Source organism: Ipomoea nil, unplaced genomic scaffold (assembly GCF_001879475.1).
Source record: "Ipomoea nil cultivar Tokyo-kokei standard unplaced genomic scaffold, Asagao_1.1 scaffold1418, whole genome shotgun sequence".
Lineage (NCBI taxonomy): Eukaryota > Viridiplantae > Streptophyta > Magnoliopsida > Solanales > Convolvulaceae > Ipomoea > Ipomoea nil.
This window is the reverse complement of record NW_017617846.1, coordinates 34,593-95,540: the sequence shown is the minus strand read 5'-3', so window position 1 is coordinate 95,540 and position 60,948 is coordinate 34,593. Positions and strand designations below refer to the sequence as shown.

Below are 60,948 nucleotides of genomic sequence, written 5' to 3'. Positions count from 1 at the left end.
TATATATATATATATATATATATATATATATATATATATATATATATATATATATATATATATATATATATATATATATATATATATATATATATATACGTGTCCGGAATCCCTAACGTTGCCGTCAACCGCCACGTCCCGGTTCAGGAATTTTAACCCGATTCCCTTTCGGCGCACGCGCAAAACGCGCTGTCTGTCGGGCTTCCCTCGACCCTTAGGATCGACTAACCCATGTGCAAGTGCCGTTCACATGGAACCTTTCCCCTCTTCGTCCTTCAAAGTTCTCATTTGAATATTTGCTACTACCACCAAGATCTGCACTGACGGCCGCTCCGCCCGGGCTCGCGCCCGAGGTTTTGCAGCGACCGCCGCGCCCTCCTACTCATTGGGGCCTAGCTCTTGCCCCGACGGCCGGGTATAGGTCCCGCGCTCTATATATATATATATATATATATATATATATATATATATATATATATATATATATACACTATAATGGGGCGTTTGGTTGCGGAGAGAATTACGTGAGAAATGAATTGCAATTTCATGTGAAATTGAGAGGGAAGAAGTGAATAAATACTAAAATGTCCTTATATAATATTAATATAAGGAATAAAGGTCAAATAGGTTACTCAACTGCACACCAAAATACAATTAGGCCATTGAACTCAAAAAAAATGTAATTGGGTCCCTAAACAACACAAAATCGTGCAATTTGATCCAAAATGACCTATTTATCTGAAAAGGTGGTCACGAATTTTAAAATTAATTTTTAAAATAATTTTATATAAAATAATTAATTAATTTAATTTAAAAAAAAAAAAAAACTAAAGTGCCGGTCAGCTTCGTCTCCATGGCCAGAGACGAAGCCGGCCGGCAACCATGGAGATGAAAATCTCCAGCCATTTAGACGAACCTTCGTGGCCCATGGAGACGCTTCGTCTCCCTGGCTGCCGGCCGGCTTCGTCTCCATGGCCGGAGACGAAGCCGGCCGGCACTTTAGTTTTTTTTTAATTAATTATTTATTTAAAATTATTTTTTAAAAATAATTTTAAAATCGGTAACCATCCTTTCAGGTAAACAAGTCATATTTGGGTCTAATTGCATGGTTTTGTATTGTTCAGGAATCTAATTGCATGTTTTTTTAGTTCAATGGCCTAATTGCATTTTGGTGTGTAGTTGAGTGGTCTATTTGACCCTTATTCTTTATTCTTTAACTAGTTTTTTGTACGCGCTTTGCGCGAGAACTTGTGCCCAATGTTTTAACTTTATTAGTAAATCATTTTGAAATGGATAAATTGCATTTGTTTTTTTTTTTCGATTTGATTAATTTTTATAAATATTGATGTAATTTTTTTTTTTGTTTTTGATTTTTTTTTCCACAAGAAATACAAATTTATTATGATGAATATATACATTTGTAAATTTTAGGGTATTGAACGTTATTTTACAAGTATTTTCTACTTTTGTTATTTAGTTAACATGTATTTTTCAATGTTTCCAATCGCACATAAAAGTATGTTACTTACTGGTCCTATAAGTTTTTAAAATGAAAGTGTCAAATGTTGTAACTATTAGGCAATGTATTTTATGAAGAAAGGACATTGATGTAAAGACAATTGTAAAGAAATGAATAAAATTTGTTTAAATGTCTTTTTCTTCTAAAGAAAGGTTATTAGACATAAACAACATAGGTGGGCAGAGATGTTCGAAGTAGAGAATTAAGATGAATGGAATAATGCTAGCTTAGACCATGTGATGTTCAATTATGTGTTGTTGGCTTAAAAACAAGTCAGGTTATGTTATTGTGTGTGGGCTATAGTTAGGTATCTTAACGCATTATATAATACCATAATCTGTAATCTTTTGTCATTACAATTTATAATTGTAGTTATCTTAAGTACTCAAAATATGCCAATACACATTCTCTCATCCCTACTCAAATTGATACAGTTTCAAAAACTATGGAGTATGTATCCAAAGTTTTTTTTTTTTTTTTTAAGTGCTTGGGTCCAACGCTGTTGATTGACCATGTTAAAGAAGATTTATATTGTAATTCTTTACTAAACAGAATATCACACCACATATTTGTAATTTGAATTTAGAGTAAATTTGAAAACAAGAGAAAATAGTAAATTGAATTTAGAAATTACTTGTTCTCGTTTTGAATAACAAGTCACACTAATTTAATGAACCATAGATGATTTGTCAAATATAGATACACATATCACTTGAATTGAATTGTCTCAATTCAACAACTTTCACAGATTGATATCCAGAAATCCTGTTGCACATGTGAGATTAATAGTTGTCAATTGCAAATAATTAGTATATCAAAATGTTTTTTTATTTAAATTTGAAATAAGAGGGTAAAAAAAACTAACATCAATAAACGTTGGACGTGGTGTTAGTTTTTGTCTGGTGCAACAGTTGTTTGAGAAATGTATTCCAAGATTTATTGACAAACAATATTATTTGTAATATTAGTCAGTTTGTTGTGACCATCATCACTAAATATAATCATCTTACCAAATCTGCTTTTTTTTGCCCGAGACATAGCCACATACAACTGTCCATGACTAAAAACTGGCTCTTTCAAGTAGATTCCAACAAAATCTAATGTTTGTCCTTGAGCTTTGTTAATTGTCATGGCAAAACACACTTTAATTGGAAATTGAGTTCTTTTAAAGGGTATCGGACAATTTTCATCCTTTGATGGCTCAAGAGGGATTCTTGGAATGAAGACATGTTTTCCTTTGTATTCACCAACCGCAATCAAACAACTGATGAGATAATCTTCAAATGAATCACAAACTAATCTCGTCCCGTTACATAATCCTTCAGATGGATTCAGATTTCTCAATAAAATTATAGGACAATTTTTCTTCAGAAGTAACTTGTGAGGAGGCAGGCCAGCTACAGATAAAGTGTGTAAATAATCTTTACAATGCATCTGTTTCGAATCAATTGGTTCATCAAAACTAACATAGCACTTACTTTCTCCTGGGAATCTATCTATTAAGATAGAATTAATTTCACCTGCAAACTCATTCTTAGTTGTTAAGATGGCTCTGTTCATTAACGAATAAGGATCATTCCCAAAACATGTGTTAGAAGGTTGTTAGAAGAGTTCTCCTAGCTACCCATTTGAAATTTGAAATAAGTGGTTGGGGTTTCCTATTAGCTTGTATATAAGTGTAGGTTCCCTGTACTCAGTGATTCACTGTATTCTCTATCTCAATATACACACTTCACTATTTAGAGTTCAACATGGTATCAGAGCAGTAGATGTGGGTGGTGGGCTTTGGTCGGAACGAGGAAGCGCCGCCGCCGGGAGGAATGGAGCAGCCGTCGGAAGATTCACGCGCCGCCGCACTTCTGGGGCTCCGACGCCACGCGCCGGCGCGTGCGCCGTTTCCCGAACTCGCCTCCGGTCACCGCCGACGCGGCTAGCTTCGTCTCCGTGCGCCCGACGCTCCTGTAGTAATATCTCCGTCCGGTGTTGAGGGGATTTGGCGTGGGCTGCTTTTTCCAGATCTGTCTCTGCTGCGTGGGTTTGCTGCCAGGATTGGGTTTGTCTTCTGCATAGAAGTGAAGTCTGCACCTCCAGGTTGGTTCTTGTGTGTGTTTATTATGGCAGAAAATAGGACTATTACTGTGGTGTCAACTCAATCTAAATTGGTTGATTTGGTGTTGGCACCTGATGGGTCCAATTTTGGGGAATGGAAGTTTTTAGTTGAAGTGAACTTGAAGGGTATGGGTAAAGCTAGACATTTAACTGAAACATGTCCGGCGGACCCTACCGAAGCCCAAGCGTGGCAGAAAGATGATGACGCCCTGTTTTCGCGTATAATAAATTGTATTGATAAGAAGATAATCCTATCTTTACAGCACTGTAAGAGTGCGAAAGAAGTGTGGGATTTAGTGAATAAGTGGTTTAGCGGGGCGAATAATTTGAGGAAGTTATATCAGTTATCCCAGGATGTTCATCGACCATCTCAAAAAGGGCGGGACATCGGGGATTACTATTATGATTTCAAGAATGTGAGTGAGGCATTGTGTGCTGCTATGCCGATTACTGATGAAGTGGATAAAATGAAAAAACAGCGTGATCAGTTGCATATTTTTAGTTGGATTTCTGGGTTGGATAAGGAGTATGATGTTTTGAAATCACAATTATTAGGGAATAAGGAATTAGACTCGCTCGACCAAGTTTTTTCTATGGTTCAAAATGCGTCAGTGAACCTTGGTACTGATAGTACGTTGGAGAAACAAGTCTTTTTCTCACAGGGAGATAATGGGACTGATAGTGCCAATAATCGAGGAGGTTGGTCCAGGGGATGAGGTAGAGGGCGCGGAGGAGGTCGAGGGCAAAGGGCTTGCTATAATTGTGGTGATCCCGGTCATCTGCGTAACCAATGTCCACAGCTCTCCGACCATAGGAGATTTGTTAATTCTGCCTCTAGACCAGAAGGGACGGTTATGATAACTGAAGAAGAGTTGGCTTTGTTTAATCAGTTAAAGTTGTTTTCCTCGCAGTCTCCCGCTAGTGTAACACCCCTGATTTTCAAGACATTTAAAACTTAATAATAAAGGTAACATCTCATTAAATCCCAAAGCGTAACATAAGTGTACGGGGTGCTATGCCACACCTGGGCTAGAGAACCCAGGTGCACAGGCTGTCTAACTACTATCCTCCGAAATATAAATGCATAATATGGCACGCAGGCTGAAAGGGAAACTATACTACTTCTACGCTCCAGTTCTAGCGCGCTCCAGTGCTCTAATCCTCTGTGCCTGAAAGCCAAATATATCTGTTCAGCGAGAGATGCTGGTAACCCACTCCAACGCGTTGAAATACAATACATATAGAGATATACATATAGATATACGAAAACCATTTTGAGCATGAAGATATATCCTACGAACTCTAGCTTTAAAACCGGGAACGACTCGACAGATAAGGCCAGACACAAGCAACAGTTATAACGAGCATATGCAGTTCACAACAGATAAGGCAAGGCATAAACAATGATCATAACCCAACATGAACAATCCCCAATATAAATCCCATAGTCACATCCCCCAAGACACTCATGATCACCACTCATCCATATCACAACACATAGCACACTTTGTTGGCGCCACAGGACCAATCGCATGCCCATACATGAGGGTCAGCGCATATAGCTCTGACACGGCCCCGCAGCACCCTGCCCCGTATCGCAACACGGAGGGGTCGATCGCAACCGACCGATGAACCGCAGCTCATAAGAATGTGTAATCTGACTGTAGCCAGGAATTCCCATCTGACTACAGCCAGCCTCCGAACCGCAGCTCGGGAAAATGTCATCTGATTGCAGCCAGGAATTCCCATCTGACTACAACCAGCTTCTGGACCGCAGCCCAGGATATCGTCATCCGACTACAGCCAAGAATTCCCATCTGACTGTAGCCGGCTTCTGAACCGCAGCTCAGGAATAACTAATCCGATCGCAACCGAATTGGGGCAACACGCACACATAACACATAGCAAGCACATACAACCCACATTACACGTTGGGAAGGGGAATAAACGTATAAATAAACCTATGCGTGAACCATCACCAACTAAGAATAGTCCTAAGGGGTTCATACTTCTTCCACCTAGGTCAACGGGATACCAATTCAACTAGCATGCAATATAATCGACTCATAAACCTACGAACGGTACCCGAAATACCAAACTAGACATAGGCACGACAAACGGGGTCCGTTGGGACACCACGGGGATCGGGGAAACATCAAACGGGGAAGCCGGGGTCCCGAGGGGGGGAAGATTCCAGCGGGTAGCCGGTGGGTGGGGGTCCACCCGCCGGTTGCCCGCCGGCCATCACTGTTCCGGGCAGCGGGTGCCCGGCGGGCAGCTGCCCGCCCGCCGGCTGCCCGCTGAACCGTTGTGGAACCCGAAACCATGCTTAGACACTTTACAACGCAATTAACGACAACACGTAGACAATTAACGGATCAAATACGAGAAACGAACGACACCTAACCTATCATGCATAATCAACACCCAAACATGCGATTTCCCCACCCGATAATCCAAGAATAATATCATACGATACAACCTAGGGTTCTAATCACTTTTATATCAACAAGAATACAATTCGTCTTCTAATTGCAAGATTCGGCAGGAACAACACATAATCATCAAGGATACCAATTAATCATCAAAAGCATCATAATTATCAAGAACAACACATAATCATCAAAACCTCAATTAATCATCAAGAACATCATAATTATCAAGAAACTCCCAATATCAAGATTATCAAGATTCCTCATGGAATCATTATATCGACATCAATAATAATCATCATTAATCGCCATTTACAACAATATGGGGGGAAACCCTAAGGGGAAATCATAGCTATGAAAATAGGTTTTGTTGAGACATGGGTTACCTCTTAGCCTTAATTAATTCCTTGGCTATGAAGGATCTTTCTTTTAAGCTTTCTTGACTTCTTGATTTCTCCTAGGGGAATTCTTGGAGCTCTTTGGGTGGTGAGAGATTATTGTGGTGGGGATTCTAAATGTCTTCTAAGTTCCCTATTTATATACCATGGGGGTTTAATCCTCCTAGGATTAGGTAATGGGCTTTAGGGGTGGGGGTCCACGGACTATGGTGGGCCTTTTTCCCAACTTGATCATAATAAATTATTCTTTCTTATGGGTCATAGATTAATCAATTACTTGGTCTTAGGGGCCGTAACACGGGGTGTTACAGCTAGTCCAGGGTCATTGCCGTCTCCGTCAGCTACCTTTGTTCAAATAGGTAATCATATTGCTTGTGTTTCCTCCTCGTATCGACAGTGGGTCATTGATTCTGGAGCCAGTGACCACATGTCAGGTAATCTAAGTATGTTTTCCGTATATTATTCTTTTAAATATGGTCCTACGGTTACCTTAGCAGATGGTTCATCCACCTCTGTTTAGGTAAAGGTAGTGTGAATGTTAGTTCGTCGTTACCTCTCACTTCTATGTTATATCTCCCAAAGTTCCCATTCAATTTATTGTCAATTAGTCAAATTACTCGGAACCTAAATTGTTGTGTCATGTTCTTCCCTGGATATTGTCTGTTTCAGGATCTGTTGACGAAAACGATTATTGGTGAAGGGAAGGAGGTCGGTGGGCTGTACGTGTTAGAACGGCTGTCCAAAGATTCTGGAGGTGTTCCGGTTGGTTTATTGGGAAATATGTCTCCGTTGCAGTTGCACTCCCGGTATGGTCACCCGCCATTGTCTGTCTTAAAGAAGTTGTGTCCGGGGTTAGAATCTTTGTCTAGCTTGCAATGTGAGTCATGCGAGCTTGCTAAGCATTGTCGGGTACCATACCCTCCTAGAGTCAATAATAGAGTCGAGTCTTTATTTCAATTGGTTCACTCAGATATATGGGGTCCATGTCGAGTAGTATCGAAATCTGGGTTTAAATATTTTGTAACTTTTGTAAATGATTTCTCTAGACACACTTGGCTATACCTCATGAAATCTAGAGATGCATTGTTCGGGACCTTTTGTAATTTCTGTGCGATGGTCAAAACTCAGTTCAATAAAATGATACAGGTTTTGCGGAGTGATAATGGGACTGAGTATTTTTCTCGTTCCTTCTCGAGTTATATGAGTCAGAATGGGATGGTATGTCAGTCGTCTTGTGTCAGCACTCCCCCGGTGTGGCAGAACGTAAGAACCGCCATCTGTTGGAGGTTGCTAGGGCCTTGTTGTTTCAAATGAAAGTCCCTAGGGTTTACTGGGCAGATGCTGTTCATACAGCGTGTTTCTTAATAAACCGCCTACCTACAAGAATCCTTGGGGGTCAAAGTCCTTGTCATTTCATCTACCTGTCCAAACCGTCATTTTGCCTTCCTCCTAAAGTGTTTGGGTGTACGTGTTTTGTCCAGGATGTTCGTCCTCAAAGAGGGAAACTCGATCCTAAGTTGTTAAAGTGTATTTTCCTGGGATATTCAAGTACTCAAAAAGGGTATCGATGTTACTCCCCGGATTTGGGGCGATACTTGGTTTCTGCAGATGTCTCATTCTTCGAGAATACTTTATTCAGTGAGGATCTCCCTGGTTCGTCTGGTTGTAGATCCGAGACAGATGATTTTCTAACATATGTTGTTACTATCCCTGACTCCGTAGGCGTGGAGTCTAGGCCTCCTGTTACGCAGGTTTATCACAGGCGGCCCAGAGAAGTTGATACACATGCAGCCCCACTGGTTCCACCAGTAAATCCTCCCTTACCAGAATCTTCGTCGACAGACCAGGATCTTCCTATCGCCGTTCGGAAAGGTACGTGTCGTTGTGTTCGTCCCATTCCATCCATTGTGTCATATACCAATTTATCAGCGTCTTCACGTGCTTTTGTGTCCCAGTTAGAGTCTGTTCCTGTTCCAAAATCTTTGAGTCAGGGATCTAGTGCAGCTTCCCCCTAGTAAGGTTGCTATTGGGTGTAAATGGGTGTATGTGGTGAAGATGAACCCGGATGGTTCTGTGGCTAGACTCAAAGCACGCTTGGTGGCAAAGGGGTACGCCCAGACATATGGTATAGATTATACCGAGACGTTCTCTCCAGTGGCCAAGTTAACCTCTGTGCGGATATTTATCTCTTTGGCAGCTTCGAGTCATTGGCCCTTGCATCAGCTTGATGTGAAAAATGCTTTCTTACATGGCTACTTGCGTGATGAGATTTATATGGAGCAACCACCGGGGTTTGTTGCTCAGGGGGAGTCTGGGAAAGTGTGCAAGCTGAAGAAGTCTTTATATAGGCTGAAGCAGTTTCCGCGTGCGTGGTTTGGGCGGTTTAGCAATGCGGTTGTTGAGTTTGGAATGCAGAGAAATGCATATGATCATACTGTCTTTTACAAACATACTAACTATGGGTGTGTTTTGTTGATAGTATATGTAGATGATATTGTAATTACAGGCAGTGATGCAAGTGGGATCGAGGCGCTCAAGTCCTTTCTCGGGTCTGAGTTTCATACTAAAGATCTGGGAGTGTTGAAATACTTTCTGGGAATTGGACTTGCTCGGTGACACGGGGCTGCTTGGGTCAAAACCGTGTGATACGCCCATGGATCAAGGTGTGAAGTTATTGACAGGAGAAGGGGAGCCGTTTGAAGATCCGGAGAGGTACAGGAGGTTAGTGGGAAAACTGAATTATCTCACAATTACCCGTCCAGATATTGCATTTCCAGTGAGTGTGGTCAGTCAATTCATGAGTGCACCGATCCAGACTCACTGGGAAGCGGCGATTCGGATTGTGAAATATTTGAAAGGTGTTCCTGGAAAATGGATTCTTTATGCTGACCATGGGTATATGCGTGTTGAGGCGTTCTCCGATGCAGACTGGGTTGGTTCACCAGGCGACAGGAAGTCTATGACAGGTTATTGTGTGTTTGTAGGAGGCAACTTAGTCTCGTGGAAGAGTAAGAAGCAGAATGTGGTGTCGCGCTCAAGTGCAGAATCGGAATACCGGGCTATGGCTCATGTGGCAAGCGAAATAGTCTGGGTGCGTAACATTCTAAAAGAAGTGGGTGTTGAAGTGAAGTTACCGATAGATTTGTGGTGTGATAACTGTGCTGCCATACACATCGCAAATAATCCAGTCTTTCACGAGCGGACGAAGCATATTGAAGTTGACTGCCATTTTATACGGGAAAAAATGGAGCAAGGACTAATATCACTTACACACGTTCGGAGCGGTGATCAACTGGCTGACATATTCACGAAAGGATTGTGTAAGAATCGGGTTTGATATATATGTAACAAGTTTGGGCATGTTTGATATCTATGCTCCAACTTGATGGGGAGTGTTAGAAGGTTGTTAGAAGAGTTCTCCTAGCTACCCATTTGAAATTTGAAATAAGTGGTTGGGGTTTCCTATTAGCTTGTATATAAGTGTAGGTTTCCCTGTACTCAGTGATTCACTGTATTCTCTATCTCAATATACACACTTCACTATTTAGAGTTCAACAACATGCTAAGACAGGATATACAGATTGAAATAAAGCATCAAGAGAAATATCATCATCCGAACATGGAATAATGAATGAGGATGGAATCTTAATCTTGTTTTGACCAATGAATTGTTTAGTTCCATTGCCAATCTTCATCAAGTACTCACAAAATGCTGGATCGTCATTTGCACGAACATTTTGGACCAATTTTAATCGTTGGATGTTTAGCCAGATTGATGGTGATTTAACCAAACTCGCTTCAATGAAATCTTCTTTCTTCTCATATCTAATAACTGGCAATATCTGTCGAAAATCACCTCCAAAAACAACCACTTTTCCTCCAAAAATTTGGTCTGTGTCCATAATATCTCTAAGCGTTGTATCAACGCTTTCAATAGCCCGGCGATTAGCCATAGAGGCTTCATCCCAAAGAATCAATCTACATTTTTTTAATAAAATAGCTTCTGCAGTTCATTTTTCAATATTGCAGACATACTTATCATCTCCATCAATTGGTATTTTGAATGTCGAATGAGCAGTACGACCACCAGGCAAAATAGATGCTGCAATTCCCGAACTTGCAGTTGCAAGTGCTATCCATTTTTTACACCTGACAGTAGCTAATAATCATTTGTATAGAAATGTTTTACCCGTACCACCAGGGCCATCTATAAAATAAACTCCACTCGAGTTCGAAACAATACTTGTCATAATAGTATCAAATGCTTTGCGTTGCTCAACATTCAATTTTTCCACACAAAGCAAGTCATATTCACTTACTTGTATTTCATATTCAGCTGCAATTTCTCTATCCTCCTTTTCTTGGGTTGATAGAGATAACTTGTTATCGACCAAGTTAAAGTCATCAATCTTCTTCCCCATTTTTTCTACTGTATTTGTGATTAATTGAAGCACCATCAGTTGGACTTCATCATCAGTATGTAGTTTTGTCCGGAGTAGATCTTCACACATGTATGACTTAAATTTGTTCCACAAGTTGCAAGGATTCGTGATATCACAAAAAATTAGAAGGGTTGCAAATAGTCTCCTAAAACTTGATGGCATCTGGTATAATACTGCTTCATCTAGACACTTTTCGACAATATGATCCCCAGATAACAAACCCAATTTTTCAGCTGCCTCACGAAATGTAACTGCCTAATGGCCATTGACATTTTTTAAGTGCTCAAATGATTTGGGTGTCCTAACATTCATCAATAATAGGCGTAAATAGTAACGCTCTCCTTCAGTTGATTGACTGTCACAAGTCTGCCTATGACTTCTTTCTTCTTTCTCCGTGTCCACATTTTTCTTTGATTGTTCCACACAAAATATTCAGGGAATTTAATATAAAGCAAGTTGAGTTTTTTTGCAACTTCATCCACACGATTCATGTAGAAAAATTGTGTTAACATTGTGCGAGAAGTGAAGTCATCTTCAACGATATTAACCAACCTGTCATTGCCGTGGAAATTAAGGTACTGATAGTTTTGCAGATGAACTTGTAAGTGCACAACGGCGTGCTTTATTTCAACAATTGGGAAGGCATAAATTCTCCAAGCCTCTTCAGGTGGTGAAACCCATCTTGCACTTTGGTATTCTTTAATCTCATCAAACTCATGAACATCGGTACCAGTGTATAAACTTAGGCTGATTCTATCGTGTCCCCTGTATATATATATATATATATATATATATATTTATATATATACTTCACACATCTGATCCCTGCACATACTTCAACATTTATATGACAATCAAATTTCGCGAACAAATATGGATTAAAAGGGACAACCCACCGGTTATCAAGGTGATGTCCTCTGACAACAACGTTTGCTGAAGTGTCCCTCCTACGATATATAGGGTAGGAGTTTTCGTCAAAAGTAGTGCCATCATTAAATGATCGAGGATACTTATTTTTGCAAGATGAATCAACTTGTTGTTGTTGGCGAAGCATACAAGCACAATTGGGTTTTAGAGAACCACATGAACCATGAATTATATGCTTTTTAACCAGATTGTATAAGTGTGGTTCACTTTCTTTATTAGGAATCTCGGCAATTATAAATCTGTCACAATGAGCAGGAGTTGTAATTTTGAATTTGTTCTTCAAAATAATAAGAAAGTGAGCATGAGGAAGTCCCCTTTTTTGAAACTCAATCGCATATGCATATGCTGCAACCTCTCCAAAAATTTGTCTCTTAAAGATGTCATTTTTTAGCTCTTCAAGTTTAGCACGAAAAACACGAGTAAGAAGGTCTGGCCTGTTTTGTGGTTCATCAACATATTTGAGAAGTTATTTAATCTCTAGCCAATTAGGATTACATGTTACTGTTATAAACAAATCAGGCTTGCCAAATCGTTGCACAAGTGACATTGCATCCATGTATCTTCTTCGCATATCACGTGGTCCTCCTATAAAAGATACGGGTAAAATAACCCTGCGGCCAACATCAGCACCAACAGTGGCGCCGGTTTCTACGCTATCCACAAGTTCTTGATAAGTCTCCGAACGACTTTCTTGCTATTTTTTCCTAAAATAATCCAGTATTTGAGTTTCAATCTTGATATATGTATCAACGATAAATTGTTGCAATAGTCTCCCAGTGTGTAGCAACATTGATTTGTCTCCCAATCGCACTTGAAATTTATATGCATAATATTCTCTACAGGACACCGATGTTCTTTTTCTACCTTCGGCAAACACACATTCTTCAGCTTGAATCAACTCTTCAATTGAATCAATATTATTTGGATTAATATTCAATGACTACCTCGATCCTGCAGTACCAAATTGTTCACGCGATGAAACCTCTGAATACCTTCATGCCAACCAATATCGCCATGTGGAAATAGAAGTTGGTATTGTAAGGGGTCATAACAACCATAATAGTATTGAATATATTGTGACCTCCCACTATGTGCATATACCCTAATGTTTCTATTCCCATCCAGGCCATCTCCATTTTCTTCAATCCATATTGCAGCTACTTGAGAAGCAGATGGCATGTTGTGAGTTCTTTGATCCATTAAAACATTTGAACGCAATATTATGCTAAACTCGTCAGTCTGAGCAATATCTTTAAGACTTCTGAAAAATTGACTGTATGGATTTCCTAACATGAGTTCAATAATTGCACTAACAATATCTCTGTCCATCCTATCAGCACCTTGAAGTCTGTTATCAAGTTCATGCTCAGTGTCATAGAAATAGAGTTGCAGATTGCGAGGAAGACAACCATTAGGTAACAAATCATTCACAAAGTGATACATCTGACCTTGAACTTTAAATGTGTAGATTCCTTTATTTTGTCTGCACAGCTCTTTATCGTAGTTTTGTATTCCCAAAGAAGTAAATGCAAATGTATTGTTATAGGTTCCGACAGTAGCTTGAAAATGTTTTGCAGCAGAGTGTTGACCAACAAATAAATTCCTTAAAATTGTAGGAATTTCATTTGAGATTAGCGTAATTTGTCCACGTGAACAGCAAAAGCCTGGTGGTTCATATTGAAAGCGTTTCGCCCCACAATAATTACAATCATTTATGGGAGTCAATGTAAATGGATTATGTTGGGAGGTATTTGCATTTCTCACTAAGCGTGTAAAAAGTTGGAATAATTTTTATTTTTATTTTTTGGATTTATAGCATGGAGGTATATATATATGTATTTGTGTACATAGTAGTATAAATTTAGTTTTAATATATTTTGGTAAAAATATGTGAAGTAATTTGGCAAAGAAAGTGTAAAGTAATCAGTTTACTATAAGATGACAAGTATAAAATATATAAAAGAAATGTATGTAATGTAATTGCAAAATTTTAGTATATTGTAAGTACCTGGAATTTCGTTGCTATGATTTGTTCTATGAGTATCTGACAACCCTTTTTCTTTTTCTTTAGCGGAGGCATCAAGTGCAAGTCTACGCCTGAGATTTCTATTCTCACGTTGAGCAACATTTCGAGCATATCTTTCTCTGTCTTTTCTATTTCGCTCAGCTCGATCAATAGTAGGTCAAGAAGGACCACAATTATTCATTACTAATAAAGAAGATGAAAGAAATTACATAATTAGAAATTATCGATAATTTTTAATCTATGTAGGACAATTAATATTGGTGTCTATGTATAAGAACATTCCAAATCAATGATAAAGAAAACAAGCAGTGTGGGAGCAACCTCTCAAAGTGAGGGGGGCTCCTTGTGCGCAGTGAGCAAAGGTCTAGCCTCTATGGTTCATGTTCAGTTGAGTCACCATGATTTACATCCTCCCAAATGCTCTGTCTGGTCGGGGTGTGGGAGGCCCTTACGGTTGGGGTTCAACCTTTTGAAAGAATGATAAAGAAAACAAATGATAATTTAGATGACTGTAATCAAAATGTCATAAAATTAAGATATGTACATATGTAATGGAGCAGTAAAATTTCAACGTGCTCATAAGAAGAAGCAGAATGAGAGATTAGAAAAATAATAAAGAATACACTACTACAAGTATAGACTTTTATGTTGATATTTTTTTTAAATAATAACATAACATAAATCCCGAAACTGGCATAAAAATTTAGGTATACCATATATAACTTTATTTTGAAAATAAAAATGAGATCAATATAGTAAATCTGAATGGACAAAAAATGATTGCGGGCAAAACAAATGCATAAGTAACTAATTAACTTTGTTATAACTTATAAGTAATGATTATAATGGGGTAAGGAGCACATAAAATACAAGGAAAAATAAATTTCAATTGACCATTGTTTTTGGTATATGCATTTGATTCACCATACTAAAATACACTTACCATGTGGACAGAAAGACATTTCCGATAAGAAGAAAAACTCTAAAATGATGTACACAACACAAACTGTTGAAACTGTATAGAACCCATACAATAACTCATCACCTCTTAGACATAGAATGATGAATTAACCATTTGGAAAAAATTAATGCCATACATTAATAAGCTATTCTATGAATATGTAAGGGCATAACGAAACTGCAGATGTGAGATAACGCGAATGGAAGAAGGATACTAACCACTTTTGTCAATGAGGAGCAGCTTTATAAGAGAATCATAGTTCGCTCGAGGCCTGCCCCGGTGGAACTGCCATCCTTTCTCTCTACTTTCTTCTTGTATATATGTATCTCTACGAATGTGAATTCAATGAATGACGTATAACCCTTTAAATTTGCCCTTGTAATTAAAGATTCAAAAGTATATGCACATTAATTAGCTATAATGCAATATAATGTGCAGAACCATAATCACGATCATATCACTAAGTAAGATTTACACGAAGATTCAACAAATAGAACAAAACACAGATAAAAATGCAGAGGTATAGAAGTTGGAAGGCAGTTCACCTGGCGGGGAGAGGTGGCGACGCGTATGTTAGCAAGGTGTTGGAGACATGGGAGAGTGAAAATGGAGCAAATATCAGATTGTACACATACTAACTATGATCTACGCAGGTGTCCTCGCTCGCTCTCAATCTCTTTCTCACTCTCTCTGCTTTTCTCGGCCGTTCCGCGTTCGATACTTGTCTACGTGTATTTTCTTGTTCGTGAGTGTCATTTTCTCCTTTTTCTCACCTTGTTGGTGGCTGTTGTTTTACACAATAGACCATTCTCACCTTGTTCTTCACTGTCTCTCCCTCTCACTCTCTCTGTTATTCTCACCTTTTCAATGAATTTTATTTCCTATTTTAAACAAAATTTCTTCCATCCTTAATGGATCATTTCATTTTTTCATAAATAAATTGCCATTTATAAAAATAATTATACAAAACAATGCAAAGCAGAAAAGAAAATGAATGGTAATACTATTAATTAAATTAAAATACACGGCTCATCAGTCCTGAAATTAACATTTTAATTAAGCTTCACATATGAAACTCTCTCTCTCTCTCTCTCTCTCTCTATATATATATATATATATATATATATATAGAATAACAAGTTCACAGTCTAATTTATCAAATTAACTTAGCATATTTTATAAAATAAATATATCAGTTTATTTACTTAATTGGTTTATTGTGTTTTCATCCTATCAAACATATTTAGAATCATTATTTTTGTTGAAAAGAAAATAATATCAATACCATCATTAACTTTAGTTATCACAACTAAAATAATGATGGAATATTTTCCTACTGTCCAATTTTCTTTGCCTTATATTTTTCTTTAATGAATGTGAAGTTATATACTATAGGACTTCATTAAAAAAGGAAATATATACTATGGGACTTTAAATTATTAAACATATTTTTACTTTTACTATGAAAGTTTATTAACTTATTTTTAATATTTTACTTTTATTATGAAATTTTATTAACTTTGAACTTTTTTAATTTAATTGATATCACTTTTTTATTATAAATTCTCATGTTTATGAAAATGAAAATTTAGGGTTATTCCTACACCTTATAATATATTTAAGTAATGAAATTATTATTGATTACAAGCAACAACATAACTAATAATTATAAAAATTATTATTATTACTTGATATAACATAAAATTCAAAATCAATAACTTTTATTTGTGTCTATATAGACACTTGAGTCATGATTCATGAATTATTGAAATAGCACAAAAGTAACATAAAGACTTCATATAAGTGAAAATCACAATATCACTCAAGTCTAGGACGTTTTTCTCTCACACAGTGATTGTGAACATTTGAGGGCAGTAAATTTGTTGAGTCTTCCACCAGATAGCTAGATTCTCCAAAGGCAAGTTTCTTTTTAGTACCGGTAATTGATGAAGTTGATATATCTTCACAAATAGATGCAACTGTGTAAGTTGTTGTCATTTCTCCCCGGTCTTGGGGTTGACATCTAAGCTCAACGGCAAAAGTGGGTGTATCAAGTTTTTTTTGGAGCTTTTAAAAATCAAAGCCATCATTGCCATTCTCTGTTTCGGTTAAAGAAAATAACTTATCCACATGACGATTAAACATTGTTGCTTCAATTCTATCTGTCCCATCAAATAGCTCAACAATTAATCTATATCTGTAAAAAAAAAAAAAGGCTCGTGATTACTATGAAATAATAATACTATAAGTATGTGTACAAGTACGTTGAAGAGTTATGATTTACCTCTTGATAGAAATTGCATTGGCATGACCACAAAACATGCATCGAAATTTAATACCTTCATTACAATTAATTTTCTTGTCACAATAGTTACAACCAATTTAGTAGGTAGGATTCCGTTGTCTATGAGTATGATCTTTGATTTAACCCAGACTGCTTTTGACTTAATTTTGAACATATGCATAAAAATAACAAAATAAAAATAAAAATGAGTAAAAGAAGTTAAAAAGAAAATGTAAACAATAAAAGAGTGTAACATTAGTGAGAAACCTGCTCAAACGACTTTTTTAAATTTGTAATTGGTGATATTTGTTGATCTAGAGGACTTGCCAATTCACTAACAGCATTGTTATGTGCTTTTTCAACAATCAATCTTTCAATAACCAAAGAATTAGCCTTCGCCATATCGACAGCATAGAACCATTTAGTATGTGGAACAAATAGGATATAATTGAAAGACAAAAGATGAATTTAGGTTACCATTCTTTAAGAGCCTCAGCACGTTTACCAAACGGATTCACTTCTACACCAGAATCAGATCTTGTAGATAAGGAAATTCCTATTTAACATGTTAAACACACTTGATAAGGAAAATGACAAGTTCATCCTTTCATCCTACCGACAACATTTGAGTTAGAAGGATTGAATTTATGGCTTGCATGGTTTTATTGAGGCAATTTATTTTTAGTTAAAGATATAAGCATAAAAGGCTTGACTACTACAGAAATTTTTTTACTCTGTATAACACAAAATGGAACATCCAGAATGCGGTCTCCACAATATTAAGATCGCATACAAACCTTGATATGGGGTGACAGTAATCCTTCTTCCAAGAACAACTGGATAATCTCCTTATTGGAGTTCTTTGTCAATTTCAATCCCTTGATAAACCGTAAAATTTCCCCACATTGTGAAAATGATAGGTTTAAGCCTAGGAGATTATTAAAGAATTTATAATGAGATTAATAAGTTATTTATAAATAGATCATGGCAAGCTTAGTTGACAATAATATTTTATTTGTTGATACACAATGTAAGAAAATAATCTAAAAACAAAACATAAAGGTGTAAATTAATCATGCTTCCTTCCAAACTATAATAGACAATTAAAAACTTCAAACTTAAATAAATTGAATAAACATACTCTTCATCAACCATTACAAAATCATTAGCTTTTTGTTGTCCTGTCCGGTTGGTGACAATAAATTCTCTTGGTAGTTTAGAAATCACAACTCCAATGATATCTACAAATAATATTAGAATTAGATTGACACAATATGTTCTAAATATAAATAATTGATTACAAATAAAAAACACATGGAAGAATCTAAACTCACTGATTGCGTGTCTTTTAGATTTGTGGGCATACAATTGTCCAAATGGTTTTGTATCTATGTCAGAAGAAGGTTGCAAATCCAATTGTTGATCATCATCGACATCTTGTATAAGAGTTTTTCTATTAATTGACCAAACAAACCTATATTTCTCATCTGGGACATTGAAAAATTCATTAGCACGAGAGACTAATGCATTAGAGATAATATATGTGGAGTATAACTTGAGCCTTTCATCAAGCAGTTCAATATCATTCTGATAAGTCATTCCTTGAACTTTGTTGCCCTATAATTATATTTTCAAAATAGATGTCAATAGTTAAGCACAAAATATAACAAATATTCATAAGCTTAAAATATGCACAATAGAATTATGTTTAAAATTCATGAATGATAAAATGAGTAACCGCTTCATCTTGAAATGTTATAGGTTTGTACAAGGTTCCGGGTTTGGTCTTTGACTCTCTTGTGTTCAACTTTTCAATAACACAAACTTTACAAGTCCATTGTTTTATCTCAGTTGTGATTTGAGGGATTAAAAGGTGAGATTCCGTTTATGAAAAAAAAAATAATAATAAACCCAATCATTCCTTGAGGATATCTGTTAATATATATTATGAATATGTAGTAGCAATACAAGATATTCATGAAAGCATGTGCATCATAAGGGAGCGAGATACCAGAGAAAGTGATATAATAATAACTACATAAGCATAAAAACTATACAACATTCTTAGTAATTCAGAAATCAGAAAGAAACATAAAAGTTTTATCCTTAAAAAAGCAAGAAATAGTAACCCATTATAAAATTGAATTGCAAGATGAAATAGGAAAAGGAAAATATCACAAACTCTACATTGTATTATTGACAACTAAAATGTCAATGCCATCGTGCATGCCAAGTTGAATGATTAATTGGCTTTTATACTTTGTTGTTCACAATATGAAAGGATCTAAATGCTGATCCTAGGTAGTCTGCAAGCAGTATGAATGAATCCATAGTCATCAAAATATGATAATTGTTGCCTGATTGTGGTATACAAGAACAGTACATAATCAAAGCTGAAATCTTTCTATTATTAATGGCATTAGGCCAGAGCTGTTGGTTTATTTCATTCCTCACAATTTAGAAATCAGAAAGAAACATAAAGCAAAAAAAAAAAAAAAGTAACCAAATTAAGTCTGCAGTTCAAATGAAATGAAAGCAAAATTCTTACAACTACATACCATAATAAAAAATTCCATTGGAATACATCAAGCTTTTGTTTTGTATGCATAATTATGGAATATAACATCAAATTAAGTCTACACTTCAAACAGAAACCAAAATTTCTGCTTCTGTTAAGGTGAAATTAAGCAATTTACTTTACTATTCTTCCAGGTCACCTTTAACGGATTATTTGACCACATGAATATTGATTCTACCAGGTAGCCTTGTTAATAACAATTTGGTTTATTTATTACTATAGATTATTAATCTACAAATTCCTACCATTGTGCCTGCCTTTTCAGCTATTATACATCATTGGAATAGATTATAGATCCTAGTGGCAAGTGTTGGGAAAATATCTCGTATGAATGTTGTACTTGTTATTTGATATCAGTGTCCAGAACTTGGAGATAATAGAGCAAATGCACTCTGGCCTTTTAGGGACAAGCAACAAGAAGACAAGCCTATTCCAAATGCTTAAGACCCGAACTTTTGGGGGTATGTTAACTGACAGACTAATGATCCAATGTGCATTTTAACTGATATCCTAGTGAAAGAACGACATGAAAGGAAACACAAGTCACACACAAGGGAAAGTACGACATTTACCAATGAGACCTACTACTTCTAACAATATGTATTTACCAATATGTCTTTCTACTGAATCACATAGTTATACACAAGGGAAAAAAAATCAAATTAAACAACATAAATAATTAATTAAAGTTGTTGAGAAAAACAAACCTCTAAAGAAACTTGTGCTGGGAGAAACACACTAAATTTTTATAAACGAAAAAAAATAAAATGCAGCTATTGGCCTTCACTGTTGTACAATGGAGTCTTTAAATAGCAGAGGATAGATGGAGTAAAAAAGGCATACTGGGTGAACAACGGAGAAAAGTGTTGAATAAAATTAGAAAACATAAATTTACCTTTGATGAAAACATTAGAAAGCCCATTGAGTCCGTTGAATTGCTTCAATCATCCCAATCTCTGCGATATCAAATTGAGACGGAGAAAGCGGAAACGTATTGTTATTGTACGATAAGGAAGATGAAACCTGAATAATAGGTTTGAATTGCTTCAATCCTTCCCAATCTCTGCGATATCAAATTCAGACGGAGAAAGCGGAAACGTATTGTTATTGTACGATAAGGAAGATGAAACTTGAATAACATGAAACTATTGAGATTTCTATCCATTCCGTGAAAGCGGAAACGTACAATACCTGATTCTCAGCAACGAAGGAAGATGAAGGAGAAACGTATATCTGACAGTCTGAGTCTCAATTCGCGATAAGGTAGATGAAAATTGAAGTTTAGGAAACGTGGACTTAGGTCTTACTCATTTATGCAATTGCCAACCTTAATAATAAATAATTAATAATATTTAACAGAATATGCAGTAGCATTTGACAGTAACAGAATATGCTTAGGCAATTCTGTCATAAAACAAATAATGTACAATATTCATAACATAATGTACAATCAACACAACAATAAAAACAAGGACATAAACCCAAGGACATAACCATCATTGAAGTTTATTATGTTTTTAGATATAATAATAATAATAATAATAATAATAATAATAATAATAATAATAAGGGTAAAGTGGTAATTTACAATGGAATTACAATTTCACAATGCATGGAATTGCAATTCCATGGAATTATAATCCCCTCCAACCAAACCACGGAATTGCAATTCTATGGAGTTTGGTAGGAATGGAATTGCAATTTCATCCTACCAAACACCCCATAATGGGGCGTTTAGTTGGAGGGGCAAATTACGTGGGAAAGGAATTACAATTTCATGGGGGATGAATTACTGGAAATTTAAATTTCAGCGTTTGGTTTACAAGAATAAAATTACTGGAAATTTCAATTCCAATGTTTGGTATACATGGGTATTGAAAGGGAATAAGTAGTATAAAGTCCAAAATGTCCATTGTTGTTATCAAGCATCAATTTTAGGTTAAAAAAGGGGGAAAAATAATTTTGTCTCATTGTAATTTTGCATTCCCTCTTTTTTAAACAGATTAACTGGATTAATCAACTGATGAAATGTACTAACTGATTCAGCGATGAAGTCAGTCAGTAATAATAAATCATAGAGAAGATAAAAGAGAAAAGAACAACACAAAGCCAAAGACACAGAATGTTTATCCAGTTCGATACAATGTGTATCTACGTCTGGGGGACGATCACATAGGTGTCCAATCCACTAAATCATAATCCAATGTACAAAGGTAGATATATAATAATCTTACCCAAGTGCCCCATACAAGGTACATACCCAGTCTACACGGGTTTAGTGGATTGTTGAAGATGGAGAGCCATGTATACAGAAGTCCAATGAAATCCCTTCACTTAGAGAGCCCACTCTGATGCAGTCCACTTCAATGACGCTCTATACAGTTGTTCCCACAACAGTGTGATCACAGTGTCCTTTCGTTTAAGCAGCAGTGATTCTTCTCAAGTTCATCATCTTAATCACCATGAACATGTTGTATTGAGAAGATGCATGACAATCAAAGATCTAGTCTCATATAGCAGATGTGGAGTATTTCTTCTTACGTAAGGCGTAACTCTAATTCTCTTAGATTGATGGTACTTATAGATCCGTCGATAGAACACTCCTTCCAAAGATGTCTTTGATTGTAGATGGTAGGACAATATTTGAAGAAAGTAATCTTAAAGATTCGGTCCATACCTTTCCAAAGCAGATACGCTGATCTTCCTTCCAAATCTGTCTCCTGTAAACCGCGTACAGCTTTTAAGTCAATACCTTCTTAAATCAGATCTTCAGTGTCAATCCTTCTTTTGTTGCTTCTGATTGATCAGTCGTCTGTAAAGCTGGATGGACACAAGCTAAACCTATCTTAGTATGCCATAATAATATTGCCAATTATAAGATGGGGTTTTTTGAACAATTAAAAACACTAACAAACTCCCCCTTTGGCTATTATTTGGCAAAACAACTCGACTATAGATAGACAAAAACATAAAGAACTAAGATAGGTTATTATAAAGAAACAACCCATGAGACAGATCTGATTACATAGCAGAACGAAAACATAACAAAAGATCAAAACACAGTTTAAGATCAATCTTCAAAAACATGCAGTGGTGCCATCAAAACAACGCCCAGCCAGGGCCAGAAGGTACACAAACACAAAAACTCCCCCTGAGTTCATACTACTCCCCCTTTTTGCCATTGAGAGCCAAAGATCAAGCATTGGAGGGAGCGTCACTGTCGGACTTCGCAGGTTCAGCAGCAGCATCTTCAAATAGGCTTAAACGAAGAAGAACGGTTGCCAGCTCAGTACGGGCCCCTGTCAGTTGTTTAGCAATAATGCTGTGTACTGTCTCAAGGTCAGAGACCCTTGCCTTCAACTGATTGGAGAGATGAACATCCTTTGCATGGGGTGAGTCATCAGCCACAGTATCAGGTTCAGAATTGGAGGGGGCAGTCATCGGAACAACATCGCGAATGTGATCTCCAGTCAGAAGACGTTTATCAACAGTATAGAGTAGAGTTGGACTGATCACTTCGCTCGGCATAGGCTCAAGACCCTGAGTTGTAAGAATGCCATAAATCAGATTCGGGAAGGGTAGCCTTACCTTCTGCTCTCGTGGGTGAATCATGGTGAGGATGTGGTGGTAAATCCAGTTTCCCAAATCAATCGGCATCTTTAGTCCAATTCGAAACAAGAAACTTGCCAGATGCTTGCCAACCGTGTGGAAATGAGCTGATGGGAGCCAGTTGTGAAGAGCCAGGCGATGCAGAATAACATATCTGGATGTGAGTTGAGAGCTCTGTAGATAATCCTTGTCACCCGTAGGCCAGGCTTCAATTTGTCCACCCGTAAGAGTTTTGGCCACCAAGTTCCAGTTTGTGATTGCATCTTCTTGCACAGCAGTCAGTCCATAGTATTCATTGATCATGTCAGTCCAAAAACTGTACCACTTCCCTCTGATGAAAATCTGCATTGGTCGTGGCCCGGTTAAGATGTCAATCTCGTCATTGAGATTACAGTAGAATTCATACGTGAGGAGCTTTGAGTATGGGCAGATGGCAGTGACAGTCTTCAGCAATCCTACTTCATTCAACAGAGGTAGAATATCACATACGGAGTTCAGTTGGTTCTCATCCACAGATCGTTGAACAATAAGATCTCTTCTGACCATAGTAGACCATTTGTCCTGAGCAGCAGGAGATACAAACTGAGGCTTGTAAAGAGATGTGTCAGATCCTTCAACAGGTTGAACTTCAGGAGTTATGCTTCGACCTCTGGAACGTGTGGATGGTTTCTTTTTGATAGATGATGTAGGTACAACAGCATGTTGAACAACCGTAGGGCCCTTTTGTTTAACAGAAGATCGCAGTGTCTTGAAAACTTGTTGGATAGGTGGATTAGCTTCAGATTTGACTGTTTCACTAGACTTCCTTTTCTTCTCAGGCTGATCTGCATCAGCACTGTCATCACCTGTCTCAACAACAACTTTCACAGGAACATTCTTCCTTTTAGACCTTCTCGTTTCTTTGGTTGGGGATTGGAATCAGATACTTGAGCAGAAAAGCCACCAAGCAGATTAGTAACCTCTCGTATTTTAAATTTTGAGGAGTTAGGATGAGCAGTGTCCTCAATGGTTGGAATGTCAGATGGAGGTGCTTGAGACCCATAAACTTCAGCCAAAATCTTATCATCTTCGTTGGAGGATTCAGATGGATGAATCACTCGATACGGTTGAGGAATCAAAGCAGATGGTAGGCCAGCAAAATGTCGCACATGCTCCAGACTTTCACCTAACGATGTGGCAGTGTAGACTGGGATTCCACCTGTTTTCTCAGACTTATGGGGGCTTGAGAGGTCAACAGACTCAACATTAGCAGGTAAATCAGAAGGATCATCAGCAGGACAAATTTCTTTGGGATCAACGGCAATCTCAGCAGGAGACAAAACAATATTATCAGAAGAGAATACAACTAAACTTAGATTATTGGGCTCATCAGCTGATTTTTCTTTCTCATCAGACACATGCAAGACATCATTTTTCACACAATCAGACTCACTCAACGGCAGGGATGAATGATCAACATTCACAGGGGGTTTCTCAGAGTTTAAAGCAGATAAGTTTTCAGTATTAACAGGCACACAAGACGGAGTAGCAGAATCATCAGGTTTATCCGGTGAAATTTCAATAGGAGAATCAGAATTGTTTGACCTATTTCGGAGGATCTCCAGTCTGTGTCTTGTTTCTTTTTCAGCAGCTTCGAGATACAGGGGTTGCGACTCTGCTCGCCGTCGAGAGACCTAAGCAGATTCTAGGGCTCGTTGTGCAAAATGTCGAAGAAATGCCCCGGCCCGATTCCCATCCGAGGGTTCTGGAATAGATACTGGAGAAACCTCATCACTGGCTTCAGAAACCATCATCAGCAGTTCAGTTGCATCGTCTTCAAACCATTCAGCATAAAACTCTGGGTAGTTCGTCATAACAGTCACCAATATCTCATCACGAAGCAGAGGATCAAGCTTGAGTTTCTTCTTCATAGCAAACTGCAATAGCGTCTGAATATGCTTAAAAGCCACCTCTGGAGAATGTGTCTTGCTTCCGAGTTTGATGATGATATTTCTTACTGGGTCCGCCATTGGAGATTTTTGTGAGAGGAGAAGAACAAATCAAGGAAGGCAAGGATGCAGAGAGAGAGAGGAAGACTGAGTGCTGAGATACTCGTAGATATTTTTCTTCTTGGCCTGGTAACAAATAGACTTAAGGGTGATGAACCCTAATTAATGTGGCTAGTCAAATAGCATGCAGACGCGATTGATTGACACAACGTTACAGCTTCTTTTTAGGAAGGAAACGGAACCCAAGGAAATTTGAATTTCGAAATAAGATTAGGATTTTTAAGATATCTTTAAGATATATTAGGTTATAGAATCCACTTAACAAAATAGAGAGGAGTCTTAAAAGGAAGTCGAACCATAATACTAACCCGTATAAGAAAACCTTCACTCCTCTCTGACTGACCAACTGCTTTATTAGTCAATTCTGCAAATTCCCAGAGCAGACCTGAGAATTTCAAAACGATTTGCGTCTAGTAGCTTAGTCAGAATATTCGCCAGTTGTTTGTCAGTTTGAATATATTCCAATTCAATCTCCTTGGATTCAACCAGGTATCTGATGTAATGATGCCTAATATCAATATGCTTCGTTCTGGAATGTTGAACTGGATTCTTGGAGATATTAATAGCACTGACATTGTCACAATAGAGTGTCATAATCCCTTGAGTAAAACCATAATCCAGCAATATCTGTTTCATCCATACCAACTAAGTACAACATCCACAGCAGCTATGTATTCTGCCTCTACAGTGCTTAATGAAATTGAATTCTGTTTCTTACTTAGCCACGATACCAAGTTCTTACCAATAAAGAAGCATCCTCCAGATGTACTCTTTCGATCATCAATGTTTCCTGCCAATCAGCATCACAGTACGCAACAAGACTCAGCTCACTGTCCTTGGAGTACCAGAGGCCATACTGCATCGTTCCCTTTACATATTTCAGAATGCGTTTCGCAGCTATCAGGTGTGATTCCTTTGGATCTGATTGATACCTTGCACAGATTCCAACACTGAACATTATGTCTGGTCGACTGGCGGTTAGATACAACAGACTGCCTATCAGGCTTCGATAGACTGTGTTATCCACTGATACACCGGTTTCATCTTTTGATACTTTTGTGGAGGTAGAGATTGGTGTCCTGGATGGTTTACATGATTCCAGATCAAACTTCTTTACTAGATTTTTAGCATACTTTTCTTGTGAGATAAAGTATCCTTCAGGGTTTTGCTTGACTTGTAGTCCTAGAAAGTACGTCAGTTGACCAACCATGGACATTTCAAATTCTTCCTTCATGACTTTTACTAACTCGTCAGTGTATCTCTGTAAAGTTGGACCAAACACAATGTCATCAACATAGATTTGGGCAATGGTTACATGACTTCCAGTAGTCTTCACAAACAAGGTTTTGTCGACACTTCCTCGTTTATACCCATGCTGTAGCAGATACTGTGTCAGTCGTTCATACCATGCCCGTGGTTGGGGGCTTGTTTGAGACCATAGAGAGCTTTTCGAAGCTTGTAGACATATGATGGATGGTCTGGATCTTCAAACCCTTTAGGTTGAGCCACATAGATATCTTCGTGCAGATAACCATTCAGGAATGTTGTCTTAACATCCATCTGAAACAGTGTGAATCCCAAAATACATGCGACAACCAACAGAATCCTGATTGACTCGAGTCTTGCTACAGAAGCAAATGTCTCATCATAGTCAATCCCTTCGATCTGAGTATACCCTTGAGCCACTAGCCAAGCTTTATTCCTGGCTATATTCCCAGCTTCATCAGTTTTATTTTTGAAAATCCACTTTATTCCAATTATGTTGACACCGTCAGGTCTTGAAACTAGATCCCAAACATGATTTCGATCAAACTGATGTAGCTCTTCCTGCATTGCCTTGATCCACAGATCATCCTGTAAGGCTTCTTTAACATTCCTGGGTTCTATCTTTGAGGTATAGCAAGCAGACCCAGATATTTCTATCAGATTATTTCTTATTCTGCTCCTGGTCTTCATCCCATCTGTTGGATCTCCAATGATGTTATCTGATGGATGATTTTTCTGAGTTCTGGTGGGTTTGTCTTTACCTGTATCATTTATGAGATTTGTCTCCTGTTCCGAACTTTCTTGATCTTCATCTGAGGATTCTTGTGATTTGGGCTGACTGTTGCTATCTGTAGTATTTGGTTCACTGAGAGGAAGCTTTGTCACTGGATCTGTCACTGTTGTGTCTACTGATTCTTCTGGACTGTCATCTATAACCACATTTATTGATTCCATCACAGATTGAGTTCTCTTGTTGTAGACTCTGTAGGCACGACTGTTTGGAGAGTATCCAAGGAAGATGCTCTCATCACTCTTAGGTTCAAACTTCCCTCTTTGTTCTCTATCAGCCAGCACATAACACTTTGTCCCGAACACATGAAAATACTTCAGGTTTGGCTTCTTTCCCTTCCAGATCTCATATGGTGTTTTGGTCGTTCCTGGTCTAAGATAGACCCTATTTACAATATGACAGGCTGTGTGTACTGCTTCAGCCCAGAAGCGCTGCGGCAGATGAGAGGCATGTAGCATAACTCTAGCCATTTCCTGTAATGTTCGATTCTTTCTTTCCACCACACCATTCTGTTGAGCAGTTCTAGGAGCTGAGAACTCATGTGATATACCATGCTCGGAGTAGAAATCTGAATATAGTGAATTCTCAAATTCTTTTCCATGATCACTCCTCAGTCTCTGAACTTTTATTATAGACTCATTCTTTTCCTTCTGAACCCTTATGCACAGAGTTTTAAAGGCCTTGAATGCTTCTGATTTTTCTCTTAGAAAGTATACCTAGCTGTATCGAGAGAAATCATCTACACACACAAATATGTATTTCTTTCCCCCAATGCTTTCAGTCTGTGTTGGCCCCATGAGGTCTATGTGAACGAGATCTAGACACTTCTCAGTGGTGATGCCTCTTACTGCTTTGTGCGGAGTTCTGATTTGTTTCCCAATAGCATAAGCACCACAGCTTCCAGTTTTATCAGCTTATCCATATCTCTGAAGTTTACGTGACCCAGACGTCTATGCCAGAGTTTTGATTCATCAGATTTGGATAGGTGACATGCAGTTTCATTTTCCAAAACATAACAATTGTCTGAGGATCGGTTTCCTTCCATGACAAGTTGATTTGCTTTGTCACTAACTCTACAGCAGTTACGATCGAAGCACACATTCCAATTTTGATCACACAACTGACTGATGCTAATAAGATTAGCTTTCAACCCACTGACTAACAGAACTTCTTCTAATTGAGGTAGACCTGGTACATTCAGGGCACCTTTTCCAACAATTTTCCCTTTTTGTCCATCTCCATATGTTACAGCTCCACTGCTAGGTTGAACCGCCATCAGACACTTTACATTTCCAGTCATATGTCTGGAACAGCCACTGTCGAAATACCATCTAGCTTCAGTTGTAGATGCAGTCAGAACTATAGTGGTAGCATATAACTTCTGACTTTCTGACCCAAACTTGTCTAGTAAACGGTGTAATAGTCTTGTTCTGATATTTTTCCTTCCTTTGATCTCTGTAGAAAAAATAACATTCAGGCCGAGTATGACCTTTTGTTTGGCAGTAGTGACAAATGGGAGTGTACTGTCTAACTCTGACAAGCTTATTTTTGAACCTTGAATAATGAGATTGATGCGTTACTTTGGCAAGGTCAGTATCTGAAGTCTGATCATATCTCCTTCTCTTGTCAATTTTCTGCACTGAACGAGATGACTGTCCTTGTTCAAAGCTGTGAACTGCTGTGGTCTTAAACATACCCTCTTTGACAAACATAGGTGCATTATTCGAAAATTCACCTCGTTCAAATCCTAGGCCCTTTTTATGATTAGGATTTCTGCCAGAGTCTAGAATCTTATCTAAGGTTGATGTAGTGTCCATCATCTGGATATTTTTCTTCAGACTCTCCAATTCCTTTATCAGTTTTCCTTCTCTGGATCTTATCTAAGTGATGAGATCTTCCTTTATGACAAGGTCTGTGTTTAGTTTTTTTAGAAGATCATCCCTTTGCTTCAGCTCATCATTCAGATTTTTATTGACTTTCACAAGTTGTTCCCAGCTTGCAACAAGTTTAGCAAATTCTATTTCAAGTTGAGTATGTCTCTCTTCAAAATCATCGATCAGTTGATATGTAAGATTCTTCATCTGATTGGTTTCCGTCTGACTGAATGTCTGTAGCTGTAAAGAAGGCTACAAAGTTTCCCACATTATCATCTGACTGATCATTGGATGTTTCCTCCTCATCATCGCTTAAAGTAGCTACCGACATAGCCTTTTTCCTCTTGAGATACGTTGCACATTCAGCCTGTATGTGTCTATACCCTTCACATTCTCTACACTGCACTGACCGGTTGAGGGACTTCCCTGTATCTGTGGAACTGTTTCTGTTCTGTCTTGTTCGACCAGTCTGAGATTGATTGTTCTGTGAAAAAGGTGTTGTTTCAGCTTTCTGATATGAGGAGTTATTGCCTTTGTATTGTGTCCTGGTGGGCTGACCTTGACTCTTTCTGTTGAAACCTGTTAAGATTTTCTTGAAATTCTTGGTTAGAAGTGCCAAAGTTTCATCATCTATGTCGTCTGTGTCAGATTCTCGATCAGCCTCAGCCACAAAAGCCACTGACTTTCTTTTTCTGTTGCTTGCAAGATCATCATTAGCAAGCACTTCTAGTTCATATGTGTGTAGGCTTCCCATAAGTTCTCCGACAGTCTTCTTTTCCCAACCTGTGTGTTCCTGAATAGCAGTTACTTTTTGACTACTCTCTCATCAGTGAATGGTTCACCAAGAATTGAGGCTCTGTTCATCAGATTCTGAACCCTACTGTGGAAGGTCGAAATGGTTTCCTCTTCATTCATTCTAAGGGCTTCGAATTTTGACAATACCATTTGTAGCTTTGACTGCTTGACATCACTAGTTCCTTCAAATCTGGTTTCAAGAATTTCCCATACACGTTTAGCTTCTTTTACCCCGGTGACAAGAGTAAAAACAGATTCATGCAGAGATCCTACAATCGAGTTCAAAGCTTTGTTGTTTAGATCAGAGGCATTCATTTCATCGTCTGTCCAAGTCTCCATGGGCTTATCTTCAGTGGTTCCATCCGCATTCTGAACAGTTGGACGGCTCCACCCAGTTAGGACAGTACGATAAACCCTGCTACCTTGTGCTTGGAGATATATCTCCATGCGAGCCTTCCAGAAGGAGTAGTTGTGACCATCTAGTTCTAGTGGTTTCATACTTGCATCCATCCTGAACACAAACAACCAGCCAACGAACACACACAGAGGCACTTCCAAAAGACATAGAACAATGCAAAACTAAAAACAACCCGTACGGATCAAGTCACTATGTAGACTTAAAAGCTCTGATACCACATGTAATTTTGCATTCCCTCTTTTTTAAACAGATTAACTGGATTAATCAACTGACGAAATGTACTGATTGATTCAGCGATGAAGTCAGTCAGTAATAATAAATCATAGAGAAGATAAAAGAGAAAAGAACAACACAAAGCCAAAGACACAGAATGTTTACCCAGTTCGATACAGTGTGTATCTACGTCTGGGGGACGATTACATAGGCGTCCAATCCACTAAATCATAATCCAATGTACAAAGGTAGATATATAATAATTTTACCCAAGTGCCCCACACAAGGTACATACCCAGTCTACACAGGTTTAGTGGATTGTTGAAGATAGAGAGCCATGCATACAGAAGTCCAATGAAATCCCTTCACTTGGAGAGCCCACTCTGATGCAGTCCACTTCAATGACGCTCTATACAGTTGTTCCCACAACAGTGTGATCACAGTGTCCATTCGTTTAAGCAGCAGTGATTCTTCTCAAGTTCATCATCTTAATCACCATGAACATGTTGTATTGAGAAGATGCATGACAATCAAAGATCTAGTCTCATATACCAGATGTGGAGTGTTTCTTCTTACGTAAGGCGTAACCCTAATTCTCTTAGAATGATGGTACTTATAGATCCGTCGATAGAACACTCCTTCCAAAGATGTCTTTGATTGTAGATGGTAGGACAATATTTGAAGAAAGTAATCTTAAAGATTCGGTCCATACCTTTCCAAAGCAGATACGTTGATCTTCCTTCCAAACCTGTCTCCTGTAAACCGCGTACAGCTTTTAAGTCAATACCTTCTTAAATCAGATCTTCAGTGTCAGTCATTCTTTTGTTGCTTCTGATTGATGAGTCGTCTGTAGAGCTGGACGGACACAAGCTAAACCTATCTTAGTATGCCATAATAATATTGCCAATTATAAGATGGGGTTTTTTGAACAATTAAAAATACTAACACTCATCATTCTCATTTTTTCTTCCTAAAATCCATGGAATTAAAATCCCAAGGGGGGCATGGGATTTTAATTCCATGAAAATGAGGGAATTGCAATTCCGTGGAATTGCAATTCCTTTCAACCAAACTAAGGAATTTAATAGCCTTTGAAATTAGGTGGGAATTAGGTGGAAATGGAATTTAAATTCCCTCCAACCAACACCCTGTAAGAGTGCGTTTAGTTATATTTGCTTGGAATTATAAAATTCTTATGTTTGGTTCAAGTTATGCAATTTTTTTAAAAAAAATGTAGCATAATTTTCATATAAAGTTTTTAGCTATTGGGGAATGTGAGATACCCTTCCATTTCTTAGGTATTCTCACATTCTCTTGTCTTATTGCTCAAATTTAGAGTTAATTAATTTTAAATCATTTATTTCTATATTTTATCATTGTCTTATTTATTTGTTTTAATTTTAAATTTATTAAAATACATAAAAATATGTTAAAAATATTCAGGTAAAAATAATCATCATAACATAAAAAAAAAAATAAAAAAAAAAACTCTCCAACCAAACAGATTTATATTACATACCTCTGTTTTAAACCAAACATAGAAATCTAACATTATCAAAATATAACATTCCCAGTAATCTAACATTCTCCGAGGTAATATAACATTCCGTAAACCAAACAACCCTTAAAGACGTCTTTGGTTGGTGGAGGAGAATAAAAAAGAAATTGAATTTAAATTTTATAAAAAAAATATATTTGTAATATTAATTTTATTAAGGAAAAAGGTACAAATAGACCATTGAACTATTATTTGAAAAATAGCAATTAAGCCATCGAACTTTAAAAATCTCTAAATCAATCCACGAACCCGGAAATAAGTTACAATTGGCATTTTTAGCAGGTAAATATCCAATTTCCACTAACATGTGTGATTATATTATTTTTATTAGACTAGTATTTGCACCCGTGCGATGCACGGAATGGATTTGTTGTAATATATTAAGAATATATGCATCGATATATAATTATTTAAATTAGAACATCAAATATTATATAGTGCAATTAAAGATATGGTTTGGATCATTTATATATTTTGATGTTATCATTGCTTGAATTTGTGCAAATAATTGCTCAAATTAATAGCTAATGTCTTGTACGCATGCAGTGCTATAACTTTGAAGATTTTATTTATCATTGTTTAGTATTTTCATAAATTAGGCAGATGTGCTCGTTCTCAAACAACTCAGTTATAGAAATGAATTGCTATCCTTATTCATTTGTATGGAAGATATATTTTTTTGTCTACATATATAGCAATTTTTTCATTTAAAAAAAAAACTTAATATCACCGATTATATTTACACATTATTGAAACCTCTTTGTAGACGACATTGGTAGTGGCAACACAATCTTGTTCATCTTCGTCTAGAGCTAACACCTTCAATCCATCGGGACGGGTTACTTGGGTGAAAATATATAATGATAGAATATCACTCAATTAGTTATCCTTTTATATTTTCAGTCAATTAGTAATCAAATTCATTTTCAGCCAATTATTCTTTTTTATTTCAGTTGATTAGTTAATTAGAATATCAAATGCAGTGATATTTTTACCTAATTTTTGTTCCAATTTGAATTGATGATGTAGATATTATTATTGAAATATTTCCGTTCCATTTTTAATTTACCTTTACTATTGTTTAAAATGCATTTACTATTGATAATGTAGAATATTATTATTGAAATATTTTCCTCCAATTTTAAATTCCCATTCCATTTTTAATTAAAATGCAATGATCTGGCCATTTTTTTAGTCAATTATGAATCATTTTTTATTTGCAGTCAATTATTCATTTTCTTTTATATTTTCAGTCAATTAGTAATATTAGATTCATTTTCAATCAATTATTTTTTTTAAAAATTTCTAGTCAATTATTCATTTAGAATATAGATGCAATAATATTTTTACCCAATTTCCGTTCCATTTTAATTTGATGATGTAGAATATTATTAATGAAATATTTTGTTCCACTTTTAATTTACCTTTACTATTTGATGATGTAAAATATTATTATTGTAATATTTTCTTTCCATTTTTAATTTTCATTTACTTCTAAACCAAAAAAAAAAAAAAGAGACATTGGACTTCTCAATACTTGACCACATTGATGGGCAAGCAATTATGTTTGTTGGAGGAGTATTGCTCCTCTTATATAGAGGAGCTTAATAGCTCCTATTTCCAAACATTTTCAATGTGAGATCAAAATGATGCCACATCATTTACAAAGGGAGCCCGTGGCTCCTTTTTGTCTTCCTTATTTTTTTAATTAATTTTTAATTTATTTTGTATATTATTTTGTTTGGATAACTCCGTAATTTGCTCCAAACTGCTAAAAACTAAAACAACACATACATTTTGGGTTAATCTTTCCCAACCTCCAATAATAAATAATAAATAAATAAACTAAACTAAAATAAGAAGACAAAGTCAAGGTTTCTTAAATAAGAACCTTTTGACTTCTCAATACTTTGCCACATCGATGAGCAAATAATTATGTTTGTACCTCTTATATAGAGGAGCTCAAAAGCTCCTCTTTTCAAATATTTTCAATGTGTGATCAAAATGATCCCATATCATTTACAAAGGGAGCCCGTGGCTCCCCTTTGTCTTTTTTTTTTTTTTTTTTTTTTGTTAATTTTAATTATATTTTGTATATAATTTTGTTTGGATTATTATTATTATTATTATTATTATTATTATTATTATTATTATTATTATTGTTGTTGTTGTTGTTGTTGTTGTTGTTGTTGTTGTTGTTGTTGTTGTAACTTGATTATTTGACAAATTAGCCAAAATTTTAAAAAAATCGCCAGTTTAATATTTATATTTAATCAAAACACCAAAAGCATTATTTAATAACTTAGCAATTTGCTCCAAACTGCTAAAAACTAAAACAATAATATACATTTTGGGTTAATCTTTTCCAAACCCCCTACTAAATTAAAATTTTTTTAAAAAAAGTAAAATGACTCGTTGGGTCCCAATAGGTTGAGAAAGTTTATATGAATAGATATTACATGTAATAGGGTGAATCGAATAGTTATGTTGTGGAACCGTGTCCACCTTGCAAGGTGGACACAATTTTATTTCATAATTAGTGAACTATATGTTCATAATAATAAAGCTATATATTCATAATCTTTGAACTTCATATTCATAGAATATTCTTATTGAAATATTTTGTTTTCATTTTAAATTTACCTTTACTTGATGATGTAGAATATTATTATTGAAATATTTTCGTTCTATTTTTAATTTTCATTCCATTGCTTAAATTTGTGAAATATTTATGATATAATTGTGATTTGATTTATTCTACTGTGTAATATTGTAGTGAAAATTTTAAAAATAATGATCTGACCATTTCCTTTTCCATTTTAGTCAAGTATCGATCAATTTTTTTTCAGCCAATTATTAATATTTATTTCTTTTTTCAATTAACCTAATTTCTGTTCTTTTTTTTCAATTTTTAATTTTCAATCCATTATTAATATTCATTTCATTTTCCAATTTACCTAATTTCCGTTCAATTTTTATTTGATAATGTAGAATATTATCGTGAAATATCTCTATTCCTTTTTAATTTCCGTTTTTTTTTTTCTTTTAATTTACCTTTACTATTCATTATTGTTTGGGCTTGAAATCAGATAAATAGGATTTTATTTTTAATTATAGTATAGATTATAAATTAAAAAGAATGGTCAAGTTTTTTATTTTCATTATATTACGAATTAAAAATTAGGATTTTTATTATACTTGAACAATAATATTACCAATTATATTATAGAATATAATACCATATATAATATTACCAATTAATAGATTTTAGTTAATTCCATTTTTCATTTTCTTACCAAATAAGCTTTATTAATTATTTGATCAATAAAATATTTAATTAACTACCAGGACTATGTGGTCCAATGGTATCCGGGTTGGACTTCCATTTGGAAGATTATAAGTTCGAGCCTCAGTGGAGGCGTTATTGGTTCTTATTGGTTCTTTGTGTTTCAATAGGTTGAGAAAGTATATGAACAGATACTACAATGTAATAGAGCCAGTAACTTTCAAAAAAAAAATATTTAATTAACTAATACAAAAGTAGTTTAGCGGACAACCTTCCAGTCACAGAGTAGCTCCGTCTTTTCCGAACGTGGGTTTCTCCGATCGTGCTCTAGCTCTCGTAATTGAATCGTGGCCCCCTCTCTTAGCACACGTTGAGAGAGTGTTTCCCTAGATTTCTAGGGCTTTATATTGTTTGGAATCATGGATTTGTTATTACGAAAATTTGCTATTCTGGTGATCTACATTCACCCCCGATTAGGCATGGATACCAGTCAAATTGAGGAGCGGTGCGCGGCCCTGAGTCTGATTGAGGAGGATGCCAGCGGATTGGAAGCGCCTGATGTCCAGGCTTGTCCAGATGCCTCGATCAAGAACAACCTGGTTGGGCGTTTTCTCACAGATCGGCCAATTAAATTTGAATTTATGCAACAGATTCTGGCGTCTGTGTGGAGGCCGGTAATGGGAATGCAAGTGTTAGCGTTGACGGACGAATTGTTCCTTTTCCAGTTTCCCCATCCTAAGGATCTCAATAGGGTCCTCGAAGATGGCCCGTGGACGTTCGAGAACAGCCTTCTCATATGCGAGACAGTCCCACCGGAAACCAGACCGGAGGATGTCAAATTGGATACGGTTTGTTTTTGGGCTCAGATTCATGGTTTACCGTCCGTGTTTGCAACTAAGGAATTTCTGGCGAAGATTGGAGATTACCTGGGTAGCTTCATCACCGTCGATCCGGGTAATTTTGGAGGATCATGGCGTAGCTATTTCCGCATCAGAGTGCGGATGGACATCAACGCCCCGCTGAAGAGGAGGATGAAACTATTGCGTAAAGATGGTTCATCACAATGGGTTTCATTCCGCTATGAGAGACTGGGTACTTTTTGCTTCTGCTGCAGAGTACTGGGGCACGTAGACAAGTTTTGTAAAAGAGTTTATGAGGAAGGAACAACCCCAGAGGAATTTCCATTCGGGCCGTGGATGCGTGCTGGACCACGGCGCCAAGTTCGACCAGTGGTGGCGAAATGGTTGTTGTCATCCCAGGCGACACTAATGACTCCATCTAATGTACCTGCTGCGGGTCCTACTCCAAGGGCTACGGTATCGCTGGAAGAAAATGGTGGCATACAGGGGGAACTCAAAAGGCGAAGGGAGGATAGTGGATCGTCGGGGAATGATCGGGAGGATGATGTAACAATGCTGGAATCTGTCAATATTCTGCCAAAGGCGGGTCTGGAGGGCCAGGCTCGCCTAGATCAATGAGTATCCTAAGCTGGAACTGCCGGGGTTTGGGCGGCACCCGGACAGTTCGCGAACTCTTGGGCATGGTGTCCAAGCAGCGGCCCTCGTTCGTTTTCTTAATGGATACGAAATCGGATGATGTTAAGGTGGAAGAAGTGAGAGTGCAGTTGGGGTGGGAAGGGGCTTTTGGTGTGGATCGGGTGGGTCAAGGTGGGGGTTTAGCTCTGTTTTGGAGGGATGCTGATGTTGTTACATTATTAAGCTTTTCGGTAAACCATATAGACGTGATCATTGATATTCCAGGTCGACCTAGTTGGAGGCTTACAGGCTTCTACGACAATTGGGATAGGGCATAAAGACCAGTTACATGGAACCTGCTGCGACAGTTGGAGACAAGATCGTCACTACCTTGGATTGTGGTGGGCGACTTCAATGACATTACAAGCTTATCGGAGAAGAGAGGTGCTCATTCACACCCGGAATCACTCATCGAAGGATTTAATGATGCCTTGAGTGGTTGCAGGCTAAATGATCTAGGAATGATTGGTGGTCGGTTCACCTGGGAGCGCGGCCATGGAACTGATGCTTGGGTTGAAGAAAGGCTCGATAGAGCAGTGGCAACGGTGGAGTGGACTGAATTGCATGAAGAGGTGATCGTTCAGAATCTGCATACATTGTCATCTGATCACACCGCCATCTTTGTGGATCTGGAAACGAGGCCGGTGCGTACAGCTCTGCGTAAGTTCAGGTTCGAATCAACGTGGCTGTTGGAGGAGGGGTGTTCGAAGGTGGTAGAAGAGGCTTGGCGCCAATCAGTGGGAAGGCCGTTCCAGGACAGAATTGAGCTATGTGGGAAATATTTGGGCAAGTGGGGGGGGGGGGGGGGGACATGTCAGGTTGTTTGGTGATCGTATTAAAATCATGCGGCGTAAATGTGAGAATTTGAAGGAGGATAGGAGCATGCCGGCGGTGAATGAATATTTATTTGTTCGTGGGGAGCTGGAGAAACTGTTGAAGCAGGAAGAAATATTCTGGAAACAGCGGTCCAAATAGTTGTGGTTGAAACAGGGGGATGCCAACACAAAGTATTTTCATAAGATGGCTACGGCTCGCCGCAAAAGAAATTTACTTCTGCGCCTCAAAGACCAGGAGGGACACTGGAGGGAAGGAACGGCTATGCACAGTGAAATATTGAGGTATTTTAATTGCATTTTATGTTCTGGTAATAGCAACCAGGCTCTGTTCCAACGTGTACAAAAACGGGTGACTGATGAGATGAATATCCCTATGTTACAACCGTTCACGTTAGCAGATGTGAAAGCGGTATTGTTTGCTATAGCACCAGATAAGGCATCGGGCCCAGATGGCATGTCCCCGGCCTTCTACCAACATTTTTGGCTGGTCCTGGGACATGATCTGGCAATGTTTATTTTGAATTGTATGGCAAACAAAGAGTTTCCACCGGGACTGAATATTTCAAATATTGTCTTACTCCCAAAGAAGAAAATTCCCGTAAAGGTGTCTGATTTACGTCCGATAGCACTTTGTAATGTTGCTTACAAAGTGTTTGCCAAGATGATGGCTAACAGGCTAAAAGAAACCTTGGGGGTGATAGTGTCACAATCCCAAAGCGCTTTTGTCCCTGAGCGGTTGCTAACCGACAATATTATTATAGCGGGGGAACTTGGTCACTACCTTAGGAGAAAGACGAGTGGGGTTATGGGGTGGACAGCATTAAAGCTGGACATGGCCAAGGCCTACGACAGGATGGAATGGGGGTATCTAGAAGGCATGTTGGGTGCTCTTGGCTATGCACAAGAGTGGATTCAGGCCATTATGCTATGTGTCTCAACCGTTAACTACACTATTCAGGTTAATGGGGAGGCCATTGGCTCGGTGTGTCCCACTCGGGGTATTCGCCAAGGAGACCCTTTATCCCCGTACCTCTTTATCTTGTGTGCTGAAGGTTTATCATTGCTGTTACAGCAGGCGGAGGCACGTGGTGATATACATGGGTTAAGGGTGGCCCGGGGAGCCCCGGCGATCACCCACCTATTTTTTGCTGACGACAGCCTGTTATTTTTCAGGGCCACACAGAATGAAGCGTTAAAAGTCAAAGAATGTTTACAGTTATACAGCGAGGCATCGGGTCAACAAATCAATTTTGACAAGTCCAATGCTGTCTTCAGTCTCAATACACTACCAGAGACGCGGGAGTTGATATCAAATTGTATCGGTGTTCATGTGGCGAAGGATCTCGGCCGTTATTTAGGCCTACCATCGAATGTGGGCCGGAACAAAATAGCTATTTTCAGGTATGTTGAGGAAAAAATACGGGACAGGATAGGAATGTGGCAACATAAGCTATTGTCAAGGGCAGGCAAAGAAGTCCTTATAAAGAGTGTTGCTCAGTCCTTACCTATCTTCACTATGTCAACTTTCTTACTGCTAAGACGGACGTGTGATTCTATCGAAAAATGTCTTAATAGGTTTTGGTGGGGCGGTGGAGGTAATGGATCTCGGGGAATTCATTGGTTATGTTGGTCTCGGTTATGTGTACCGAAGATGCTGGGGGGGACTAGGATTCAAGAAGTTGCATGAATTCAACTTAGCGTTACTTGCTAAGCAGGGGTGGCGACTGCTAATAAATCCGGGATCTTTAGTGAGCAAACTGTTAAAGGCAAAATACTATCCGACTACTAATTTTTTGGAGGCGAAAACTGGGAATAATCCAAGCTATTTGTGGCGTAGCATTATTGCCGGCCAAGAGGTGTTAAGGAGGGGGGTGGCACGGCGTATTGGTGATGGTGGAAATACGAAAATATGGGAATGGGGTTGGCTATCGGATAATGCTAATCCCAATCTTCACACGCCTTACGTTGAAGAGCTGAGTGAGGCCCGGGTGAGTGGTCTAATGATGAGCGATGGAAACTGGGATGTCGATATACTCACGAATATCTTTGAGGAGGCCGATGTACAGCGAATTTTAGCAACTCCTGTCAACCGCCTCTTTCCGGACTCGTGGAGGTGGATCGGTGATTTACGCGGGCAGTATACTGTGAAACACGGTTACAAAATGTTGATGATGGTGGACAGTCACGGGAATGAGGTGCAGAATTTTAAGGCGTGGAAGCTTTTGTGGTTGTTACCAGTCCCAGCTAAAATTAAAAACCTGCTATGGAGATGTGCTAGGGGGGTATTGCCAACACGCGAGAAGCTTAGAATGAGGCAAGTGTGGATAGGGGGTGGTTGTCCTATGTGTGGTTTTCCAGCAGAAACTCAAGGCCACCTCTTTGCCGAATGCTGGTTTGCTACGGAACTATGGGGCCAAACTGATTTGCTGCAGGGACGAACATGGACCGAATTCATGGAGGCTTGTATCACCAGTTCGGACGTGAAGATGGCGGTAAGGTTGGCTGTCATTGTGGAGGTGATCCGGTCATCCCGCAACGAGTGTGTCTGGAGGAGTGTATCGCCGTCGATCATGTCTATGCACAGTAAGGCTCAGGCGTTGCAGATTGTCTGGGAGGAAAATTTTGGCACCCAAGTCAGTGAGAGGAGGAGTGCCAACAATACGCCTTGGAGTCCACCGCCGCGGGGCCGGTTAAAGTGCAATGTCGACGCCGCTATTTCCCCGAGTGGTGTGGGCTTCGGCGCTATTCTACGAGACCATTCTGGGTGATTTGTAGCAGCGAAAAGTGGTTTTATTGTGAACATTCAAGACCCGTTCATGGCAGAAGCGATCGCGGCAAAGGAGGCTCTATCCTGGCTTAAGACGCTCAAGTCCTCGAGTATTAGTGTTGAATCGGATTGTTTAAATTTGTGTACCGCTTTTAATTCTTGCACGGTTGATTTTTCGTATGTAGGTTTAGTTGTTAAGCAATGTATTTCTATTGCTAAGGACATTGGTGACGTGTGTGTTAACCATGTCAAGAGATCAGCGAACCAAGTCGCTCATGAATTAACACGGGCAACAGGTTCTGAGACTGTCTCTGGGGAGTGGGCTGTTATCCAGCCAACTTGTATTTCGGGTTTGTTAAGCTATTAATGAAGTTTTCCTTTTGTTTCAAAAAAAAAAAAAAAAAACTAATACAAAAGTATGGGCGAAAAAAATTAAATATGAGGATTTTGCTTATATATATATATATATATATATATATATATATATATATATATATATATATATATATATATATAATATATATATATATATATATATATATATATATATATAATATATATATATATATATACACACACACACACACAGTGGCAGAGCCACAATGGGGGCAGTGGGGGCCACTGCCCCCCCTCAACCCTTCGTTCTAATATATAAGTATATGTATAAATCACAAAAGTGCTCAATAGATCAGTGGATTGAACCTTGAATATGATATGGAGTGTCTTAGGTTCAAAACCTACCAATAGCATTTTTATATGTTTTAGACTTTTACTTCTTATCTTTATTCTAACTTTTCAATAAATTAAATGTATTCTTTTTAATTCTATTTTTTTTGCATGTATATTTTAGCTTCTTTTCTTTATTTTAGCTCTCCTTACCATTCAATAAATTAAATATTTTTTAAGTCTACTTTTTTTGAATCATTTACTTAATGTAGTCAACAAGTTTATATTATATTTCATCGTATTCAAATTAATTCAAACAGAACTGTGAAAGATGCAACTTTTTCTTAGAAGTGAGATCTGGAGTTAAATACGCCCCCACTCACATTATTTTCTGGCTCCACCACTATATATATATATATATATATATATATATATATATATATATATATATATATATATATATATATATATATATATATATAACCGAGATTGATACTTCATAACATGTTCTTGGGGAAATGCACATGCAAAAAATTGCCCTAAAAAGTCAATATAAATATGCATATCAGATTCTGGGATTACAAAAATCGAAAACAACATGATATTAAAGCAAAGAATATAATGAAAGACATACCTCAATGTCATGAAAGACACATTTTTTGCACTTGATTGAATCGCTTGTCCTACGATATCTTATTTCAAATGTACATACACAACACAATTTAATAGGACATGTTGTTCGCAATGAAGTGACTTCAGTGGCGAGAATATAAAATATAAAGAGGAGCCATGATCGAAACTACAGTGGCGAGCCTAGGATGTTTGCTATGTATTTGAATTGCACTCAAACTCTGTATCCGTGTATACTGTAATGGTAGTTTGAGATGGATGCTAATATGTATTTATAGCCTAGAAGAATGTAATAATAAATTAGGTTATCATTATGGTATTTATTATATTACCAATTATAACCTAATATATATATATTATTCTATAATAATATATTCTAAATTTCCTACTATATATTCTATAATTCGTGATATAAATATAACATTTATTAAATATTATTAATAATCTATATAATATGTATATATAAATAATGAATGATATTACAAAAATGCCCTTAGTTTTGGGGGAAAAATTTGCTAGGAGGCTTTTACTTTTATATATATATATATATATATATATATATATATATATATATATATATATGTATATATATATATATATATGTATATATATATATATATATATATATATATATATATATATATATATAGATATATAGATAGATTACATTGCTTCTGTTTTCTATTTCTCTCTCTAAAAAAGAGTCTTCCCATCTCACTTTGTCATGTCCAACAACAAAAGCAATTTTCATTTCTTTTGTAGATTGAATCAATCCCCCGTCCCCGACGATCTAGAGCAGATAGCTCCGGTCCTGGAATCCATTGTAGTGCTTAAGAGAGTAGCCGAAAATGTGTCAAACCATTTGGTACAATGGGAGCAGATAGCTCCGGTCCCGAAATCCATTGCAGTGCTTAAGAAAGTTGTCGACCTGATTACGTGATGGAGTGATGGATTTAATTAACCTGGGGTGGACCCGAATCAATAAATCTGGATAAGAACGTAATATAAATAATACATAAATAATATAAATAATACATAAATAATATAGAACGATATAGCAAAAGGTCGTGAGACCGTATATTATATTAATTGCCGTAGGAATTGACTATTACAAAGATTCGGTAGGACAAAGTGTGTAATAAGTGTAGAATGTAAATAGAATGCCCTTTGTTAGGACAAGGAGGGGGCTTTTTATACAAGCTAACCCCCCAACCACCTCCCCCTAAATCGGGGGGTGGTTAGATCACTACTTTGACCGGGCCCAGGCGGACCGGGTCGGGTCGGGTCCCAAGCTCGGGTGGCGTCGAGCTCTGGTAAAACCGACCTCCCCTACCCGAGCCCCCCACAGGCCGAGCTCGAGTAGGGTCGTGCCATCCGACCCGAGCCCCACGTAGGTCGGCTCGGGTCGGGGTACCTCCATGGTGCTCCGGGTCTGTGTTGCTTCTTGGGCCCCAATGTGGTGCCCCGGGTCCGCGTTGCTCCTGGGCTCCACAGTGGTGCTCTGGGTCCGCGTTGCTACCCCGGGTCGGGTCGTGTGTATAATATATCCATCATGAGTCCCCCAGTCTCTTCGTTGCGAGTGGAAGTCAACGAATGAGAGTATTCGTGCGCCGACCCGAGCCCCCTAGGTGGGAAATTCCGAGCTCCTAATTTTAGCCGACCCCCTCCAAGAATTTATATTGCAGATAAAATTCTTGCTCCGCGAAATTCTCTTCAAATAAGCTAGAATCCCTACAAAAATGCAACACTTCCCTATAAAAGCCTTGGAAACCTTCCCCTAATAAATCCAAACAACTTTTCTTCTCCCATCACCATCAATTCTCTCTCTTCCCAACCCCCTTTTTGAATCCCAAAAATTTGGTCAACCCTTTTTTCCCCCTTCTCTCTCCTCCCTTACTCTCCCAACACTCTATTTAACCCCCATTCCCCTTCATTTTTTCGGCCACCACTACTCCTCCCTACCAAAAAATTCTCTCAAGCTCTCCTCAAGTCACAAGTGCTCTCCCGGGGTTCCCAAGCCAAGTTTCGGTTTCGTGGTCGGTTAGTCCCTCCTCCTTCCTCTTTCCTTTCGGCCATCCGCCCTCTACATTTTTTTTTTGCGCCGCCGTGCTTCGGCCGAGCTGCTACCGTGCTCTGGCTGAGCTGCCACCGTCCGCCGATCTACTGCCGTGGGCTGCCCGCGGCCACCGGTGGGAGATCCGGCCGACCCCTCACCTCCCCCTCTTTGGTCTACCTACCTTGTATGTTCATAAACTTCGGGTGCACGCACCTCCCCTTTTTTGGTCCATCTACCTTGTATGTTATAAACTTTGGGTGCACGTACCTCCCCTCTTTTGGTCCACCTACCTTGCATGTCCATAAGCTTTGATCTCAACGTGCTAGATTCCATAAGTGATAGTGAGGTCGGTATGAGTGACCCCGACTCCGTCAATGAGTTTCCTTCCCCTAGCCAGGAGGCTACCGACCTCCACGGGCTTCCTGGGCCCAGCCATCCCTTCCGGATCGCCGTCCCCAACCCCACTGCCGACCCCGAACCGGTGGAATACACCGGCCTGGCGCAGGACACTTTGCGCACCACCCTTGTCTACCTCTCCCGCGGTCAGTTGGACAGGGACGTGAAAGCTGTGGGGTCGGGTGCCGAGGTGGTGGAGCCCTCACCTGGCGGTAACGTCACGGAGCCCCCGAGTCGCCATCACTTTGGCATTCATGTCTTGTCTTTGCTGAATGGGTTCCGTTTTCTTGTCCATCCCTTCACGGTGGACCTACTCAACTTTTATGAGATTAGTCCGGGTCAGTTGGTCCCAAACTCCCATTACGTGATTTTGGCCTTCCTCTTGAGGTGTCTGGAGATTCGTGTCGAGCCATACCCTCGATTTGTTCAATTTCCTCTTCCATGTCACTGTATCTTCAGGACGATCGAGTAAGGGGTGGGTGTCTTGGCTCGCTCGCACATGAAAATCTTTCAGGACATCTAATCTTCCAATAATCAGTGGAAACCCGTGTTCGTTTACGTTTCCGTGGGTCCCAAGTTGCCTCTCATGTTCTCGTGGAACACCCGCTTTCGTAAGCTTGTGACCCCCCGAGAGAGTGAAAATCTGATGAGGGATGCGCATGCCTTCCGCCACCCGGGTCCCTGTATCTATATAGCGCCCATGTTGACCGAGGAGAACATGGTGCGCCTCGGCTTCACCCCGGGTACCTTGCTACCGCCCCCCTCCCCCTCCACCCCCGCGGCGTACGAGTCCCGCGCGCAGCTCCGTGGACCCCGCCCATGCTCTCACGGCGCTTCAGCCTATGGCCATTGCTCCCGGTGTAGAGTCCTTTCGGGTTGAGGGGGCTGCTACTCATGCTTTTGAGGTAAGACATCCCTTGTCCCAGCTTTGTTCGGGTTGGGAACATTCTTCTCACCCTATCTTCTTTCAGGCTGCTCAGCGTTGGATACTACTCGTTCAAGCTCACGAGGCCACCAGGGTACGGGTGGGCGCTCTTACCCATGCCATGGAGGTGGCCAGGCGATCCCACCAGGTTGAGCTGGAGAGACTGCGTGGGGAGCCGGATAGATTGCGAGGGGAGTTGGAGATACAGCATGGGGAGCTGGAGAGACGGCGTGCGGAGCTCTCCCGAACGGTCCCCACCTTCTTGGAGTCTGAGGATTTCAAGACCAGGGCCATGTCCTATGCTCGCGGTCACCTGGCCGAGTTAGCGGAGGAGTGGCTAGCTTCTGACGAGGGTCGACGCCGAGTGGCCACCGAGAGCTACGCATCGTATAAGGCGGGGCGGTTTGTTATGCAGGATCAGATTTACCATGTCCTTCGCCAGCAGGATAGCACTTTCGATCCTGTGAGTAGAGGTCTACCGGAGGTGGAGCCCAACCCCGAGGAGCCCAGCCCTGATTTGACTGCCCTTGACTCTCCCATGCTGTCAGGCGGGAACCGTACGCTAGAGGAGCCCATAGACTTGGCCGTCCTCGACCGGTTCGTTGCTGCGAACCCCCCTGCCGGCGCTGCCCCCCTCAATTTGGAGGGACTTCAGCTTCCTGTGACTTTGGAGGAGTATGCTGCGGAGTGCCATGCCCATGATGCTGGCCGTGATGATCCAGATGCGAGTACTTAGGCTTGCTTTGATTCCTTGTTTTGATGTTTTTTTTTTTAGCCTATGAGGCCAGAACTTGTTCATTTCGTTATGCTAGACTCGATATTTCGACTGCTTAGTTAGCACAAACTTATTTCCCTGTTTTGCCATGAGCCATACTTGGATGTTATGACTATTGCCCCATTGCTTTGGTGACGTGATGGTTGCCACCTTCTACCTGCTATCACCTTTCTTTCAAATACTTGTCTTTTTCTTTTTTTTTTGAGTCCCCCCGGCTGGCGCCGAGGTGCTCGAACTTAGGTCGTGCCGAGGTGGACCTCGGTAGCGTGCCGAGGTGGACCACGGCAGCGTGCCGAGGTGGACCTCGGCGGCGTGCCGAGGTGGAACATGACAGCGTGCCGAGGTATGGCATAGATGGACCTCGGCACGTTGCCGAGGTGGTGCCATGGTGCACCTCGGCAACGTGCCGAGGTGCGACCATGGTGCACCCCGGTGTTGTGCCGAGGTGCGTTAGGCCTTAATTTATTTTTATTTTTTTATTTTTTATTTTTTTTATTTATTTTTTATTTTTTTAAATTTTTTTTAGGCAATGTGTTAGCCTCTTTAACGTAGTCCTATGAGACTACGCCACCGGGCTCTCCCGTCGGGGTTGGTACGCGAGGTCAGACCTCGTGCCCCCTCAGGGTACGTCAGCCGCTCGAGCTAAGTCCTTCCGGACTACGCCACCGGGCTCTTCCGTCGGGGTTGGTACGCGAGGTTTGACCTCGTGCCCCCTTAGGGTGCGCTTAATCGCTCGGGCCAAGTCCTGTCGGACCAAGCCACCGGGCTCCTCCGTCGGGGTTGGTACGCGAGGTTGGACCTCGTGCCCCCTTGGGTACGCGCTAGCCACTCAGGCCAAGTCCTGTCGGACCAAGCCATCGGGCTCTTCCGTCGGGGTTGGTACGCGAGGTCGGACCTCGTGTCCCTTAGGGTGCGTCCTCCGTCGGGGTTGGTACATGAGGTCGGGCCTCGTGCCCCCTTAGGGTCCGCGGGGAGAGAACGAATGAGCACTCGTTCTCCTTCATTTTACGTGGTTTTTTTTCGAAGATAGATAAACGCAAGCCCACTTCGTAACAAGGGTCCTTCTCATAACATATTTCGTAACACTCAATTTTATTCCGCTTATTGCCATCTACACAGACATTATTTGGGGGAGGGGAATGGTCCTCCTCCTAGGATAGCAATGCCAAGGTCCACCTTTCACGTGGCGGGTCTACTAGTAGAACTTCAGCAGATGTTCCGAGTTTCAGACCCTAGCTATCATCTTTCCTTTGGGGGTCTTGAGCTTGCAGCTACCCGGGCGAACCACAGCTGCTACAAAGTATGGGCCCTCCCAATTGGCAGCAAACTTTCCTCCGACCTGGGGTTGGCTCGCCTCCCTCCTCCTGAGCACATAGTCACCCGCTTGAAAATAGCGGGGTCGGACCCGCCTATCATGGTATGCTTTGGTTTGCCTCTGGTAGTTTTCAGCTCGAATAGCAGCTACTTCGCGCCTGTCATCAATCAGGTGGAGGTTAATTCTATGGTGTTCCTCGTTCGTGTCGGGGTCGTAGTCCTCCTCCCGCCGGGAAGGTATGACCACCTCCGCTGGAGCTCGGGCTTCGAAACCGTACGCCAAGGAAAAAGGTGTCTCCCTAGTGGCCCTCCGGGGGTGGTGCGGTAGGCCCAAAGAATGGAGTCGAGCTCCTCCACTCACACACCCCCTCCTCGTTGGTTCCAGTTTCTTTTTCAGGCCACCCACTATGGTGCGGTTGGCATTCTCCACCTGCCCATTTGCTTGAGGGTAGCACACGGCCACCCGGCTGTGAGTAATGTGCCATTCTGCACAAAACCCCACGAACTCTTGCCCCTCGAATTGGCGTCCGTTGTCGGTGACGAGTTGCATCGGGACCCCAAAACGGCACAAAATGTTTTTATACACGAAGTGCTTGCAACGGGCGCTTGTTATGGTTGCCAGCGGTTCCGCCTCTACCCACCTGGTAAAGTAGTCCACTGCAACTATGAGGTGTACTTCCTTTATCCCGACCCCATGGGTAGAGCTCCCACTAGGTCCACTCCCCACCTGGAGAAGGGGATGACCGAGCTGATGGGGGTGTAGCTCGTGGCTGGTCGGCCGGGGGTGACCTGGAAGTGCTGGCAGGTCTCGCAACTTCTGGCGTAGTCGGCGCAGTCCTTGGCCATTTTGGGCCAAAAGTACCCCTGTGAGATGGCCCTCCGGGACATGGCGAAGGCCCCCTGGTGGGCGGAGCAGGTCCCCTCGTGTATCTCCTCCATGACTGACCTGGCCTCGTCTGGGTATAGGCAGCGCAACAAGGCGCCGTTGTAGGACCTCTTGTAAAGTGTGTCCCCCATGATCACGTACGTAGGGGCTCGTCGTTTCACCAGCTTGCGTCGAACTCATCGGGAGGTAGCGCACCTGTCTTTTTGTACTCCTTGAAGTTGTCCAACCAGCAGGGAGGTCGGGTCTGCATAGGTAGGACTGGGTACTGGGTAGGCATCCAGGCTCGACCTCTTGAAATCTTCAATTCGGGCTATTTTTGAAATATGCTCCGGGGCCCCTTGGGCGAGCTTGGATAACATGTCAGCATCTGTGTTCTGGTCTCGGGGTACCTGTAGGACCTCGTAATTGATCAGCTGCCCCAAAAGTTGGAGCACCACGTCCCTGTACCTCCTCATTCTTTCATCACTTGCTACAAATTCACCTGTGACCTGTCCCACCACGAGTCTAGAGTCACATCGGATTTTGAGCTTCTCCACCCTCATATTTAGTGCGAGGCGGAGCCCCCCAGGAGTGCCTCGTACTCGGCTTCGTTGTTGGATAATTTGAACGCGAAGCGGAGGGCGTAGTAGGCCCGAAACCCCTCCGGTGTTATAAGGACGACTCCACCCCTGCAGCTTTTGGTGCTGGAGGACCCGTCCGTTGAGAGGGTCCACCACTCCTCGTCTTCGTCCCGGACCCGCTCCGTGGCCTCCCGGGCAGAACACTCGACTATAAAGTCAGCCAGTGCCTGCCCATTGATGGCGGGTCTGGGCTTGAACTGGATGTCAAACTGGCTCAGCCGCATGACCCACCTGACCAACCTGCTGGCCGACCCCGAGGCCCTCAGTACTGCATCTAGTGGCTGGTTGGTGAGGACCTGTACGGGGTGGGCCTGGAAGTAGTGGTTCAGCTTCTTTGCCGTCACATCTACCGCGAAGATGGCTTTCTCCACGGGTGTGTACCTGATCTTCACCCCCCGTAGAGCTCGGCTCGTATAGTAGACGGGTCGTTGGACCCCCTCGTCGTCCCGGACTAGCACGGAGCTGACCGCGGCCTGCGAGATGCCCAGGTACAAATATAGGACCTCCCCCTTAACGGGTTTGGCCTGGGGGAAGCGACATCAGGTACGTCTTGAGGTCTTCGAACGCCTTCTGGCACTCTTCGGACCACTCGAAGCCCTTGGTCTTTTTGAGAACTCCAAAAAACGGCAAAGATTTCTCGGCCGACCTCGAAAGGAAACGACCCAAGGCTGTCAACCGTCCGTTGAGGCGCTGGACCTCCCGGAGGGACCTCGGAGGTTCCATGTCCAGGATGGCCTTGACCTTGTCGGGGTTGGGCTCAATGCCCCTCTTCGAAACCATGTGCCCCAAAAATTCCCCCCCATGCACCCCGAAGGTGCACTTTTTGGGGTTTAATCGTAAATTGAAATGCTGCATAATTGAAAATACCTTGGTAAGGTCGTCTGTGTGGAGGTCGGCGCCGGTGCTCTTAACGATCATGTCGTCGACGTAGGCCTGCAGGTTGCGGCTGAGGACCTGCTTGAACACCTTGGCCACCATTCGGGTGTAGGTGGCACCTGAATTTTTCAGCCCAAAGGTCATGACCTTGTAGCAATAGACCCCCTCTGGTGTGGTGAAGGCTGAGGTACTCAGCTAATGACTACGAGCTCCCCTGCTTTAGATCGCACAGGTCGACGATTTGCTTCTTTCGCTGCATGCTGGTGGAGAAATGGGACAGGAATTGCCGGGTGAGGTCCGCAAAGGTGGAGATGGACCCCTCCGGGAGGGATCCGAACCAGTCATGCGCCTGCCCATCTAGGGTGGCGAAGAACCCCCTGCATAGGATGGCGTCAGTCGCCTCGGTGATCATCATTGCGGCCCGGTACCGGGTGAGGTGCGCCCGCGGGTCCGTGGTCCCCGAGTACGCTTTAATGGTGGGAAAGTGAAAATCTCGAGGTAAGGGCTCCTCCATGATGGCGTTTGCGAACGGGGAGGACAACACATCCTGGGGCTCTAGAGACCCGTCCCTCTCGTCGATCTTCTTCTGGAGCTCGTCCATCCTCCTCCACAGCTACTCGACCTCTTCCCGATGGGAGCTCGGAGCTCTACCATTCGTTTCACCTGATCGTTCGACCTGGGAGGCCTGTTCACGCTGAGGTGGGGCTCGGGTCCCCCGACCTGGTGACCTCCGCGAACCTACCTCTTGCCGCGGCTGGGCTCGGGGTTCGTGGCTTGGCGACCTCCGGGTGACTGATTGTCGTCGTGCTTGCCTGCGGGAGCATGATTCTGCTGGGGGATGCTCGTTGGCGGCAGGCCTTGGGCCCAACCTTTCTCGGGCTGGCACCCGGCTGCCCAAAATCTCCATGGCGAGCCTGGTTTGGTTTGACCTCCTCTCCTCGTCCTCATGACGTCGGTCACGCCGTGAGTCCCCTCCTCCCCGTGTGGTCGTCTGGCGGGGTGAATTGACCTCCCCCTGGGTGATGAGTGCCTGGGGTGGCCGGGTGCTTGGACCACTGCGCCCCCGGGTGGGAGGAGGTGCCGGTAGCCCTTGGTCGACGCCTGGGTCGGCGGGCATACGCGCTTGGAGGTTCGCCACGACCCGGGCCAGCCCTGTGGAGGCTTGCTCGAAGATCGCCATCCCCTCCCGGATGAGGGCTAGGTCCTGAACAGGGGGGCGGGAGGTGGAGCTCCACCACTGCGGTGGTTGGTGAGACGGTCCCTCATGTCTCCCCCCCCGACGTGGCAGAGGTGGCCGGTTGAAGGGTGGGGACCCCGTTGGGGCCGTTCCCGGCTGCGACAAGCTGGGTGCTGCGGGAACCATTGGTGTGGCGAGAGTTGGATCTCGATCTTGCCATAGTAGCTGGTCGCGGTAGACCACTGGATATAGAACACGCTTGAGCTGGTACAGCAGTTCTCAACAAGAGCACGAATGATGGATTTAATTAACCCGGGGTGGACCCAAATCAATAAATCCGGATAAGAACGTAATATAAATAATATATAAATAATATAGAACGATATAGCAAAAGGCCGTGAGACCGTATATTATATTAATTGCCGTAGGAATTGGCTATTACAAAGGTTCGGTAGGACAAAGTGTGTAATAAGTGTAGAATGTAAATAGAATGCCCTTTGTTAGGACAAGGAGTGGGGTTTTTATACAAGCTAACCCCCCAACCACCTCCCCCTAAATCGGGGGGTGGTTAGATCACTACTTTGACCGGGCCCGGGCGGACCGGGTCGGGTCGGGTCCTGAGCTCGGGTAAAACCGACCTCCCCTACCCGAGCCCCCCACAGTCCGAGCTAGGGTAGGGTCGTGCCATCCAACCCGAGCCCCACGTAGGTCGGCTCGGGTCGGGGAACCTCCATGGTGCTCCGGGTCTGTGTTGCTTCTTGGGCCCCAATGTGGTGCCCCGGGTCCGCGTTGCTCCTGGGCTCCACCGTGGTGCTCCGGGTCGCGTTGCTACCCCGGGTCGGGTCGTGGGTATAATATATCCATCAGGAGATATGTGCCTTATTTCGTATTCTGTTAGTTTTGCACCCCGCATGATGCTACCATATTTTCTACTTTCATGTCTCTCAAAATTCAATCCAAGCAGATCGGCATCATACCTTCATTGAAACCTCAGGAACATATCATCATTTTGAATGGGCTTTTGGAACTAGAGAGGGAAAATATGATATATTGGAGTTTGAAAATGTTGGTTTGAATGAAAGAGTTCAAGTGAATGGTTTAGACCTCAGCAGTTTGAGTGCATGCTATATCACTCTTCAGGCATGGAAAATGGATGTCGATGTTCCGAACTTTCTGTTAAACCTCATGCACTAAATGGGCAACAATGTGTAGATTGCAGGCTTGTGGTTAGTGATGGTTTTGTTACAATTACGCTAGGGGAAAACATTCAAAGGTTTTTTGAGTATGCTGAAGAGGTAATCATATTTGTAACACCTGTTTATACTAATTAAAATAAAATGATTCTTACATGTCTTGTTTTCAAGATGATGATGGTATGTACAAGGATGAAAACGATCTTGATGGTGAATGCACCCGTCCTCAAAAACATGCTAAGAGTCCTAAAATTGCTCGAGAGTTTCCTTCTTGATGTCCTGAACGTCCTCAATCCTATAACTTTTATTGATAAATAAATAAATAAATAAATATATATATATATATATATATATATATATATATATATATATAGACTTGAGTTCAAATGAGGACAAGTATATTATAGAGGACTGTGAGGACAGATGTAGTGTGTGCCGTTAGCCTGTGTGTCGTGTGCATGGCCGAATGAAGTCGTGTGCCACAGTTTGTATATCGCGCGCATAGATTTGTTAATTAATAGAGCCTGGGTTCGAAACCAGATGTTTACATGTATTCATGTGTGCCATTATGTATTAAATTGTGTGCCTGATATCGATTTGTTGTGTGCCCATTATTTGTCCTCACAGTCCTCTATATATTGTTGTCCTCATTTGAACTCAACCCTATATATATATATATATATATATATATATATATATATATATATATATATATATATATATATGAATGAATGAGGACGGAGCTGGCGGAGCATAGCACAGCATGACCTTGACTGTCTGCGTGTGGGCTGAGAAAAACTCTTCCAGCGGTAGTGGCGACTCTCATGGCTTCAGAAGCCTGAACTTCTGGGCGATTTTGTGGCCGTATTCCTGGAATACTAATGGTACGTGGACCAAGAACTACTATCTGTGGCAGCTCATTCTTTGTATTAAAATAGTGGGGTTCTTTTCCGCTGCTAGGTTGGGCGTGGGGCTGAGCCAGAGCACCGCCGCGCGGATCGACAAGCATTTTAGGTGGGCGGCGTTTGAGACGATGATGCGCAGGCGGCAGAGGCTCCAGCTACAGAACTATGCCATAGGATTAAAAAAAAAAAAAGTACACATGGCAAATTTGGCAATCTAATTAGAGGGAACCAGACATTTTTTTTATATACTTTGGAGGGGGAAACCCAGCAGGATACAAAATAGTTTCAAGAAATAACATTTACAGCTCTCCAATAAGGGAAACCAGCTAAATCATCTTCTAAAACTGTGACAACCCAAAATTTAATTTTTTAAATTTCGTTTTAAGAAATTGCAAAATAGCCATTTTACACTCTTCCAAAATTTTTATGATAAAAACGGTGTTTGAATAAATTATTTTGAGCTATTTTTTAAAAAATGAATTCAACATCGGGAATTATTTTATTTCTAAAATCCTAAATTCTCGGGTACATTGCGTACCAAGTTTTTGACCAAAAGTCAATCGGAGTCAAACCGGGAGAAATTTGAGAAACCTAAACCAAGTGGTTATCTAGAAATCATTTTTGGAAAACCCATTTTGACCCCCAAACTATTTAAAACTATCTTTCTAGACATTGGTCCATGTTGCTTGGTCGACCATAAGCCTCCAAGTTTATTGTTTGTTATTTTGAAGCTTCAGGCCAAAAGACCACCTTACCCCCCACCAATCATTGATATTTTTCCCAGGGTTTTGAACCCTATAAAATGACTCCGTAGCTTTTTTGTTTCCCTAATTTCATTTCTTAGCCTCCCAGAGCTTCTCTGCAAACTCAATGCAACACAGTAAGTATCTCAACCATCCATTCATTTTCTTCTTCAAGACTTCTACCTCTTTGGCCTTCCAATCTTTGAAGCTCTTCCTTGTGTCTGGTTTGTTGGTTGTTTGAGGGATTTAGGAGGTGAAGAGAGCACTAGCTAATTGGGGGGAAGAAGGAATCCAAGCAAGAAGAAGAACAAGAAGAGGTATAACCCATGGACTCCCAACTAGCTTTATTTTGACTTTGTGAAGTCTAGATTGAAGTGTAAATGCTTAGAAATTTTAGATTATTGTTGTTGTTGAGCTAATATTGTGTTGTTGTTGATTTATGATTGAGTTGTTGAGGTTTTTGGAAATGTGGGATTGCACTGAGGCTGTTTGCAGGTGAAGGAGGAAGCCACTGGTGCACAGACAATGTGCACCAAATTGGTTCACGGAACTAGCCAACAGTCCTAGGCAAGGACTGCTAGCTAGTTCCGTGGAGAGCTGGCCCTTTGGCATGGTTCTCAGCTAGAACCGTTGCCCAAGGCCGCCTCTTTGTTGAGCCAAGTGGCGGGGCTCCTCAAGCCCCGCCACCAAGCTCCGTCAGGCCAAAAAGAAGTTTGGTCGGGCCCTCTATGGCTCAGCTACGTGTCGATCAGACCGGGACTCGTGGGCCCTTGAGGCTCGGACACTCGGGTTCGTTACGACGCACTAGTAGAAGTTGATTTCGTTGAATTTGGAGTTGAAATGCTTAAATTACAGTAGAAATTGTGTGGGGAATTGCTATTGAAGTGCACTGTGTATTGTTTACAGTGAAGAAAATTTAAAGTGTTTGAGCTTAGCTATTTGAATGAGAAGCATGATCATTATTTGATTGTTGGATTGAAAAGCATGATCATTACTTGTTAAGTTTGATTGAAAAGCATGTTTAAGTATCTATTGTGATTTATTGAGAAGCCTTGCCAAGATTATGAGATTTTTTAATATATTGAGCATGATTTCTAGTTTTCAGTAAATGAGTTTATGAAGTATATTTTGAGTTTAAAGAGCATGATCAATACTTGCTAAGTATTTGCTAAGAAGATTTGCTAAGTAATGAGTTATGAACATGAGTTAGTACTTTGTTTACCTAATTCACAGTGAAAGAGAAATTGAGATATTTATTACCGTAAAAGAGCATGTTTAGCATTTCATGTTTACAGTGCATCAGTGGCTCTAAGTAAGCCTAACTATTCTTTCAAAAACCTATATCTATTTTGGAAAATCATTATCTAGTTGCATTGAGAAGTTGCATGATAATTTGATTTCCAATTTGTGAGAAAAGAGAAGTTGTTGAGAAACTATGTGCATTCTTGCATAAGCATAAGAAAGAAGTGCATGAGTTATATCTATACGTATGTAGTATGAGTAATCCGAGGTTTTGGAGGCCCGTTTGGACTATGTCCTTTCGGAAGAAAAGAGAAAGAAAGAAAGTTAAGAAAGAAACGGACATTGCGATCCGATGTGAAGTAACGAGGTCGATATTCCCGAGTTACTAGGTTGGATACTACCCGCCGGGCTTGGAATCTCGGTGAGGGGGTGTGCACACTGACAAGTACGATACTTGATTCCACAGAGTTTGAGAAAAGAACCAAGAGAGTGGTTCTGTGGGCGAGATGAGTATTAGGCCGGCTAGATGCCGAGCCCAGATAGGTCCGTTCACATTATGGTGAAGTTCATACCTCGCCCACGAGTAAAAGAAAGAAAGAAAGAAAGAAAGAAAGCGAGTTAAGAGACTCAAGTGAAAGAAGAGAAAAGCGAGTCATTGCGACTCTATAGAAACCTCCACAGAACAAGTGCTCCTTGTTACAAAAGAAAGAGTATATATGTATATCTATCTATACTTATACTAAAGCATAATGTTCATCTTATTGCATGATTATATGATTTGCACGTGTTGCATGAAAGTATGAGAAGAAGCATGACTTTATATTGTCATTTATTGATTATCTTGATAGCATGAGATTGCTCATTAAAGTTTAAGTATATCTTTATCCATCAGTTGAGCATGAGTAATGTATTTTTCTATGAATAGTTATATATGTGAAAGCATGAGTTTGTTGATGAATTAAATGTTTGAGAAAGCATGTCTATTTAATAATTAGGTTGCAAGCATCTAGAACTTATCATTGAGTATGTTTAAGTGCTGCTTAAAGTGATTAAGTTTACTTGATCTAAGTGTACGTGGCAAATGTTTTCCAAAAGTATATTCTATAGTACTTTACAGGGTTGAGTGGCGTTATACTTAGCTTCGTGCTAACGGGGTTGTTTTTCTACTTTCTTGTTTGTTAACCCCTTTCAGGTGAGCCCAGTTCTTGAGCGCGATTGAGTTAGACTAGCTTAGCTTAGAGAGCGAGTTGTAGTCTAAACTCTTTATCAGTTGTTTGTTAAAACTTTGGAAGTTAGTTGTTGTTAGCTGTTTTTTATGGTGTCGGACACCGGGGTTTTATTCCCCAAGATTTGGATGAAGTTGTTTAAGCTTGACTTTAATTAGAACTTTTCCTAGCCTGTGCAATCACCGTGTGTGGTGATTGTGGCGGTGACACCTCTTGTAGTTTGACTGTTAAGCTTCTAATGCTATCTTATCACTGTTTAGTATCCTTTTTAAGTTAAGTTTTGTAAAAGGTTTAAGAAAAGTGGGGTGTTACAAAAACCCTAATAATTCTACAGGTGGACTTTGGAAAATATGTATTCCTTTGGATAAGCTAATGGAAAACTTAGCTAGGGCGTCTGCCGCAGCGTTTTGCTCTCGGTTGATTTTAGACACCTACCAAACTTCGAAAGCTTATAGTTCCCTTTTACACGCCTGGAGGATATTGAACACTACTGAGGTTAATGGAGGATTACCATTCAAATATGAGTATACCTCACTAGAGTTAGTCTAAAAAATGACTCTGTTATAGCCCATAGAAGCAGCTAGTTGTATTCCTTTAAGAAGAGCCATACCTCTGCTGCAAGAGGGATACATCTTCCTATAGTAGGCAAAATCCCTCACCCAATTTCCAGAATCGTAATGGATGGGGCCTCCACACCCGGCTAAGTCTAAGTTGTGGTCAACCGAACCATCTATATTAACTTTCACAAAACTAGCTTGAGGTTTGGTCCAGTACGTTTGTCTCCAGGAAGCGTTTTCCATTCTGCCTTGGCTTCCAATAGCTCTAGAGAAAGCTTTAGTTGTTTCCTCAGACTGATTATGTATCTAGGACAGTTTGACACTAAGGGGCTTAGACACCTTATTGAATACGACATCATTCGTCCACCTCCAAATCCACCATAATGTTGTGGCAAAGAGTACACTGTCATTAGAAGGATTCCTCCTACCTTTGTTTTTTGCAATGCCATTCGTAATCCAAGTGGAGAAAGGGATTTGCATTTCTCTCACATGATTCATGGGAAACAAGGCCTTTCAGACTTGACTCTCTGCTAGGCAGCTTCGAAGAACATGCTCACTGTTTTCAATTTCAACTGAGCACGACGAGCACCTATCATTTGTAGTGAAACCTCGCCTGACTCAATTTGCATTCTTTCGTGGCACACCAACCATAAGAATGTTTGAAATGTTACCGAATCAAACCGAACCATACCGAACCGAATCTAACAACCGAATGGTAATAGATTCTTGTATACCGAATGGTTTGGTAAAAAACTAAACCGAATTGAATTATTTGGTAAAAAACTGAATCAAACCGAATAGGTTCTAAGTTAACGGAAGTTGATAAGCGTCAAAGACACACTCTTTTAGGGTGCTTTTAGAGTGAATTCTATGCTTAAAGTAATCCTTTGTGTAGCATTAGTGTGCCAATTAACTATGTTTAGCATTATCTTGGAAATTACCACCGCACTTTATGTTTTACAAGTTTTCAGGTGCGCTTCAGGCTTAAACGGGGCGAAGTGGCACAACCGGGAGTCAAGCGGAATAAAGAGACAAGCCGGGACCAAGCAACGCAGCCACAATGTGCGTTGTAGTGCACGTTGTGGAGAGGAAAGACGCAACCTAGTCCAGAAAGTCCAATGGACCAAGCAACATAGCCACAACGTGCATTGCAGTGCACGTTGTGGGAAGAAGAACAGGGCTAAAATTCTAGTAAGTTCAACGCACCAAGCAACGCACATTGCGAAGGACGTTGGGAAAATAAGTTCCCGAGCAACGCACGTTGCGAGGCGCGTTGGACAAAGCTGCGGAAGGAATTGAAAGGAGAGGCTATTTAAAATGTTTTAGGGTAGATTTAGAAGGGGAGGCTAGAAAGGAGCGAAAGATTTTAGAGAGAGAAGTAGAAAAACTTAGCAAGCAGATTAGGAGAATACATTGTAGAGAAGATTTCCTAGAGGGATTGCTTGAAGGAAGAGCTTGACAAATTCCAATTTCAAGGATCTTTCAAGATTGTTTTCATATTGTTAATCTCTTTTGGTACAATTTCTATTCCTTTTCAACCTCTACTTTGTTTTCCTATGCTTAGATTCATGGATGCTTTTGTGTTTAATTTGAATATGGTAGGCTAGATTAGGTAGGGTTTGGATTGTGCAAGTGTGTGATGATGATGCTTCTATGATTTATTTCCTAATTAGGGTTTGATTGATGCCATTGCTTGTGAGTCTTGTTGTTGAGAATTGATTTGTTTGAATCCTAGGAACTTGATCACCTCCTATGGTGTTTGAGGGGTTGATATATGTTAGATCAATCCAAGCTCATATCCTTAGCATTTCTTAGCTCAAGGAACCCTACGGGGCTTGGCTATGAAAGGGTTGAAGGCTAGGTGTTTGTGGAAAGGTCTAGGTGAATCCTAGACAAAGCCCTAGTAACCTAAGTTGTGAAAGGGAACAAGCCACCCTCTTGGCTTAGCGATGGACTCCTCTCTCCCTATGTCAAATGATCCCTAACATTGTCATCCACACCAAGCAATCCAACCCCTAGTTGTTTCTTATTCGTTATTTCAGTGTTTCAACTACGGCGTTAATCAACTTGTTTGGTGTAGCTTGCTTGCAACCAATGACATTGTTATTACTCCCCAACTTTAGCGACTTAGGGCTAGGCGGCCATCCTTGAGATCGAAAATCCGAGGTTTTATCCTCACTAGGGGTGGGAATAGGTCAGGCCCCTACATAGGGGCCTATGGCTTGGCCTATTTAGAGCCTGGCTTGGCCTGTTTAGTAAAAAGGCCAGGCCTAGGCCTATTTAAAAGCCTATTATGTTAAATAGGCCCAGGCCTATGTGTAAAGGTCTGGCCTACAAGCCTGCAGGCCCGGCCTGTTTATATATATAATATATATAAAAATATATATTTAATATTATAATTATTATATATTATATTTTATAACTAATATTTTTTAATATTCATAATATAACTCCTATATATACATAAGTATAACCAAGTTATAACCCTAATCCCTAATAAGTAAAACCGTGAGTCATTCCCAAATCCCCCATTCCCCCTATCTATCGAGACGATGAGGACAGATTTGAGCAGCAGTGACGACGAAGAAGGCTTGAGCAGCGGCGAAGACGAAGGAGCAGCAGTGAATCGGTTGGTCCGATGGTAAACGACTCGTGACTTTGACAAATTTTTCGACGGCATGGTGGTGTTTTCCGACCCATTGGTGAAGGATTTCCTCATAGCCTTGCCGGTATAGGTATGTTTTTTCTCTTTTTTTTTTTTTTTGCTAAACATTCCTATTTTGTTTTGATACAGTTATGGCAAATTAACGAGTGCACCCCGGGCCACTCAACTCAAGTTCGCTACCATTTCAAAGTCGTCACCGAAGTAGAGCTATTTGGACGGATTCTAACTATGACGTCCAACTGAAACCTGTTAAGTATGATACCGTAACGAGGTGTGCAGTCGTTGATGATGAAAGAGTGAAAGAGTGGCTATGTATTTCTGGATTTTACGGTGTTTCTCAGCTCACAAAAATACAGTTGGATCATGTGCTTATTACTGCCCTTTTAGAGCGATGGAGGCCGGAGGTCCACGCTTTCCACATGCCCTTCGGTGAGGTTGGAATAACTCTTCAAGATGTAGAAGTGTTATTTGGCCTAAAGGTTGATGGACTTTTAATGACGGGGTAGGATACAATTGGCACTAAGGAACAAGTCAAGCTAATGTGCACTGAGTTGCTGGGATTTGAGCCTGCCAATCAGTTCATGACAACTACAATGATTAACGGGTCTGTTGTACCGGAGGTTCAGGCTCTTATTGCAGAGAGCGAAGAAAAAGATGTCTTGTTGGCAACATGACAGTTACTATTTCATTTGTTAAACGGTTTTTATTTCCTGACACAACCAAAGAGAAATATAAATTATACTTGCTACCTTATATTAGTAATCTGTACCTTTGTGGCAAATATTGCTAGGGTTCGACTGTTCTGCGATATCTGTATAGGACGTTGTGTAGAGCTTCTAAACACCGCAAACGTACAGTTTATGGGTGTCTTCTTCTATTTCAGATTTGGGCATGGGAGATGCTGCCTATGGTAAGGCTTAGAGGTGTTTTGCCGCGCAATCAAATCGCTGATTACCCTATTGCATACAGGTAACGATATCTAAATTGGCTGCATCAATGTTTTAATATTGAAGTAGTAGTATTTATTGACTTTGCAATTGTTGTAGGTGGGTTTGTCTGCACACTTGGGTAACAGTGCCTAGCCACACTGGCGTAGCCTATCGCGATCAATTAGATCGCCTATCGGAAGTTAGAGTATGTAATTTTACCACTATTACGTAGAATTTTTTTAGTCAGTTCAAATTTTATACTCCGCGTATTTTATGTTAACATCGTGAGATTAATATTTTCTATGCAGTTTGTTTTCACCCCTTACGATGGCCACCTCGATGACTTGCCCCCATATTGCACAGCGGGGATGAATTTGTGGACTGCCAAAATTCCGCTAATTTTTTACCACGTGGTGGAATATCACCACCCTGACCGGTTCTGCAGGCAATTCAATGGGTTGCAGGTTGTGCCGGCGGATGTGGTATACGACCAACG

The 60,948-nt window shown here is 40.5% G+C and overlaps 4 protein-coding genes and 1 long non-coding RNA gene across 5 annotated transcripts; 3 read left to right on the top strand and 2 right to left on the bottom strand.

The window, feature by feature from the left end:
• The first annotated feature begins 9,111 nt into the window (after positions 1-9,111).
• Positions 9,112-9,795, top strand: LOC109187168 (uncharacterized mitochondrial protein AtMg00810-like). The gene has a single exon (XM_019337289.1). It carries the CDS (start codon positions 9,112-9,114, stop codon positions 9,793-9,795), a length of 684 nt encoding a protein of 227 aa, XP_019192834.1.
• A 7,112-nt stretch (positions 9,796-16,907) lies between these two features.
• On the bottom strand, positions 16,908-17,183 carry LOC109187172. The gene is made up of 2 exons (XR_002055236.1): positions 17,099-17,183; positions 16,908-17,011 (listed from the first exon to the last, which is right to left on the bottom strand). It is a non-coding gene; the product is annotated as an uncharacterized LOC109187172 (long non-coding RNA).
• A 381-nt stretch (positions 17,184-17,564) lies between these two features.
• On the bottom strand, positions 17,565-18,976 carry LOC109187171. Its single transcript, XM_019337292.1, has 5 exons — positions 18,837-18,976; positions 18,433-18,715; positions 18,240-18,339; positions 17,896-18,026; positions 17,565-17,654 (listed from the first exon to the last, which is right to left on the bottom strand). The coding sequence occupies exons 2-4, from the start codon at positions 18,695-18,697 to the stop codon at positions 17,948-17,950; spliced, it is 444 nt and encodes a 147-aa protein (XP_019192837.1). The 5' UTR covers positions 18,698-18,715; positions 18,837-18,976; the 3' UTR covers positions 17,565-17,654; positions 17,896-17,947.
• Positions 18,977-36,012: 17,036 nt separating this feature from the next.
• On the top strand, positions 36,013-37,011 carry LOC109187167. Its single transcript, XM_019337288.1, has one exon. The coding sequence runs from the start codon at positions 36,013-36,015 to the stop codon at positions 37,009-37,011; it is 999 nt and encodes a 332-aa protein (XP_019192833.1).
• Positions 37,008-40,672, top strand: LOC109187166. The gene is made up of 4 exons (XM_019337287.1): positions 37,008-37,259; positions 37,377-37,738; positions 38,220-39,370; positions 39,480-40,672. Exons 1-4 carry the CDS (start codon positions 37,008-37,010, stop codon positions 40,670-40,672), a joined length of 2,958 nt encoding a protein of 985 aa, XP_019192832.1.
• Positions 40,673-60,948: the final 20,276 nt, after the last annotated feature.

Bases quoted from the DNA above. Each gene is read 5' to 3' on its own strand.
- LOC109187167 (XM_019337288.1), top strand. From the start codon at position 36,013: ATGGATACCAGTCAAATTGAGGAGCGGTGCGCGGCCCTGAGTCTGATT.
- LOC109187168 (XM_019337289.1), top strand. From the start codon at position 9,112: ATGGATCAAGGTGTGAAGTTATTGACAGGAGAAGGGGAGCCGTTTGAA.
- LOC109187166 (XM_019337287.1), top strand. From the start codon at position 37,008: ATGAGTATCCTAAGCTGGAACTGCCGGGGTTTGGGCGGCACCCGGACA. The intron at 37,260-37,376 runs GTAAACCATATA...CTGCTGCGACAG, and splicing joins TTACATTATTAAGCTTTTCG to TTGGAGACAAGATCGTCACT. The intron at 39,371-39,479 runs GCAAAGAAGTCC...ATGTCTTAATAG, and splicing joins TAAGCTATTGTCAAGGGCAG to GTTTTGGTGGGGCGGTGGAG.
- LOC109187171 (XM_019337292.1), bottom strand. From the start codon at position 18,697: ATGACTTATCAGAATGATATTGAACTGCTTGATGAAAGGCTCAAGTTA. The intron at 18,340-18,432 runs GTGAGTTTAGAT...TATTATTTGTAG, and splicing joins ATCTAAAAGACACGCAATCA to ATATCATTGGAGTTGTGATT. The intron at 18,027-18,239 runs GTATGTTTATTC...ATAATCTCCTAG, and splicing joins TTTGTAATGGTTGATGAAGA to GCTTAAACCTATCATTTTCA.